This window comes from Zea mays, chromosome 6 (genome assembly GCF_902167145.1).
Source record: "Zea mays cultivar B73 chromosome 6, Zm-B73-REFERENCE-NAM-5.0, whole genome shotgun sequence".
Taxonomy (NCBI): domain Eukaryota; kingdom Viridiplantae; phylum Streptophyta; class Magnoliopsida; order Poales; family Poaceae; genus Zea; species Zea mays.
In genome coordinates this window covers 47,193,025-47,265,113 of record NC_050101.1, presented here as the reverse complement: position 1 = coordinate 47,265,113, position 72,089 = coordinate 47,193,025, and the positions used below count along the sequence as shown (strand labels likewise).

The following is a 72,089-nucleotide window of genomic DNA, read 5'->3' as shown; positions in this document are numbered from 1 at the left end:
AGACTGCGACCTGAACGAAGGCATTTAGCCGAAGGTCCGAAAAAACACCTTCCCTTCGCTAAAATAGTGAATCATTCTGAACCGTGGGACCTACCGAGCAGTGGGGCTCTGAGTATATATATAGAAGGTTGTGTCACGAATATTTTTCATGCAATCTAGTTGTTTGTGCTATGTTTGCCGTTCTAGCCTTCCTTTTGTGAGCTCGATTGACATTTGAGTTTCGGCATCTGTCGCAACCATCACCCAAATGGTTGAGGAGAAGAAGATCACAAACCCCACACTGTCTGGGTTTTACGAAGCTATGGAGAAGACCAAAATAGAAAATATCACCAATGAGATGTTGGCTGGGTTGTCTGAGGACTCCAATGATAGCGACAGGTTTGACATGGATCGTGGGAATGAAGATGTCGAAGATCGGCCATGGCGGTCGAGCCATGTTGTTTTTGGGAAGTCAACTGTCAAACAAGGGCAAATTGAAGAGATGAAAGGCAAATACTTTCATGATGTTTCCATAGTGAGAGATGGGGGAGAAAGCACTGTTCCCCTTCCCGAAGCTGATGAGGTAGTTGGTCTTCACGAGCTTCATGAAAGCTGGGCTTCACTTTCTGCTCCACAAGATGTTGGTTGTGGTTTTGAAGACATTCGAGATATTCCTTCATCAACTTACCCCCGAAGCTCTTATCAAAGTGGGGGTTTTTATATGGGCCATGAGGAGTCAGGGACTGGAGCCGGATGCTAGGTGCTTCTGCAACATTCATGAGTTACCTTACGAGACGAAGGCGACTGGAAAAGAACAATACCATAACAACTTCGGCTGTTACAGCTTCGTGCCTCGCTCTGAGGCAAAATACTGTGTGCCTATATTTCGGAAGAAGTGGTTGGGCTTTTGGATGAAGCAATGGTTTTATGTGAAAAATTATATGAATCAGAGGGAGGATGTGAGGGGCATCATTCAACGTCCTATATGGTCACGCTTTGGCATTAGAAGGCCATTAATCACACTTGGGAATGAAGTGCAAGCGTGTCTAATCGCCTTCAACACCATATGTACCTACATTGGTACCAGTATTTAGTTCAAGAGCACATCGCTTTCAAAGTATGGCCTCTTGAAAATGAATGGGAAGTGACGAAGGAAGCTGCCGCTGGCTCCAGCCAAAGTGGCTTGGTTTATCTCAAGTACACCTTCCGGTACAGAAGCCAATTTGATGAGCCAAATGATGAATGGCTAGATGCTATAGAGGCAACGAGTGATGAGCTACTTGGAGCCTACTCGAGGACAGAAGACGAAGCCATGACAGTTGCCTTCGGCACTCGAGGGAAAGGAGGCTGAACAGGGTTTTCGATTTTATTGGGTTTGTTTACCCTGATTACTGCTTTCTTGCCTGAAAGCAAGGGGGGAAAGGAAAGTTGCTCCTTCAACATCTTCTAGTGCATCGAAGGCGAAGAGAGTCAAGGTCTTGACACGTAGACCGAAGCCCATTGGGACGGCCGATGTGCCGAAACTTATTGAAAGGGTAGAAGCTATCCCCTTAGCCACAGAAATAGCTCCTGTGATGCCGATCGAAGCTAGTGTAGACCCGGTCAAAGAGCCAGAATCAGAGAAGGCAGCAAAACAACCAAAGGTGCTGAGCCCAGCAGCTGTAACAGGGCTGCCGAAGCCATCAAGTACTACAACAGCGACTCCAAGGAAAAGAAGAATGGCTAGCATCTTAGATGCTGTTTTAGAATTCGTAAAGGCACTAGTTTATGTTTCTGCCGAAGCATCTGGTGAAACATCTGGAGACGCGAAAGAAGCAACTACTGCAAGCACGACTAATGTTCTTGTCGAAGCTGGTCCTTCGGAAGCTGCACCAATAGGGCTGGTCGAAGAAAGTGCTCCTGAAAAATCTAAATCTCCTGCTCCCGAAGCACCTCCTCAAGGTGACTTGGAATTCATTGTTCGACACGCTTCAAGAAAGCAGCTATCATTAGAACAAATTGCCGAAGTAGAGCACTATGCCAAGGACTTAAAATACCCTCGAGGGTCCTTGGTATATGGAGGGGATGACGAAGACAACTTCCTCTACCGTCTTCTCGATAATAAGGAAGTTAATGTTTGTCGCAAAATGATGAACAACATGGGATTTCCGAAGCTCGAGCTCGGTTTGTCTGCTATGCCCAAGGATCAGCTTGCGGACAACCTTGCTTACAATAGCTTGAAGGTTTGCACATTTTGGCTTCGCATTTAGTACTTTTCAAGCTATTTTTTGGTAGTTCTTTACGTTTGTTGTGTTTTCACTCTTTTGTTTTGCAGGGTCTAATCCTGAGTAAAGCTCTGAAGGCTCAAAAGGATGCCGAAGACGAGAGCTGTCAAATAGCACTTGGAAAACCTCCGATTGGAGGTTATAACCTTGAGAAACGAAGCTCTCGCAAAAGACAAGATTTTGCTATCCTTGGTCGAGAAACTGAAATCCAGCGAAGCTAAGCTATCTGCTCAAGGGGAAGGGCACAAAGCCGAAGTGCAAGAGCTAGAGAAGAAAGTTGCTGAAGCAACTGAAAATTTTAATGTGGAACTAACAAAACATGAAATATGTGATATCGAAAGAACAAGGGCATAGAGAAATGTTGACGAACTTCATGCCGCTGAGGAAAAATGCTACGGTATGGCTATGGAATGCGCTAAAAATCTAAAGAACAACTTTTTCAAAGTTGGTGCATTTTCTTCAAAGCAGAAATTCATCCATGGTGACCCTGATGGAGTTATCCAATGGATTAACGGCGAGGCCGAATCCTTCAAGGAGATTCTTAGTGACAGAGGGGACTTCTATGCTTTTGCCGGTGCCTGCGGGGTCGTGTCCATTTTGGAAAAGGATGGCTATGATCATGCCAAGGCAGTAGTTCAGTCAGATTTTATCTTTTTAGCCAATGATGTTAGAAACCCTTCGGCAGAAGCTACTACACTAAGTGGGAAGTTTTATTCCAAAGTATGGCTGAAGGGTGGCGGAGAAATAGTTGATGAAGCCATTAGAAAAAATGAGAAAGAATCTAATGACGCCTTAGAAGAGGCTAAAAGAGTTGAAGAAGCTACTGAACGAGCCAGACTTATAGGTATACCCTTTATAACTTACCTTCGTAAATTTTTGTAGCTTCTGTACTAACACATTTGTGTCTCAACGCAGCTGAGCTTTCTCCCCCTCTAGAGCCATATGATCCTAAAACTGATCCATCTATGAAGGAGGCACTCGATATGATTAAAAATGCTAATGAAGCTATTAACGAAGCTGTCGACAAGCTGTTGAACGAAGCTGCCAACAAAGTCCTAAAAGAAGACTGAAGTTGTGTATATTTGATAGTTTAGTGTCCTTGTACATAGCTTTTTGTTTTTGTAAGAAACAATTATCAACAACTTGCATGAATGTTGATGTAATATATTTCTTTGTGATGCGTGGAACCTTTGTACATACCGTTTTTGAGCCGGTGGCGAAAAAACACCTTCCCTTCTTTTCACGCTTCAGAAAGAAATCCCACTTCTTTGTCGAAGTGACTATGTAGTTCTTGTCGTAGACGTTGCATAAGAATACCATTGTCAAAGGCATAAACTTCGTATGACAGTATCTCTATCACAAGCATGGATCATGCCTTAGTAATACGCTTCTCTCATGAGTATTTGCCGAAGCTGGAGGGGCAATTTTCCTTGTGTTTCCACTATATGTATCAGTGCAAAGTGATGCATGATGCGATGTCATGCAATATGATGTGATGGTATGATGCAAATGATGTTGATGCACATAATATAAAAAATAAGACTATGCATCCCCTTAGGAACGAATTTAGAGTCTCTTCACCTTTTACTTAGGTGGTATTTTAGCTCTACATTCCCTTAGGAACGACTTTGGAGCTAAGTTCTGTATCCCCTTAGGAACGACTTTGGAGCTTCTTCACCTTTTACTTAGGTGGTATTCTAGCTCCGCATCCCCTTAGGAACGACTTTGGAGCTTCTTCACCTTTTACTTAGGTGGTATTCTAGCTCTGCATCCCCTTAGGAACGACTTTGGAGCTTCTTCACCTTTTACTTAGGTGGTATTTTAGCTCTGCATTCCCTTAGGAACGACTTTGGAGCTTCTTCACCTTTCTTGTTACACTCGATGGCGTATCCACAGATTTATTACAACAGGTCGAAGGTTAAACCTCATTATATTTTCTTTTGTAAGGGAAATATAAAGGCAGAAAAGTAAAAATACATTGAACTAGGAAACTTTCTAATCAAGCCCCTGTGTTGCTTTCGTAAATGTGTCTCGATTCTGGCATAGTGTTGTTGACTTTGCGAGCTTCGGACTCCTCTCAAGTGTCACGCTGTTGTTGCGCTTGGCGATGCCCTTCTGGCTGCTGGTTATGAGCCAAGGTAGGTGCCAATGATGTTGTTGGCTTGAGAATGACTTGCTGAAGCAACTGATGTCGTGGGTTTCTGGTTGCCCACATATTCAGGGATATACGACGAATAGCATGAGGCATTATGCAAGGTCTGCTTCGGCTGATTCTGTCGTGCTTCGGCTTCAGCGATCTCCTTCTGCTTTTGGATCGTGACATGGCATGTCCTTGTTGTGTGTCCCTTATCCTCCCCACAGAATAAGCAGAACAATCTTCTAGGTTGAGTGCTAAACCTTCCTCCGAAGCTTCTTCCCCCTCTGCCTCTTGGAGCTGGTGGCCTGTAAGAGGTTTGCTGCAATCCCGAAGATTATGAGCTTTACTGGCTGCCTTGGGTGTGGTTTGTCCTGGCATCATTTGTGTAAGGCCCAAAATTTGTATAAGGGAAAAATAATAAAATAAAGAAAGAAAGAAATAAAATAGTAAATTCAGATATCTCAAATTATACTTGAGCTTTGAATTTTGATGACTGAATCTCGAAACGAAGGATTAATTTAGAAAAGAAGTAATAGAAAGGATTTCTATTCAACTTAATGATTATTCATTTCATTAAATGATATACTATAAGCATTTATTTAAATGAGTATTGGCAGATAAAGGTAGTATTAACTTTAGATTACTCAAATCTAGATGGGACCTTTAAACTTTATTTTTAAAACTCAGAAAAATAAATAAATTGGAGGATTTCCTCATAAAAGTGAATATATATTAGAAAGTATGTCTTCATGAAACAAAATAAGTAATAAATATTGAAGCTTTGGAAATGAATTTCTAATAGACTACACATTCAAAATACTTTCGTAGAATTAATATTATGTTGCATGTTGAAAACATAGGCTAAATAAATAAGTAAGGAAGTAAGTAAATGAATAAACTTAATTCATGTACCTTGCATTTATGTTGGAATATTTTTGAGTGAAAATTAGAACTTCGTTTGAATTTAAATCTAATTGGAATTTGGAAATAAGAAACAGGAAATTATAAAAGAAAGGAAAAATGATAAAACTCGTATTGGGCCAATTCTGCTCTTCACTCGGCCCAGCTTGACGTAAGCATGCGCGGCCCAGCCAACCGCTGTGCCCACCGACACATGGGGCCACTCAGTCAGCTGCTCACTCGCGCTGGCGCGAAAACTTCCTCTGGCCCTAGTGGATGGACCCCACTCGCAAGTCTCCCAGCCGCACAGCCGCACCTGTTTGTGCGCGATAATCGCCATGCGGGCCCACGTCGCCAGCCTCAATTCCCCACCGCACGCGCCATGGCGTTGTAACGATGACTGGTGGACCCGCCCTGTCATCCCTTCACCAAGTCGAGCGAACAACTCGTGAGTTTGTTGGGGATGGCCGGATGCCGCCGATATCGCCGCGAGCCCCTCTCCCCTGACCCTGTGACTTTATAACCGGCCCTCGGCTCTACCTGGCCCAGAAACCGGGAACCTGAGAAGCCAAACAACATCGGCACTGTGCTCGTGGTTGATGCTTGTGCTAGGGGAAAGGGCACTTCCTCGCCAGTTCTTGGTGCCACCGAGGGACACGCGTCGCCGTGGCCGGTCTCATCACGACACCCGGTGAGTTACCATGTGATTGAGTCTATTCACTCCATTATGCGTGTAGCACCCCACAAAAAGTTGCTTAACGCGTCACTGCTCCGGTAATTGCTTGTCGGAGCATCTTTCTCCGTCGCGGGTGTTCTGTGCCGTGGGCCGGCCTGGTTCCCTGGCTTAAGACAATTAGGAATAACTCATCGATTTTGCCATGGCGGTCGCTCGGTCACCACATGAACGTTTTGGATTTAGGGTCGGGGCATGGATGCTTGCGGGCGCCGCTACCGGTGCGCTTGCGTCGCTAGGATCGCGTCCAAAGGAGGAAGAAAACCTGCTGCTCATCCGATCATAAAGCGACGACCAGGATTAAATGATAGATGACCATTCGGCGGGATTGTTTCTGGACCATCGATCGCGCAGTGTAGTGCCCAGATTAGACCAGACGCAGGCTGGTTGTGGGCCGTTCGATGGACATCCAACGAATCTGATATAAACGTATCCTTTCGACCAGGGAATCTTCTTAAATTGATTCTTAAAGAGCCCCTGTAGTTTTATGGAATTAACCCACTATCCGAGCGGCTGTAACCTGAGACTTGAGATGTTTGCGAGTTAGCCCCTGCGTTTCTCAGTATTTGTTGCGTTGTCCAGAGCTCAGGGAATTGAGTTAATTAAATGTAGAAATTGATTTTTAATACAAAAATAAATCCAGAAACTTGTATAATTCATATTTAATTCATTTTAGCTCTAAATTAATTTATTCCAGTTGCATTATACTCGCATTAATATTGTTTATCATCTAGTAACTTTACTTTGTTACGAAACTTAGATTAAAAATTATGCACTTAGTTTCTTTTAATCCAACACTTAAAACTTCGGAAATCCATAACTTCTTCGTTCTAAATCCGATTTGATCCGTTCAAGTTGCGCTAGCTCCATATGAATATTTATTATGCAGTAATAGTATTAATTATACCATATTGCATAATTTTATAGTTAGATATTTATTTATCCTATGTCTACTAGATTAGCTCTTCTGAATCAAAACTAACCTGACCATAATTATAATTTGATTAAAATATGATCTCTAGTCAAGTTATAATAAAAATTAAAGTTGAGTTAACTATTTATAGAATATGCTCTCATACTAAGCAATTTATTGTATGATTTAATATTCAAATCACATAGATCTCCCATAAATCATAACTCCTTAACCATGACTCCGATCTTAGTAGTTCTCGATCCCACGATCTCGTAGCGACGCGTAGATTATTATGCAGTTTGTTCTTATGTTTGGTGTGATGTTAATTTTGTTTATACCTTGTTTGTTTGTATTGCTACGACTAGCAGGGAGGTCACGAGAATCTGAAGATCATCCTGGTACTTGGAATCTCAAGTCCCAGGCAAGTTGAGCCCTTGATCACTTTTATTACCCAATAATGTTCTTTATAATCATTTATTCATGCATAGGTTTAATTTTTATGGGACCCAATAGGTTGCCCTAGCCTGCTTATCTTGTTACCTTGTTTACCCCTGAATCATTTGGGTAGTTTTGCTATTGCTCTACATGGTTTTGGGATTAATATTACATTATGTTCATGTTCCAATTATTTTGTTATTTTATTTATTCTTCATGTCAAGATCATTATTATTTTAATTGGAACATGGAGCTTAACTTGAGAAACACGTGCCGCCACAAGGGTGGAATGGGACTCCCTTGGCTGACTAATTAGGAAAGCTAGTGGAAGACTACCTTACCCGAAAGGGGCAAGGGCAGTAGGGGAGTAGGCGTGTAGGGAGGTTCTCGGGTTGATTTTGCTGCGATGGCGGTCTGACGAGTGATTCCTACATTGCTCTTCCTAGAAACTGTAGCTGGTTTTCGAAAGCTAGTGGAACTTTGTAAAGGCCTCGTAGTTGATCCCTAGCCATTCACCTCGGAAGTGTCTAAGGGACTTGCAAACCCTGGCAACATGGGATACACGACTTGTGGGTAAAGGGTACAACCTCTGCAGAGTGTAAAACTGGTATACTAGCCGTGCTCGCGGTCATGAGCAGCTCAAGACTCTCGCATGATTAAATTATGGAACTAAATTCAATTAGTCATTTGCATTGCATGGGATTTATTATTATTTGTGTTCTATTATTATTATGGTTTGGTATTTACTTACATTTACTAACTGCTAATAAAATTTGACTAACTTATTAAAAGCAATGCTCAGCTTTAACCCCTATTATTGATCAGCCTTACACATCACATGAACTCCCACCTTTGGTGAGTTCATGCACATTATTCCCCACAACTTGTTGAGCGATGAGCATATGTGAGCTCATCCTTGCTGTCTCACACCCCCCACAGGTCAAGAACAGGTACCACAGGATGAGGCGCATGGAGGATGCTGCGATGTGTTCGTGAGAGGTCTAGGCCGTCGTCTTCCAGACAACTTTGGGTTGCTGGATCGTTGTCTCCTTTCGATGTAATTATTTATTTATTTTGTACAAAACTCCTATTTATAGTAAAGATGTGACATTCGTTCCTGCACCATGATTCATCATATGTGTGAGACTTGGTCCCAGCACACCTGGTGAATATGTTCGCGCCCGGGTCTTGGTGCCCCGAAACCCGGGTGTGACAGAAGTGGTATCAGAGGAATGTTGACTGTAGGACGAAACCTAGATAGAACTGGACAACAATACTTACTTACCTTTGCTATTCTGATTCTTTCTAATCTTTTCTCATCTATTTCCGCTTTACTCTGATTATTCTTACCTTTTTCCTTCTAAAGACAAATGTGGATTTCACACATTGAAATCCCGTACCTAAAGTGATTTTTAGGACTAGGAGACCTAATCTTAGGAACAAAAACAAAACTATTTTTATAGGTATCTATGTGCTTGAATGCTTGTTCTTATGATACTTGTTTGATTTGGATCTTTGATTGAGTGGGATGAGTTGTGGAGTAATGTCCACAATTACATCTACATATACATATAGGCATAAATATAGATAAATAAAATTCATAAGATAACTAAACAACCTAGATTATCCTCCATTTAAGTGTATCTATTTTAGGTAGAATCCTTTAAGTTGAGAAAAAAATTCGATCTTATCCTAACAGGTTCATCTTATGTTAAAAAATTATTATCTTATCCTCATAAATTGTTTAGAAGATAAACTAGACCAACTAAGAATACCCCACTAGAATATATTAAGCTTAATAGATCCATATTGTCTTAAAAGATACTCCCTTACCATAATAGATTCATCTTATCTTGAAGAGATTTTATCTTATCCTAATAGATCTAACTAATCTCAAAAGATTCTATTTTATTCTTAGAGATTCATCTTGTCCTAATAAGCATACCTATCCCAACCACTTCGCTTATCTCATTATAGTGTAACAAACAGGATCTAATCCAAAATGATGAGATCTTATCTAGTTTAATCTAGTCACACAAATATAACTTAGATCTGATCTAATGTGATAGATTAATCTAACCTAACAAAGGCTATACTCAAGTTGAGCTAATCTAATGTAAGTTGCTTAACAAGAAGGATAATATTGATGAAATAAATGAGACTCTACTCCTATAAAATATGCTTTTAACTTAATTCACTCAGCACTAAATTAAGGAAAACAGACCAACTCATCCGTGGAACCACGACCTAGCCTATGTTATAGGTTGCCCAACCCATTTATCCCAAAAGCAAAGTAAAACTTTGTTTAACCTACCTACCCCATGTACCCGAAATTGTTATCCCAACTCAGATAATGGCATTTAAAACCACAACCGATGGTCCCTAAATCAGACCCAAGAAGAAGGTTAAGTTCGACAATAAACGATATGAGTAGAAACAGATCTTTAGATGAATCAAGATCCACCACCCGGAATAAAAGTCTCCCTTACCCCCAAATCTTTTCTACACTCACCTAATAGTTAAAACCTGTGGTACCCTTGTTTTATATACCACACCTCTAATGGCATGAAAATTTTAGGTGTATAAAAAATAATAATACTAATAGGAAGTTCCACTTAGAAAAAAATACTGGAATTTCATAAAGATAAAGTCAGCTTGATATGCTTAACTAAATGATATTCTAATGTGATCTAATCTAATATGATCTAACCTAATGTGGTCTACTTAAACAGATCAGTGATACTGGTAGAAGAGATAAGACCCTACCAGCCATGTGTTAACTTAACTTAGCACATTAGACCAACTCAACCATGAGCAGAAGAGCTAACCGAACCAATAGAGTCATGATGAGTTGTATAATCTGTCTATCCCCACCTAACATCAAACAAACTTTTGACCTACATCATGTAGTTTATCTCATCCATATTTATCTTAACCATATTCCCCAACCTCGATGATATATACTAACCTTGAATCAATGAGACCAAGATCGGAGAAGAAAAGATCAACATCGACAAGGAAGGATATAACAGTAAAAGCGAATCTCGAGATGAATCAAGACTCAAACATTTCGGATGAAGACTTTTCCTTGCCATAATCTTTCTTACCTCAACCTGTCCACCTTATATCCTACATAATAAGTAGCTGGATACCTATGCTCTCCTAATCACCCACTATTGACTATAAAAAAAGAGTAAGACTCTAGATTTTTGAACCAATTATAGACTAAAAGCTGAATTACAAACCAATCCTTTTGTATCTCTTTTTCTTACTAATCTCGTGGATGAGATTTCTGTTAAGGGGGTAGGATTTATAAGGCCCAAAATCTGTATAAGGGAAAAATAATAAAATAAATAAAGAAAGAAATAAAATAGTAAATTCTGATATCTCAAATTATACTTGAGCTTTGAATTTTGAGGACTGAATCTCGAAACCAAGGATTAATTTAGAAAAGAAGTAATAGAAAGGTTTTCTATTCAACTTAATGATTATTCATTTCATTAAATGATATATTATAAGCATTTATTTAAATGAGTATTGGTAGATAAAGGTAGTGTTAAATTTAGATTACTCAAATCTAGATGGGAACTTTAAACTTTATTTTTAAAACTCAGAAAAATAAATAAATTGGAGGATTTTCTCATAAAAGTGAATATATATTAGAAAGTATGTCTTCATGAAACAAAATAAGTAATAAATATTGAAGCTTTGGAAATGAATTTCTAATGGACTACACATTCAAAATACTTTCGTAGAATGAATATTATGTTGCATGTTGAAAACATAGGCTAAATAAATAAGTAAGAAAGTAAGTAAGTAAATGAATAAACTTAATTCATGTACCTTGCATTTATGTTGGAACATTTTTGAGTGAAAATTAGAACTTCGTTTGAATTTAAATCTAATTGGAATTTGGAAATAAGAAACAGGAAATTATAAAAGAAAGGAAAAAGGATAAAACTCATATTGGGCCAATTCTGCTCTTCGCTCGGCCCACCTTGACGTAAGCCTGCGCGGCCCAGCCAACCGCTGCGCCCACCGACACATGGGGCCGCTCCGTCAGCTGCTCACACGAGCTAGCGCGAAAGCTTCCTCTAGCCCTGGTGGATGGACCCCGCTCGCAAGTCTCCCAGCCGCACAGCCACGCCTGTTTGTGCGCGATAATCGCCATGCGGGCCCACGTCGCCAGCCTCACTTCCCCACCACACGCGCCATGGCATTGTAACGATGACTGGTGGACCTGCCCTATCATCCCTTAACCACGACGAGCAAACGACTTGCAAGTTTGTTGGGGATGGCCGGATGCCGCCGATATCGCCGCGAGCCCCTCTCCCCTGACCCTGTGACTTTATAACCGGTCGTTGGCTCTACCTCGCCCAGAAACCGGGAACCCGAGAAGCCAAACACCATCAGCGCCGTGCTCGTGGATGAGGCTTGTGCTAGGGGGAAAGGGCACTTCCTCGCCAGTTCTCAACGCCACTGCAGAACGCGCGTCGCCGTGGCCTGTCTCATCACGACACCCGGTGAGTTACCATGTGATTGAGTCTATTCACTCCATTATGTGTGAAGCACCCCACAAATAGTTGCTTAACATGTCACTGCACCTATAATTGCTCGTCAGAGCATCTTTATCCGCCGCGGGTGTTCCGTGCCGTGGGCCGGCCTCGTTCCCTGGCTTAAGCCAATTAGGAATAACTCATCGATTTCGCCATGGCGGTCGCTCGGTCACTGCACGATCGTTTCAGATTTAGGGTCGGGGCGTGGATGCTTGTGGGCGCCGCTGCCGGTGCGCTTGCGCCGCAGGATCACGGTCAAAGGAGGAAGAAAACCTGCTGCTCATTCGATCATAAAGCGACGGCCAGGATTAAATGATAGATGACCATTCGGCGGGATTGTTTCTGGACCGTCGATCGCGCAGTGTAGTGCCCAGATTAGACCGGGCGTAGGCTGGTTGTGGGCCGTTCAATGGACATCCAACGAATCTGATATAAACGTATCCCTTCGACTAGGGAATCTTCTGTAAGAGCCCCTGTAGTTTTACGGAATTAACCCGCCATCCATGCGGCTGTAACCTGAGACTTGAGATGTTTGCGAGTTAGCCCCTGCGTTTCTCAGTTTTTGTTGCGCTGTCCAGAGCTCAGGGAGTTGAGTTAATTAAATGTAGAAATTGATTTTTAATACAAAAAAAATCCAGAAACTTGTATAATTCATATTTAATTCATTTTAGCTCCAAATTAATTTATTCCAGTTGCATTAGACTCACATTAATATTGTTTATCATCCAGTAACTTTACTTTGTTACGAAACTTAGATTAAAAATTATGCACTTAGTTTCTTTTAATCCAACACTTAAAACTTTGGAAATCAATAACTTCTTCGTTCTAATTCCGATTTGATCCGTTCAAGTTGCGCTAGCTCCATATGAATATTTATTATGTAGTAATAGTATTAATTATGCCATATTGCATAATTTTATAGTTAGATATTTATTTATCCTATGTCTACTAGATTATCTCTTCTAAATCAAAACTAACCTGACCATAATTATAATTTGATTAAAATATGATCTCTAGTCAAGTTACAATAAATATTAAAGTTGAGTTAACTATTTATAGAATATGCTCTCATACTAAGCAATTTATTGTATGATTTAATATTCAAATCACATAGATCTCCCATAAATCATAACTCCTTTACCATGACTCCGATCTTAATTAGTAGTTCTCGATCCCACAATCTCGTAGCAACGCGTAGATTATTATTATGCAGTTTGTTCTTATGTTTTGTGTGATGTTAATTTTGTCTATACCATGTTTGTTTGTATTGCTACGACTAGCAGTGAGGTCACGAGAATCTGAAGATCATCCTGGTACCTGGAATCTCAAGTCTCAAGCAAGTTGTGCCCTTGATCACATCTCAAGTCCCACGCAAGTTGTGCCCTTAATCACTTTTATTATCCAATAATGTTCTTTATAATAATTTATTCATGCATATGTTTAACTTTGATGGGACCCAATAGGTTTCCCTTGTCTGCTTTTCTTGTTACCTTGTTTACCCCTGAATCATTTGGGTATTTTTTCTATTGCTCTACATCGGTTTGGGATTAATATTACATTATGTCGATGTTCCAATTATTCTGTTATTTTATTTATTATTCATGTCAAGATCATTATTATTTTAATTGGAACATGGAGCTTAACTTGAGAAACACGTGCCACCACAAGGATGGAATGGGACACCCTTGGCTGACTAATTAGGAAAGCTAGTGGAAGACTACCTTACCCGAAAGGGGCAAGGGCAGTAGGGGAGTAGGCGTGTAGGGAGATTTTTGGGTTGATTTTGCTATGATGGCGGTCAGACGAGGGATTTCTACATTGCTCTTTCTAGAAACTATAGCGGGTTTTCAGAAGCTAGTAGAACTTTGTAAAGGCCTCGTAGTGGATCCCTAGACATTCACCTCGGAAGTGTCTAAGGGACTTGCAAACCTTGGCGACATGGGATACATGACTTGTGTGTAAAGGGTACAACCTCTGCAGAGTGTAAAACTAGTATAGTAGCTGTGCTCGCGGTCATGAGCAGCTCATGACTCTCGCATGATTAAATTATGGAACTAAATTCAATTTGTCATTTGCATTGCATGGGATTTATTATTAATTTTGTTCTATTATTATTATGGTTTGGTATTTACTTACATTTAGTAACTGCTAATAAAATTTGACCAACTTATTAAAAGCAATGATCAGCTTTAACCCCTATTATTGATCAGCCTTACACATCACATGAACTCCCACCTTTGGTGAGTTCATGCACATTATTCCCCACAACTTGTTGAGCGATGAGCATATGTGAGCTCACCCTTGCTGTCTCACACCCCCACAGGTCAAGAACAGGTACCACAGGATGAGGCGCATGGAGGATGCTGCGATGTGTTCGTGAGAGGTCTACGCCGTCGTCTCCTAGTCAACTTTGGGTTGCTGGATCGTTGTCTCCTTTCGATGTAATTATTTATTTATTTTGTATAGAACTCCTATTTATAGTAAAGATGTGACATTCGTTCCTGCACTATGATTCATCATATGTGTGAGACTTGGTCCCAGCACACCTGGTGAATCTGTTCGCGCTCGGGTCTTGGTGCCCCGAAACCCGGGTGTGACAATTTGTGCTGGGATTGTGGATTGTTCTTACATGCCTAGGGTGGAATCTTCCTCCGAAGATCCTAGTCATCTCAGAATAACTGTAAGCCTCCTCCCTTCTCTGGCAAAAATCATTGTCAACTCGGATATATTCATCCATCTTCGGGAGGAGCTTCTCTAGAGTTTGTGGTGGCTTCCTAGCAAAATATTGCGCTGTTGGCCCCAGCCGAAGCCCCTTGATCATAGCTTCGATGACGATCTCATTAGGCACTATTGGCGCCTAGGCTCTGAGTCGCAAGAATCTTCACGACGTATGCCTGCAAGTACTCTTCTTGGTCTTCCATACTTTGAAACAATGCTTGGGCAGTCACTGGCTTCATTTGGAAACCCTGGAAGCAAGTTACCAGCATGTCCTTCAGCTTTTGTCATGACGTGATCGTTCTCGGGCGAAGGGAAGAATACCACGTCTGAGCTACACTCCTGACCGCCATGACAAAGGATTTCGCCATGACAGTCGTGTTGCCCCCATATGAGGATATGGTTGCTTCGTAGGTCATGAGAAACTGCTTCAGGTCCGAGTGCCCATCATACATGGGAAGCTGTGATGGCTTGTAAGACGGTGGCCATGGGGTAGCCTGCAACTCTGCTGCTAGAGGAGAAGCATCATCAAAAGTAAAGTTACCATGGTAAAAGTCATCATACCATCCATCATCGTTGGTTGGGCTTTCTTGGCGAAGCTCTCTATGTTGAGGCCTTCGTCCTTGGTCATCTTGGTTGATGTGGCGATTTCTTCAGTAGCTTCGTCGATCCTTCTCTGAAGTTCGGCTAGCTAAAGCATCTTCTCTCTCTTCCTCTGTAATTGTTGATGTATAGCTTCCAGGTCTCTGATTTCCTGGTCCAACACCTATTTCTATGGTGTTGGGCTGGTAGCCTTCCTTTTTTTGGCTCTGAGCTTCTCTCAGTGAGAGTGTCTCTTAGTTGGTGTCCAGTGGCTGCAGGGCAGCCCCTGGCGCTATTGCCTTCTTCGGTGGCATGACGAAGGTGAATGCTTGCCGAAGGTTGTGGAAGTGAGTTCACCGGAGGTGGGCGCCAATGTTGGCCACTTGTTCTCAAATGTTGTGAATCAAGAACAAGGCAACACAATTGTTAAGTATTAAGAACCTTCGTCCTTCGAAGCATTGCCTCCTCTCGGATTTAATGATCATCGTACGAAGGTCGTGAAGGACATGCCTTCATCATTTTATGGTCAAATAAGAATACATAAAGATGAGGAGTATAATTCATTAATTCATTTACATTTATATTTTATAATATGCACATGAATATTAACAAAGTTTGTAATACATTGATACCTTTGGCTTGCTCGACAGTGCTGATGCGAGAGTGATTACAAAACAGCGTGAATAGTACAGTGATACTGTTCATCTATATATAGGCACGAGGCGCAGCTCGGGTAAAAGTACACTTGTGTCCCTAACATTTACTTATGACCATAACCCAAACCATTAAGGACTAATTAGCCTTTTCCCTTCCGGCCAACATCATGTTCAGTCTTCGTCACCATTATAAGTCGAAGCTATTTTCCTTCGCTTATAGCTTCGGTGTTCATTCTTATCATCTTCAGAATGTATCTTTACCTCATATGCCTTTGTCATGGGGGAAAACCTTCATCTTAAAGCCGAAGCTCCCTGTAATAATTCATTTCATGCTGAAAACAAATGGTTAGTCATGTTTTTGAGGACCTTTGAAAGAGGAAGGCCCCCAACAACAATATTGCCCCTCTAACATTTGTAAACCTTGTATGTAATCTTTGAGGGTATTAATGTAATATCGTACAAAGTTGTACGATTGCTTATAAATAGATGAAGACATGTTCTTCATGACCTTCGTCCAAGATTCGTTATACCCAAAGAAGAATAATACTTCAATGGGCGAAGGTCATTAACGTTTAACAAATGTGTTGCCTTGTTCTTGGTTCACAACAATCGAAAACAAGTGACCAACATATACCACCAATGATAGCCTCACTTTATATAAGAACAAAGTGCTTCTGCTAGTTCTGAGTTTCCTCATATTTTTTCTCATTTTATATAAGAACCGAGTTGCATTATGCATTGATGGCGACAGGCGAACGATCTAGCTTTTCCGCTGTAGCATACAAAGATGACAATTTGATGAACATGCGTTGGTGATATATACTATGTATCATCCATATCTTGATAACTGTCCATGAACATGACATGTTTATTACTGAGTAGTCCCTAAATTATTTATTCTCGAGCTATATTATTTTTCCTTGTCTTTATTGATTTATTTTTAGGTAATCAGTTATAAGAAAATATGAGACTATGTTACAATAATAGTAACAACGCTCAAGTTAATTTGAATATATAGCAGAGTGACATGCATTATTCCTTTTATTTTGTGTTTTTCATGCTACTCCAAATCTATGGATCGTTGTCGACATCGTTGTAGCAATCGAGTCAAGTGAGTAACATGACTTATTTATCACGGTCACTGCTAACATTTGAGGAAGATTATACTTCTTAACGATGATAAGACATCTTCAAGAATCTCAGAATAAAAAGTTGTTGTAAAGCCCAACCACTAGGACAATCGTCCCGAGGTTCCATAACATGAGACTTCTACTGGCCCTAGCCAGGGCAGCAGTTGTACTCTCTAAGTAACTTGATTTGGGGCACATCAAAGGAATGATTATAAGTCTCGTAAAGAGTCACTACTAGATCCTAGGGCACTCCCGCACTGACAATGCCAGTCTATGAAGATGGATTAAGGCCTAGGCCCCTAGTGTCGTTGGGCATCCTTCACCATTTGGAGTCATCTGATTCACCATTCGGAGTGAGTCCGTGCTAGCCCCCCATCGAACACAAGTTATATTGTGTTCCCGGTTTCCGAAACCACAACATGGTCCTTTTAACATAAAAAGTCCAAAAGGAAGGGCAAATGATACGACAAGAGTAAACTCTAGGGTGAAAACAAAAATGATGCCACATATATGTGTACATATTGACACTATACATGAAAAGAAGATTGACACACATGAGGATGAGATGACACCATATTACATACACTAGAGAAAACATACTAACACATATAAGGATGACATATAACTCTGCATTACATTAACTGGACACTGTAATTCATTAGTTTGTTGCCAAAAACTAAATGTGGATCCTATATGGCTCTACCAACAAGCAGCGAATGGTATCCTTAAGGTTGTGGCAGTTGGTGAAATTGTCCTCTTGGTTGTACATGAACTCCATCGTCCTTGCCAAGTTGAATATCCTCTCCAATAGTTGCTTTGGATACACATCATTGCATGGATTTAGCCACTCGCTATTTAAATCTTTCCATGACTCTTCTTTTAGTTTGTGTATGTTTTCCTGCGCCACTTCAATTGAGACATTGTGCTTTTTCATGTAGGTGTCGATTGTGGAAGCTACATGAGGGATTAGCTGCTCCCGCTGCATCAAGTCAAAACAATATCGGTAAGGAAATTCCTTTCATGTGCTAGACTTGGCACAGATGCTTGCATTTTGTAGATGCATTTAAAGAAAAATGATGTCATTATTATTATTTCAGTGGTAGGTAGCATGTCCATATCAATGATAGAGAGTTTAGAAACAATATGTAGAAAGAGAATACCTCATACGAGTGGAGATCGTCTGCTAGTCTCAGAATTATAGAAAGTGCGCGCACCATTTTGGGTACGCTAGAAATCCAATCAAAGAAATCCTTTGTTGCTATATCATCCATCCCGACAAAGCAAGCACATGATAAGATGGGACACCCACCAGTTCTGAGTGAAACCTTAAGATGCTCTTCAACAGAATCTGGGATGTAACCTTTTTGAAGCATTTTTACCTCCATGTTGAAGCTTCTCACTAGATCTTCTGTCTGTATATTAATTAAAAGATAGCAAAAGTATATATATGACGATCTTCCAACAATACTAAAAACCAGAGATATATATCTGTTAGTTGAACATGTTTCTTTGACAGAAAACAAAATATGTAAGGTATCTTACAAAGTGTCTTAGATACGTCATTCGATACTTGTCCTCTCGGTGGAGCATATTTGTAATGGTCTGGTAGCTATCCAATATCTTCTCTAGAGCAAATTTCATGCAACCTGGGAGGTCTTGAGCCCCTTTGGGATCCCAGCTGGACATGACAATTGCGAAACAACGTACATATATGAGAATTCTATATACTACCACTATGCTATGCATGGTAGAAATTAAAAATGCTGAAATCTTTTTAGGTAGTTTAAAATAGCACACACCTTCCTTTTTCTTTTGTTTGTTCTTTACAATTAAATTTTATAGTCAAGAGCATAGCATGCATTACCCGAGAGAAGATCTTTGTCTAGTGCTAAATTTTTTGCCGAGTGTAAATCCACGTGCACTGGACAAAGAGTTTCTTGCCAAGTGCTATACTAGGCAAAGAAAAACACTCAGCAAATATATGATTTGCCTAGTGCCGGACACTAGGCAATGAAAAGCACTCGGCAAAAATGTGGCACCGGTTTGCCTAACGCTGAACACTAGACAAATAAAAACACCCGGTAAAGAGGTGGTTTGCCTAGTGTCGGACACTAGGCAAAGAAAAACACTTGACAAATTGTAGTCAGCAAAGAACGTCATCCACTCGCCGTTAATTTTGCTGAGTATCCTACCACGACACTTGGCAAAGGTTTTAGGGTTTAGAGCAACTTTTGTTTGCCGAGTGTCGCGTAGTACTAGGCAAAGTGTTTGTTGAGTGCCCGACAAATACCACTCGACAAAGGTCGTTTGCTGATCCCTTCTTTGCTGAGGAGTAAAAAAAAGCTTTGCCGAGTGTCTGACACTAGGCAAAGAAGTCGATTCCAGACGAGAACCTAGGATAAAAAAAGAATATCTTTTAAGCAAGCTAGCTGCTAGGAAATTAAGTTCATGCAAACCTTTCGATGCAATTAGTGAGTATTTCACATTCTTGTGGGGTCGCGAAAGAATCGAAAATATCGTCCAAGAGTGTCACGATGGCGATAACCATTGTCAATATTATCCGGGCTCTTGAATGACACGGTTCATAGTATACTCCTAAGATCCATAGAAAACACTCCACGATTCTATCTCGTGCGAAAGGAAGTTTTGATCCGATCTGCATATCCTCCCACCATCTGCATGCACATATATGCAGGCACATAGCTGTTGTCAAAGAGCTAAAAAAACACTTTGCTTATAAAATGAACCGTGGAAATCTAAGTTTAGAAGCCGCTAGCTAGATTCTTCACCGTGTACCTTGTAAGGATCTTCAGCTCTTGCTGATGATGGAGCTGCAGAACGTTGGAGTTCAGCTTGGCAAGTTGCAGTACCTTCTCATGCAGCGTTCCACTTGTCTCATACGCATGGATGTAATACTTTGACTCGTAGATCCTGACCCTTCTAGGCAGCGGGATCTCCAGCGAGGATCTGACTTCATGCGCCAACAATGGCCCTTTCACGTAGGGCAGCATCATCTCCAGACGGCTTCTCGCGAACGCGATGGCTTCATCGAGTATTGTCTCCCCATGGGTCCTGAAATGCGCAGCGTTGTAGAGCCTCAGTAGGTCCCCAGGATCGTTCGCCTGGAAACCTCCCTCCGCGTCTCTGAACCTCACGAACACATCTGCATGCATGCATGCAGCAATGGCGTCTTTAATTTGAACCTCACGAACCTCAAGTGCGTGTTTTTTTGGCTGAGATTATTTACCTGGCGACGCCCTGCGGCGGTGTTTCCGGAGCAAGTAAAACCAGAGAGAGACGGTCCCAATGTCGCAGTCGTCACTGACACCGGCGGTCTCGATCTGCGTCAGCGCAGCACCGATCTCTTCTTTCAGCAGGTGGTCCAAGCACAGGCTCTCCAGCGCGTCTATGAAATGCAGCCTCTCATGCAATGGTGAGTTTGCTTCTACTACCATCAGACGACCCACTTCTTCCTTCAGTTCATCGCATCGTTCCATCCAAGCCTAATATAGTGGGACGACAGGAAATAAGTGGTCGATCAGTCCATATATAGAATAGAGAGATAGATGAAATGAACCTTTTGTTGGGACGAAGCAGCAGCTTCTTCAGGGCTGCTAGAGCAACCAAGGAAGAAATCCCCCCATATCGATGGGTGGAAAATGCCGGTGTTTTGGCTCAGACGGCTGTCATCACCCCCATTGGAACCCTGACAGCATCGCAATCGCAACCTTGTGTGCTTCTTCCAGCTCCATGAAACACTGCTTCGGGACCGCAGGAGCGACCTCCATTCGGAGGCAGTAGCACTACAGATAGTATGGTAGATCCTGCTGCTGCTGCCATTGTGCTGTGGTTTCAAGGAGAAGCTGGCCATAATGCAGCTCTGCGTCTCCAAACTGATGACCTGCACTCTACTTTTATATACGAGTAGTTTATAAAAAAGAAAAGTTTGGTTTCTAATAAGATAGGAGTAGTTTAAAGTTTGTGTAATCTAGCTCGAGATATCTTGTGCAAAAGAGGAAACCTACCTGCAGCTCTAGCCTTATTACTTGTTTTAGCCTTTTAGGTGACATGCATGTATATGATAGTTGTAGCTAGAAAGTGTTTGAATGCACTAAAACTGATAGTTAGCTGCTAAAATTAGCTAAGACCATCTTAACAGTCTAGCTAATAATTCAGCTATTAGCTAATTTTAACAAATTAGTTAATAGTTAGACAACTATTTGTTAGCTATAACTAATTACGATATCAGTTTTTAGCTAGCTAACTATTAGTTTTAGTGCATTCAAACACTCCCTTAATATAAAAAGAAAAGTTTGGTTTCTAATAAGATAAGAGTAGTTTAAAGTTTGTGTAATCTAGCTCGAGGTATCTTGTGCAAAAGAGGAAACCTATTACCTGCAGCTCTAGCCTTATTACTTGTTTTAGGTGACATGCATGTATAGTAGACGTAGTTAATATATCACGTGACACACGAGGTGGGAAAGAAACAAACTCCTACCTAATGAGGCACGAGGACCACTTATTTCATAGTTATCCATTTAGGCGGCATACTACGCACATGCCTTGTTTTGTTAAAAACGCCACCTATATATATAGACAGTGGCAAAAAAAGTTATTGGAATATAAAAGGTAAATATATATCATTCGTTTGCTTTACTTTGTAGTTCTCGCTCGCCTCATTAAAGAAGCATATAAGATACACATGACCATATATATACTACTCTATTAAGAATTTAATATAGATATATGGTACTACCACAGTTTTATCCTCCATGCTGACACTTTAGACCCGCACCATGCACCTCGCATCGGGGCCATGCCCTGTGGGCCCCATGCCCAGTACTCGCTCTCTCAGCTACTACCTTGTGGATCCCCAGTGCCCGCGCGTAGTATCACATCATGCAAAAAATAGTGCAGAACGATCAATTAAACCCATGCCCCTGCTTTAAAATTTTAGGGCTAAACACCAGACCACGCGTACCTTAACGTTTAATAATAAACAATAGTTATATTTAAATAAATATGTCAATACATATTTATATGATATATAACAACCATAGCAAATCACAGACAACTCGCTTGCATATTATTGCTTATTTATGATATATTTCATTAAGACCACATTTTTCACTAGCCATGCATACATGAGGTCCTCCTTTTTTCATGATGTACACTACCAGAATCGCGTTCTTTGCCGAGTGTCTAAGACACTCGGCAAAGCCTTTGCCGAGTATAACACTCGGCAAAGAACATTCGGCAAATATTTTATCGGCAAAGGGTTCTTTGCCGAGTACTTTTTTTGACACTCGGCAAAGACTTTGCCGAGTGTCAAAAAGCACTCGGCAAAGAAAAACACTCGGCAAATTAAGAATCGAAAAAATTAAAAAACACAGCAAAAGATTTTTTTAAATTCTAGGAACAATTCTCCAACCCTACCTATTACCTTACCCTTTGCCCTATCATTTTGAATCAAATTTATATGTTTTGTAAATGATGAGATTCAAACTCGCAACCTCTCTCTTTCGCATACCCTCCTATACCACTACACTACTACACCAATTATGTCTATATTACGTTTTCATTCCCCATGTACTATAACAACCCGAGAGTAATTTGATTATTTAACGCACTAAATGAGTTCATTTAAAAATGTGACCAACTATAAAGTTGCATAACTTTTTGAAATCTACAAGTTTTATTTTAATAGTTTCTACATCCGAGACAGTTTACAAAATTTGAATTTTAAATTTGAAAACTTCACACGAATTTTTCAATGATAAGATGATTTCAAATCAAAAAATTGTCAACTACAAAGTTTCAATACATTTCAAGACCTACAACTTTTATTTTAGTGGTTTTTCCATCCGAGATAGTTTGAAAAATTCAAATTTCAAAATTCAAACATAGTTTTGCATAACAAGATGATTTCAAACCAAAACATTGTCAACTAAAAAGTTCCATAACTCTTCAATACCTACAACTTTCATGTTGGTGGTTTTTTCTTTCGAAGTCGTTTTCAAAATTCAAATTTTAAATTTTTAAATCAGACATAGTTTTCGTTGACAATATGACTTCAAATGAAAAAGTTGTCAACTGTAAACTTCTATAACTTCTCAAGATCTACAAAGTTTATTTTGGTTGTTTGGTCATTTGTTTATCTCACATGATGGTTCTAACAATATGCACAAATTTTATACGTCTCTCTCGTAGTTTCATAAACTACGAGAAAGATATAGGTTTTATGAAGAAATTTATTTTTATTTGGTCATATGAAGAAATGTTCAATATATAAATTGTACATCATGATGAGTTATACAAATTTGTAGTTGAAAACTTTTTCATTTGAATTAATTTACTACTTTAAAATGTGATTTTTAAATTGTCTTTGCCTAGTGTTGGAGAAAAAACACTAGGCAAAGAGCTCTTTGCCAAGTGTTGTATTTGTGACACTCGGCAAAGAACCCTTTGCCGAGTGTCAAAAAAGACACTCAGCAAAGAAACTCTTTGTCGAGTGTCAAAAATAAAACACTCGGCAAATAGCTTCTTCACCGAGTGTTTTCTTTTACCGAGGGCTTTTTGCGTGGCACTCGGCAAAGAACTTCTTTACCGAGTGCCCGAAAAAAAACACTCGACAAAGAATATGAACTCGACAAAAAGCCAAATTCCGGTAGTGGTAGTAGCTTAAAAGCTAGTAACACCAACCAAGCAGGGACCAAGCTGAAAAACTAGTAACACCAACCAAACAGGGACCAAGCTGAAGCAGGGACCAAGCTGAAAAGCTAGTAACACCAACCAAGCAAGGACTAAGCTGAAGCAGGGACCAAGCTGGTGGTAGGGCGGGTGGGGCTCCAGCCCCTATACCGCTCCCGAGTCCATGGAGCCTCACTAAAGCTTCTGTTAAAATTTATAACATATATAATATTTTAGTAGGGTCTCATATGTTATATCAGTTTAATTCAGTTCTTCCTTAAAAAAATATAGGCTCTGTCCCTGCAACCAAGGAAGGACAACTAAGAAACTAAGACATGGTTTATTATTAACTAGAAACATAAAATAAAAAATAGGCTTTGTTACATTTATAGATAGATATATATATTACATCTAGATAAATGAACCTTTTGTTGGGACGAGAAGCAGCTTCAAGGTTAGATAGCGCCAAGGAAGAAATCCCTCCATATCGATGGGTGAAAAATGCTGGTGTTTTGGCTCGGACGGCTGTCATCACCCTCATCGTCAAGATCTTGCTAGGTTCCTGGGATGGAATCCTGCTGCCGCTGACAGCATGGCAACCTTGCGTGCTCAGCTACATAAAATGCTACTGCTGCGGTGCTGTGGTTTGGAGAAAGTTGCCATTGGGTTAGCAATCCATACAATTTCTCAAATACAATCAAGATATGGTTCAGGTTATTCTATATCTGTCTCTTCAAGTTCATCACCAGCCAAAAGATGAATTAAAATAGACACTACCGGAGACAGCTTTTTTTAGTGCTCCGAGCTTTCATAAGAGCACTATACACCATTTTCGACGGTCAGGGTTTAGCCGTCGAAAATAAACTTATTTTCAACGACCACTGACACAACCGCCGAAAATAACATCTTATTTTCGGTGGCCAAGACCTGGTTGTCGAAAATAAAGCGTTTAAAACGGCCGCCTGAATCCTTCTTCTCTGACCTCCGCCCGCCGCCGCTCCCAGCGCCGCCCCGGGCAGCCACCGTCGTCCGCCGCCGTCTTCAGCTCCCGCCGACTGGCCACGGCCAAGCCCTCCTCCTGCCACCACTCCGCCGTCGTCGCTAAGCTCTTCCCTATCCAAAGGTCATTTTTGCGTATTTTATTTCATATTTTTGGCGGCCGTTATTTAATTGCCGCTGAAATTAGTATATATTTGTAATTGTGTTTGTTTGATTAATGTGTGTGATTAGTATTATTGTTTAGTTTGATTTCATCAATATATTAGTGGTATATGTGGTTTAGGGGTTAAAGGCATATTGTATTTGTGGCATTAATTTCATATTAATACGTGGTACTATTATATTATTAGTTTTACAAGTACATTATATTGGTACGTAGAATATTTGCATTATTAGGGTATGTGATACTTAGTTTGATTTGATTAATAGTATATCATTCTTTGTTTTATATATAAGTAATATATTGTTTAGTGACAGCGAGATTATGCTGCCGAAATTTTTTTGGGTCCTGCTAGCTTGATGTGGGTTTAGAACCTATCCTTGCCTATACATGTAGGACCGATACCCTTGACGAAGTTGAATAATGTTTTCGCGATATGGTTCGGTTTAACAGTCTCAAGCATGGATGCAGATTGTGCATGGATGTACAATGGCTGCAGTAGGAATGGACTGTTCACGCTCGATTGTAATTACTCTCGCGTCAACACCTTCGAACAAGCCGAATGTATCAATGTAATATATGTTAATGTTCATGTGTATATTATGAAATATGTGTATGAATGAATATATGGGTTACACATATTGTCTCTATGTATTTTTATTCTCATAGATGGTGAAGGTATGTCCTTCATCACCTTCGTCCGAAGATCATTATATCCGAAAGGAGATAATGTTTCGGAGGACGAAGGTCCTTAATCATTAACAATTGTGTTGCCTTGTTCTTAATTCACAATATTTGAGAACAAGTGACCAACACTAGTCACCCCTTAGGAAGAGGTGTTGCATTTAATGTGACCGGTGAAACCTAATGGGCGGCTAGTTAAATGCTTCTTTTGCAGCTTTGAATTAGAGGATATGATTTTACCTTTTTATGAATATTGGACAATGAATTGAACTTAAGAGCTCTAGTGGGTTGTACACTTTTTTCTTTGTGGTCAAAGGGTTGTTTAACAAGCCACACATTTCATAGCTTTAGTAGCTTAGAAATATAATACTAAGACTCCTTTTGCTCAAATTTGTTTATCTTATCTTTTATTGTTTTTATAGGTCTCATATGAATTTCGATTTTTTTTATAATTTCATAGTCTGGTTTTAATTTTGCATTTTTTATAATTTCAGATTAAAAAGACTCGACATGTATCACCAATAACGTGTCATGCCATGAGATGACACAGCACGACCATTATAATTATATAGTGGTGCCTAAAACTTGTTCAGTCATGTCATCTAGGTCCTCGAACTCTCAAAACGAATTTTTAGGTCTCTAAACTTGTTTAGTCGTGTCATCCAGGTCCTAAAACTCTCGAACGGATGTTTAGGTCCCTAAACTTGTTCCGGGAACACACTACTTGTCCAAACAGATCCAATTCCCACAACATGAGCCTGTATGACACTGCTGGCCTGGATAACCGATGATGTAACTCATCTTATAGGGACTAGACTTTTTATTCATGCTAAGTTTTTTTTGGCAATTTGACTTCTGAATTGTTTTACAATTTTTTAAGGTATATATATAAAAACTAATTTGACAAATTTTAAACCTGATTTTTAAAACAAATTTGAATTTGATATGCGTAATGTTCTCCTCTCAGATAACATATTTTATACGACATTATCATAGCATAAATTTATAACATAATTGCATGTGAACGATTATATCATAATCGTAAAACAAATATGAAGAAGCGTCGTAGTTATAAATATGACTACAAGCGATCTCGGAGCCGCCGCTCAGCACGCTTCAATGGCATTTCTTGTTTGATAATGTGAATTCCTTCTACACATGTGAGATGCATATGAATTTGTCCATAAATTCGAGTATGACAGGACCTCAAAATTCGTTTTGAGAGTTAGAGGACCTAATTGGCATAGACAGACAAATTTAAGGACCTAAACATTCGTTTTGAGAGTTTGGGACCTGAATGACACAGCCGAACAAGTTTAGTGATCTATGGTATACTTCACTCATAATTATAAATTATGTCGGATCAAAATTTAAACGTTGGGTCCTTTTTTATGCATGGGTCGTGTCTGGCCGGACGGCCTGTATATATAGCTATAAAGGTGAGTAGAGAAACCGAACTGTGTTTGGATACATTGATTCTTTATACGGATTCGAGATAATTGAGAGAGAAATAAACTAATTTATCTCTTAATCCTCTCTTATCTCCATGAGAAATCATAGGTCCAAATTAGCTCTAAGTTGTGTAATCTCGCTTGAGAGATATCTTGTTTTCTTGTAGGTGAGATATAGTCATAGTTAATAATATCTGGCACACGGTGGGGACAAGAGAGTAGACTACCTGCCCCTATCAGGCACGATGTGGCCCAAGAACCAGCATCCGATGTTAATGATTTTTTAGGAAACGAAAGCAAGGCACGAGGTGGCCCTGAGATGTTCCTCGTCGCTGGTTCGTATTACTGTTGGGGACTTGTTCTTAAATAATATAAATTAACAATAAGACAACACAAAAATAGGTTAAAGGTTAATGCCCTTCGTCCTTCGAAACATTATTTCTCTAAGGATATAATGATCTTCGGATGAAGGTTATGAAGGACGTACCTTCATCATCACAACATATATCAATGAAAGACGAAGCATATGAAACATGAGAAATAACATGGATAATCATATGACATCATAATATATCTTTCATTATATAATCATGAATGAATGAGAATAACACAGGATTACATTTGTACCTTCGGCTTAACAGAAGGTAAGAGTACAAGCGTGACACACGAACGAGTACAAATCAGCGTGAACATTACGGGGGTACTGTTCATCTATTTATAGGCACAGGGTGCAGCCTGTGTGAAATTACATTTATACCCTTAACAACAGATTATAATCATAACACAAATTATCATGGGCCGATCTGTCTTTTTATCTTTAAGTCGGTGCAACCCTTCGTCTCAAGGCATGTCGTTATGCCGAAGTTCCGTAGAAGGTAGCTTCGGCGTTATTTCTGTGCTGATCTTCCGAAGGTGTTTCTTCTTACAGGACCTTCGGCGACGAAGCAGACCCCCAGCAGTAGCCCCTTCGCGGTGCTAGATCGTTTTTTGTAACGAGCTTGATCCGTGAAAAATTGTCCTAGGCTTCGGAATGTCGAAGGTCCGAAAAACATCTTCCCTGAGCTCGTTGTCGAGAAATGATTAAAATATTCCGAGCGTGAAGTGGCCCCACCATGCGGCGGGTACGCGCGATCTGGCGATTCATCTCCCACGCGTCGTGGTCATCTCCCACGCATCGTGGTCCACCGTTCAGTGGGTGCGGGTGACTGTTGAGCGGGTGCGGGCGACTTGACGATTCACCTTCACACCTGTAGCACTATATAAACAGACGGGTAGGTGTGAAGTTACCACAGCATTCATTGCCATTGCACTGTTGTGCTGCTGAAAAAGTTAACCATAGCCGAAGCTTTCTCATCGCATTCTCAAGCAAAGCATCATTTTGATCTAGCTTCGGCATAAGAGGGAGCTTCGTCAAAACTGTAAAAATCATCAACATTCATAATAACCGCAAGGAATTCAACACCTGATGGCCAGAGTACATTCAACTGCTAGGGTGACCCATGACGAAGAGGAGACCGAAGCCACAGAGACTGTCCTAGTCTCTGAAGTGATGAGACAATCAGGACTGGTTGTGATAGAGGGAGCTACTGACGAAGGTGCACCTGCTGCCGAAGCTGAACAGGCTAACATCGAAGAAGATGATGTTGATGAAGAAGAGGAAGATTATAACACTCTCATGCCAGCCAAACCCAACCACTTGGACTTTGGAAAATCTACTGTTTCTGAGGCTGATATGCCCATGATGATAAAGCTAGGCTACTTCGGAGAAGCTGAGAAGAAGCTGATTCGTTTTGCCGGGGAAGAAACCACTCCGACACCGGAAAATGATGAGGTGGTAGTTTTCAGGAGTTTCTTCAGAGCGGGATTGAGGTTTCCTTTGAACGATATAATTGGGGAAATTTTGGAAAATTACCGAAAGTGAATTAGGCTTACACCTATTTCCTAATTGATTTTGGTGGTTGAATTGCCCAACACAAATAATTGGACTAACTAGTTTGCTCTAGTCTATAAGTTATAGAGGTGCCAAAGGTTCACAAAAAGCCAATAAAAAGACCAAGAAAAGGGTTCAACAAAGAGAGCAAGGGATAACCGAAGTGTGCCCTGGTCTGGCGCACCGGACTGTCCGGTGTGCCACCGTACAGTGTCCGTTGCACCACCGGACATTGTCCGGTGCACCAGGGGACTCCAAGCCAAACTTCGCACCTTCGGGAATTCTTAGAGGCGCTTCGCTATAATTCACCGGACTGTCCGGTGTACCACCGGACAGTGTCTGGTGCCCCAAGGGAGAGCGACTCTGAACTCGCCAGCTTCGGATTTCCGCTCCGCTATAATTCACCGGACATGTCTGGTGCACACCGGACTGTCCGGTGAGCCAGCGGAGCAACGGCTACTTCGCGCCAACGGTCGACTGCAACGCATTAAATGCGCGCCAGCGCGCGCAGAGGAGCAGAGCACGCGCGGGCGACACACCGGACAGTCTACAGGACTTGTCCGGTGCACCACCGGATAGACAGGCGGGCCCACAAGTCAGAGCTCCAACGGTCGGAACCCAACGGCCTGGTGACGTGGGTGGCGCACCGGACACTGTCCAGTGGCGCACCGGACTGTCCGGTGCGCCATGCGACAGCAGCCTCCACCAAAAGGCTAGTTTGGTGGTTGGGGCTATAAATACCCCCAACCATCCCACATTCAATTCATCCAAGTTTTCCACCTTCCAACTACTTACAAGAGCTCTAGCATTCAATTCTAGACACACTCAAGTGATCAAATCCTCTCCCAATTCCACACAAAGCTTTAGTGACTAGTGAGAGAGATTTGTTGTGTTCTTTTGAGCTCTTGCGCTTGGATTGCTTCTTTTCTTTCTCAATCTTTCTTGGGATCAAACTCACTTGTAGATGAGGCAAGTGACACCAATTGTGTGGTGGTCCTTGCGGGAACTTTGTGTTCCAATTGTTTGAGAAGAAGAAGCTCACTCGGTCTGGGGGACCATTTGAGAGAGGGAAAGGGTTGAAAGAGACCTGGTCTTTGTGACCACCTCAACGGGGAGTATGTTTGCAAGAACCAAACCACGATAAAACAAATTCGCGTGTCACACTCTTTATTCGCTTGCAATTTGTTTTCCACCCTCTCTCTCGGACTCAATTATATTTCTAACGATAACACGGCTTGTAGTTGTGATTAAGTTTGTAAATTTCAGATTCGCCCTATTCACCCCCCTTCTAGGCGACTTTCAATTGGTATCGGAGCCCGGTGCTTCATTAGAGCCTAACCGCTCGAAGTGAGTTCGGGAGATCACGCCAAGAAGGAGATGGAGACCGACGACAAGCCCACTACAAGCCACGGGAAAGCTACATCGGAAGAGTCTCGCAACAAAGGGAAGGGGAAGGAGAAGAAATCCTCTTCCCACAAGTCGCATCGGAGTGGCGACAAGAAAAAGAAGATGAGGAAGGTGGTCTACTACGAGACCGATACTTCATCACCTTCCACCTCCGGCTCCGACGCGCCATCCATTACTTCTAAGCGCCATGAGCGCAAGAAGTTTAGTAAGATCCCCCTACGCTATCCTCGCATTCCTAAACATACGCCTTTACTTTCCGTCCCATTAGGCAAACCACCAACGTTTGATGGTGAAGATTATGCTAGGTGGAGTGATTTGATGCGATTTCATCTAACCTCGCTCCACAAAAGTATATGGGATGTTGTTGAGTTTGGTGTACAGGTACCATCCGTAGGGGATGAAGATTATGATGAGGATGAAGTGGTCCAAATCGAGCACTTCAACTCCCAAGCCACAACTATACTCCTCGCCTCTCTAAGTCGAGAGGAGTATAACAAGGTGCAAGGATTAAAGAGCGCCAAGGAAGTTTGGGACGTGCTCAAGACCGTGCACGAAGGAGATGAGCTAACCAAGATCACCAAGCGGGAGACGATCGAGGGGGAGCTCGGTCGCTTCCGTCTTCGCCAAGGGGAGGAGCCACAAGACATGTACAACCGGCTCAAAACCTTGGTGAATCAAGTGCGCAACCTCGGGAGCAAAAAATGGGATGACCACGAAATGGTTAAGGTCATTCTAAGATCACTTATTTTCCTTAACCCTACTCAAGTTCAATTAATTCGTGGCAATCCTAGATATACACTAATGACTCCCGAGGAAGTGATCAGGAATTTTGTGAGCTTTGAGTTCATGATCAAAGGCTCAAGGAAGATCAACGAGCTTGATGGTCCCTCCACGTCCGAAGCACAACCGGTCGCATTTAAGGCGACGGAGGAGAAGAAGGAGGAGTCTACATCGAGTAGAACACCCATCGACGCCTCCAAGCTCGACAACGAGGAAATGGCGCTCGTCATCAAGAGCTTCCGCCAAATCCTCAAGCAAAGGAGGGGGAAAGATTACAAGCCCCGCTCCAAGAAAGTTTGCTACAAATGTGGTAAGCCCGGTCATTTTATTGCAAAATGTCCACTATCTAGTGACAGTGACAGGGGCGACGACAAGAAGGGAAGAAGAAAGGAGAAGAAGAGGTACTACAAGAAGAAGGGCGGTGATGCCCATGTTTGTCGCGAGTGGGACTCTGACGAAAGCTCTAGCGACTCCTCCGACGACGAGGACGCCGCCAACATCGTCGTCACCAAGGGACTTCTCTTCCCCAACGTCGGCCACAAGTGCCTCATGGCAAAGGACGGCAAAAAAGAAGAAGGTTAAATCCAAATCCTCCACTAAATATGAGTCCTCTAGTGATGATAATGCTAGTGATGAGGAGGATAATTTGCGTACCCTTTTTGCCAACCTAAACATGCAACAAAAGGAAAAATTAAATGAATTGATTAGTGCTATCCATGAAAAGGATGATCTCTTGGACTCCCAAGAGGACTTCCTTATTAAAGAAAACAAGAAGCATGTTAAGGTTAAAAATGCTTACGCTCTAGAAGTAGAAAAATGTGAAAAACTATCTAGAGAGCTAAGCACTTGCAATGAAACTATAGACAACCTTAGAAATGAGAATGCTAATTTGTTAGCTAAGGTTGATTCAAATGTTTGTAATGTTTCAATTCCCAATCTTAGAAATGATAATGATAATTTGTTTGCTAAGATTGAAGAATTAAACATTTCTCTTGCTAGCCTTAGGAATAAAAATGAAGAACTGCTCGTTAAGGCTAAAGAATTAGATGTTTGCAATGCTTCAATTTCCGACCTTAGAAGTAAAAATGATATATTGCATGCTAAGGTTGTAGAATTAAAATCTAGCAAACCCTCTACATCTACCGTTGAACATACTTTTATTTGCACTAGATGTAGAGATGTTGATATTGATGCTATTCATGATCATATGGTATTAATTAAGCAACAAAATGATCATATAGCAAAATTAGATGCTAAAATTGCCGAGCATGAACTTGAAAATGAAAAATTTAAATTTGCTCGTAGTATGCTTTATAGTGGGAGACGCCCTGGCATTAAGGATGGCATTGGCTTCCAACAGGGAGGCAATGTCAAACTTAATGCCCCTCCTAAAAGATTGTCTAATTTTGTTAAGGGAAAGGCTCTCATGCCTCAAGATAACGAGGGTTACCCTGCTGGTTATCCTGAGAGCAAAATTAGGAGAACTCACTCTAGGAAGTCTCACTCTGGCCCTAACCATGCTTTTATGTATAAGGGTGAGACATCTAGTTCTAGGAAACCAACCCGAGCTAAGTTGCCTAAGAAGAAAACTCCTAGTGCATCAAATGATCATGACATTTCATTTAAAACTTTTGATGCATCTTATGTTTTAACTACCAAATCCGGCAAGGTAGTTGCCAAATATGTTGGAGGCAAACACAAGGGATCAAAGACTTGTGTTTGGATACCCAAAGTTCTTGTGTCTAATGCCAAAGGACCCAAAACCATTTGGGTACCTAAAGTCAAGAACTAAAATTGTTTTGTAGGTTTATGTATCCGGGGGCTCAAGTTGGATCATCGATAGTGGGTGCACAAACCACATGACAGGGGAGAAGAAAATGTTCTCCTCCTATGAGAAAAACCAAGATTCCCAATGAGCTATCACATTCGGGGATGGAAACCAAGGTTTGGTCAAAGGTTTGGGTAAAATTGCTATATCTCCTAACCATTCAATTTCCAATGTTTTTCTTGTAGATTCTTTAGATTACAATTTGCTTTCTGTTTCGCAATTATGTCAAATGGGCTACAATTGTCTATTTACTGATGTAGGTGTCACTGTCTTTAGAAGAAGTGATGATTCAGTAGCATTTAAGGGAGTGTTAGAGGGTCAGCTATACTTGGTAGATTTTGATAGAGCTGAACTCGACACTTGCTTAATTGCTAAGACTAACATGGGCTGGCTCTGGCATCGCCGACTAGCACATGTTGGGATGAAGAATCTTCATAAGCTTCTAAAGGGAGAGCACATTTTAGGATTAACAAATGTTCATTTTGAGAAAGACAGGATTTGTAGCGCATGCCAAGCAGGGAAGCAAGTTGGTACTCATCATCCACACAAGAACATCATGACGACTGATAGGCCACTGGAGCTTCTACACATGGATCTATTCGGCCCGATAGCTTACATAAGCATCGGCGGGAGTAAGTACTGTCTAGTTATTGTGGATGATTATTCTCGCTTCACTTGGGTATTCTTTTTGCAGGAAAAATCTCATACCCAAGATACTTTAAAGGGATTCTTGAGACGAGCTCAAAACAAGTTCGGCTTAAGGATCAAGAAAATTGGAAGCAATAACGGGACGGAGATCAAGAACTCTCAAATTGAAGGCTTCCTTGAGGAGGAGGGCATCAAGCATGAGTTCTCTTCTCCCTACACGTCACAACAAAATGGTGTAGTGGAGAGGAAGAATAGAACTCTATTGGACATGGCAAGAACCATGCTTGATGAGTATAAGACTTCAGATCGGTTTTGGACCGAGGCGGTCAACACCGCCTGCTACGCCATCAACCGGTTGTATCTACATCGAATCCTCAAGAAGACATCATACGAACTCCTAACCGGTAAAAAGCCCAATATTTCATATTTTAGAGTCTTTGGTAGCAAATGCTTTATACTTGTTAAAAGAGGTAGAAAATCTAAATTTGCTCCTAAGACTGTAGAAGGCTTTTTACTAGGATATGATTCAAACACAAGGGCATATAGAGTCTTTAACAAGTCCTCTGGACAAGTTGAAGTTTCTTGTGATGTTGTGTTTGATGAGACTAACGGCTCTCAAGTAGAGCAAGTTGATCTTGATGAGATAGGTATTGAAGAGGCTCCGTGCATCGCGCTAAAGAACATGTCCATTGGGGATGTGTGTCCTAAGGAATCCGAAGAGCCTCCAAATGCACAAGTTCAACCATCCTCCTCCACGCAAGCATCTCCACCAACTCAAAATGAGGATGAGGCTCAAGTTGATGAAGAACAAGATCAACAAAATGAGCCACCTCAAGATGACGGCAATGATCAAGGAGGAGATGCAAATGATCAAGACAAGGAGGATGAAGAACCAAGGCCGCCGCACCCAAGAGTTCACCAAGCAATTCAACGAGATCACCCTGTCGACACCATCCTCGGCGACATTCATAAAGGGGTAACCACTAGATCTCGTGTTGCACATTTTTGTGAGCATTACTCTTTTGTTTCCTCTATTGAGCCACACAGGGTAGAGGAAGCACTACAAGATTCGGATTGGGTGGTGGCGATGCAAGAGGAACTCAACAACTTCACGAGAAATGAGGTATGGCATTTGGTTCCACGTATTAACCAAAATGTTGTAGGAACTAAATGGGTGTTCCGCAACAAGCAAGATGAGCATGGTGTGGTGACAAGGAACAAAGCTCGACTTGTGGCCAAGGGATACTCCCAAGTCGAAGGTTTGGATTTCGGTGAAACCTATGCACCCATAGCTAGGCTTGAGTCAATTCGTATATAATTAGCCTATGCTACTTACCATGGCTTCAAGCTTTACCAAATGGACGTGAAGAGTGCCTTCCTCAGTGGACCGATCAAGGAAGAGGTCTATGTTGAGCAACCTCCCGGCTTTGAAGATAGTGAGTATCCTAACCATGTGTATAAACTCTCTAAGGCGCTTTATGGGCTCAAGCAAGCCCTAAGAGCATGGTATGAATGCCTTAGAGATTTCCTTATCACTAATGGATTCAAAGTCGGAAAGGCCGATCCTACACTCTTCACCAAAACAGTTGAAAATGATTTGTTTGTATGCCAAATTTATGTTGATGATATTATATTTGGGTCTACTAACGAATCTACATGTGAAGAGTTTAGTAGGATCATGACACAGAAATTCGAGATGTCGATGATGGGGGAGTTGAAGTATTTCTTAGGATTTCAAGTAAAGCAACTCCAAGAGGGCACCTTCATTAGCCAAACGAAGTATACTCAAGACATTCTAAGCAAGTTTGGGATGAAGGATGCCAAACCCATCAAGACACCCATGGGAACAAATGGACATCTCGACCTCGACACAGAAGGTAAGTCCATGGATCAAAAGGTATACCGGTCGATGATAGGCTCTTTGCTTTATTTATGTGCATCTCGATCGGATATTATGCTTTCTGTATGCATGTGTGCAAGATTCCAAGCCGACCTAAGGAAGCTCACCTTACGGCCATAAAACGAATCTTGAGATATTTAGTTCATACTCCTAAGTTTGGGCTTTGGTATCCTAGGGGATCCACATTTGATTTAATTGGTTATTCGAATGCCGATTGGGTGGGGTGTAAAATTAATAGAAAGAGCACATCAGGGACTTGCCAGTTCTTGGGAAGATCCTTGGTGTCTTGGGCTTTAAAGAAGCAAAATTCCGTAGCTCTTTCTACCGCCGAAGCCGAGTATATTGCCGCAGGCCATTGTTGCGTGCAACTACTCTGGATGAGGCAAACCCTTAGGGACTATGGTTACAAATTAACCAAAGTTCCTCTTCTATGTGATAATGAGAGTGCAATCTGCATGGCGGATAATCCCGTTGAGCATAGCCGCACTAAACACATAGCCATTCGGTATCATTTTCTAAGGGATCACCAACAAAAGGGAGATATCGAGATTGCATATATTAACACTAAAGATCAATTAGCCGATACCTTTACCAAGCCACTTGATGAACAAACCTTTAACAAACTTAGGCATGAGCTAAATATTCTTGATTCTAGGAATTTCTTTTGATATCCTGCATACATAGCTCATAAATATACTTTTGATCATGTCTCTTTCATATACTATGACTAATGTGTTTTCAAGTACATTTCAAAAACAAGTCATAGGTGTATTGAAAGGGAATTGGAGTCTTCGGCGAAGACAAAGGCTTCCACTCCGTAACTCATCCTTCGCCGTCGCTCCATGCAACTCTCCGTCTTTGGTATAATCTTCACTCATATGTTTTATTTGTCAAAGGGGAGAAAGTAGTTATCGAGGGCTTATATTTCACTCAAAGTATCCGTTTTTGGCGATTCATGCCAAAGGGGGAGAAAGTATTAGCCTAAAGCAAAAGGACCGCACCACCACCCTAATTTTAAAACAAATGATTTTCAAATTGGTAAATTTCAAATTGGTATCTTATTGTGTTCAAAAGGGGGAGAAAGTAGTATTTTCAAAATTGATATCTTAAAACCCTCTTGAACACTAAGAGGAGGATTTCATTAAGGGGGAGTTTTGTTTAGTCAAAGGAAAAGCATTTGAAACAGGGGGAGAAAAATTCAAATCTTGAAAATGCTTCACAAAATCTCATTCAATTACCTTTGACTATTTGCAAAAGAACTTTGAAAAGGATTTACAAAAAAAATTGCAAAAACAAAACATGTGGTGCAAGCGTGGTCCAAAATGTCAAAAATTAAAGAAACAATCCATGTGTATCTTATAAGTATTTATATTGGCTCAATTCCAAGTAACCTTTGCACTTACATTATGAAAACTAGTTTAATTATGCACTTCTATACTTGCTTTGGTTTGTATTGGGATTAATCACCAAAAAGGGGGAGATTGAAAGGGAATTAGGCTTACACCTATTTCCTAATTGATTTTGGTGGTTGAATTGCCCAACACAAATAATTGGACTAACTAGTTTGCTCTAGTCTATAAGTTATAGAGGTGCCAAAGGTTCACAAAAAGCCAATAAAAAGACCAAGAAAAGGGTTCAACAAAGAGAGCAAGGGATAACCGAAGTGTGCCCTGGTCTGGCGCACCGGACTGTCCGGTGTGCCACCGGACAGTGTCCGGTGCACCAGGGGACTCCAAGCCAAACGTCGCACCTTCGGGAATTCTCAGAGGCGCTTCGCTATAATTCACCGAACTGTCCGGTGTACCACCGGACAGTGTCCGGTGCCCCAGGGGAGAGCGGCTCTGAACTCGCCAGCTTCCGATTTCCGCTCCGCTATAATTCACCGGACATGTCCGGTGCACACCGGACTGTCTGGTGAGCCAGCGGAGCAATGGCTACTTCGCGCCAACGGTCGACTGCAACGCATTAAATGCGCGCCAGCGCGCGCAGAGGAGCAGAGCACGCGCGGGCGGCACACCGGACAGTCTACAGGACTTGTCCGGTGCACCACCGGACAGCCAAGCAGGCCCACAAGTCAGAGCTCCAACGGTCGGAATCCAACGGCCTGATGACGTGGCTGTCGCACCGGACACTGTCCGGTGCGCCATGCGACAGCAGCCTCCACCAAACGGCTAGTTTGGTGGTTGGGGCTATAAATACCCCCAACCATCCCACATTCAAGTAATCCAAGTTTTCCACCTTCCAACTACTTACAAGAGCTCTAGCATTCAATTCTAGACACACTCAAGTGATCAAATCCTCTCCCAATTCCACACAAAGTATTAGTGACTAGTGAGAGAGATTTGTTGTGTTCTTTTGAGCTCTTGCGCTTCGATTGCTTCTTTTCTTTCTCAATCTTTCTTGAGATCAAACTCACTTGTAATTGAGGCAAGTGACACCAATTGTGTGGTGGTCCTTGCGGGAACTTTGTGTTCCAATTGTTTGAGAAGAAGAAGCTCACTCGGTCCGAGGGACCGTTTGAGAGAGGGAAAGGGTTGAAAGAGACCCGGTCTTTGTGACCACCTCAACGGGGAGTAGGTTTGCAAGAACCGAACCTCGGTAAAACAAATTCACGTGTCACACTCTTTATTCGCTTGCGATTTGTTTTCCACCCTCTCTCTCGGACTCAATTATATTTCTAACGCTAACCCGACTTGTAGTTGTGATTAAGTTTGTAAATTTCAGATTCGCCCTATTCACCCCCCTCTAGGCGACTTTCAATTACGAAATCTATCTTCATCAGCTGACTCCTAACGCTATTGTTAGGCTCAGCGTCTTCATCTGGGCACTCCGAAGCCAAGGAATAGACCCGAATGCCGAAGCTTTTTGTCGAGTGCATGATATTCATTATCAGACGAAGGCCAGAGAAGATGGGCTTCATGAGAATTTTGGTTGTTACAACTTCGCTTACCGCAAAGATATGAAGGCTCCAATGGTTAGCTATCGCACCAAGTGGCCAACCAGTTGGAAAAATTAGTGGTTCTATGTTAAGGCCGATGAAAAGAAGAGTGAGAAGCTAAAGACGCTAGTACTGAGCCCACTGAGCTTAAGCTTCGGGTTGACTAGGCCCCTGTGCCGCATGACGTCGGGGTCACCATGCCAACAAGCTGTGGCAGAATTCAGGGTGGTAGCCGAGCAGATCAGCACTAGAGATCTAGTCCAAGAATATCTGGCCTATAAGGTGTTCCCGACGCTGAGTGAATGGAATATGCTGAAGCTAAAGGGGACAAAGGAAAAGAATGAACTTGTGCGACTGCCTTATCGGTTCAAATTTGAGAAACAATTCAAAGGGTCATGCCAAGAATGGTTAGAAATTATAGAAACTATGTGCAACAAAATTTTGGGTAATTACACTAAAAAAGAAGATCAGCTGATGACTGCAGCCTTTGGCACCCGACCAAAACGAAGGTTGAATCGAGTGATGGATGCCTTGAACTTTGAATATCCTGACTATGAGCGATTGAACAAGGGTGCCGAAGGGCAAAAGAGAAAAAAGATTGTTAGTGTTCTGAGCAGACAAGCTGCTAGGATGGTGAAAGAAGATGAAGAAACTCTGAAAAAGAAAAAATACAGCCCTGAGTCGAAGGTGGCTGCTCCGAAGAAGAGGAAGGCTGCGGCTCCGAAGCCAAAAACAACTGAGATAGAGGAGGAGACTCCTTCAACACCTTCTGCTGCTGACGTAGAAGAAATTCTAAAGGTAATGACCGAATCCTTACCTATCAAGCTAAGTCCATTGGGGCCGCATCTGACGAAGCTTTTACAGAAGAAGGAGGAGCCTTCGGCAGCAAAGAAGTCTGCTGGGCCAAAAAGGCGGAGGATTATTACTGTAATTGAAGCTATTGAAAAAACGCCACCGTCGGCCTCATCGTCAAAAATAACACCAGCTGCCGAAGCTGCTACAGCTACTGAAGCTGCTCCCACCGAAGCTACAACTGCCGAAGCTGCAACGGTCGAAGCCACGAATCTGGAGAGCACATTTTCTGATATTGATAAAATGCTCTTGGATATGGCCATGGAAGAAGCTGCTGCAGCTGCCGAAGAAACCCTGGCTACAGTGCCTGGAAAAGGGAAAGAGATCGCCGAAGACATTTCGGAGGAAAAAGACTTCAACTTTCAAAACATAATTGGTCAAGAGTTATCTAAGACTGAGAAAGAAGAGCTGCAAGAATATGCCATATCCTGTGGCTACAAGCTAGTAGCATTGCTCTTCGGCGGCATTAACGAAGAAAGCTTAGGATGCATCCGAGACCGAACTGGAGCGAAGGTTATCAGCACTCTGTCGAAGAGTGTTGGTTTCCCGAAGCTTGAGGCTGACATCAACCGCTACCGACGACAGCATATCGTCGGTAGTTTATTCTATTCTAATTTCAAGGTAAATTTTTTTCTTCGGCTTTTCATTGTTTTTACGATGAAGGTGTTTTCTGATGAAGGTTGCTTTGCACAGAGTATGCTACTAAGTAAAGCCTTGAGGATGCAACAGGACCTCGAAGATAAGAAAAATGAGGTTATAATTGAAGGCTTAGAGAGCAAAATCAAAGATCATGAAGCTGCTCTTGAAAAGAAAGATTTTTTCTCCAAATAATGGAGGGTTCACTGGCAGAAGCCCAAGCCGAAATTGCCAGATTAAACAGTGAACTCCTCACGAAGTCAGAAAGCTTCGAACAAGAAAAGAAGAATTTTGGTGCGAAGTTTGAAGATGAAGTCGAAAAGAGTTTGAATTTGCAGAAATCATTGAAGGAGCTTCAGGATAAATGTCTAGACTTCGGCAACCGGTGCGTGCAATGGCTGAAGCAGGTCTTCAACTCAGTTGGAGCCAGTTCTGAAAAATTTGAACCTTCAGTTGAAGACCTGCCAGGCACATTCGATCATATTGAGGGCGAAGTTGATGCTCTAGACGAAGTTATAGCTGGGCACGGTGACTTCTGTGCCCTGCTAGCTTCTCAGGGCACAGCTGTTGCTTTCATGAAAACTGGTTGCACACATGGGAAGATCGTGAACAGGCCAAACTTCAGTCTGTCACCAGCAGATTTAACTGACATCCCTAGTCTAGCCCGAAGTATTGGAAATAGATTCATAACTCAAATCTGGACGAAGGGTGGGCGAAACTTAGCTGGTGGCGAAGCTCGAAGTCATCTCAAGCCGGTAATACACTTGTACCTATTTCTTACCTTGTCCTTGAGATTTGTGTTTACCTTATACCGCTTCGTTATGTACAGGATGCCGAAGCCGAAGAGCAATGATCCGAAGCTTGACGGATAGTGATGAAGTGATGAAGCTGAAGACACTGCTGTGAAAAAGCTCTAGAGAAATTTTTGAATTAACCTTGTAAAAGATACTGTAATTTAGGAATCAAACACTACTCTGTAAATTTGTCCATACCTTGTAATATATTTTTACCTTTCCATCCATGTATGAACTGCTTTTATATGGACGAAACTTGTATTTTTTGAGCCGAAGGCGAAAAACACCTTCCCTTCTTTTCGTACACAACGAAGCATAAAATTTGCTTCTTTTGTACTCATTGAAGCCTTGTCATTTGAGCTGAAGCAACTGTCTGTACACTATGATATGATGATGATGATCCTACGAATGTCTAAATGAATGTGTATGAATGCAATGAATGATGTGATGTAATGTGCAAATGAATGTCAAACACACGCTTACGAAGCCACACCCAGACTCTGCATCCCCTTAGGAACGACTTTGGAGTCTTTTTCACCGTTTATTTTTTGGTGTTCACCGTTGACTTTTCAGTATAAGTTCTGCATCCCCTTAGGAACGTCTTTTGAACTTCTTCGCCTTCTATTTCGGTGGTATAAGTTCTGCATCCCCTTAGCAACATCTTTTGAACTTCTTCACCTTATATTTCGGTGGTATTTGGCTCTACATTCCCTTAGGAACGACTTTTGAGCAGAAAAATTACGCTGCGCTCCCTTGGGAACGACTTTTTGTAGCTTCGTCATGCTCTGCATCCCCTTAGGGACGATTTTTGAGCTTCTCCCTGGTTTTTTTTCTTTTTCTGCACTCGATGGTGCATGCTCAGATGTTACATTTTACATTCTTTTGGGGGATTTTGCTCTCGTAGAACTGAATAAGAAAAGAAAAATTACAAGCTATGGCCCCATTAAAAACCTTTCTCCCCCTTTGGAAAGGAAAAGGGTGCCATAGGAAAAATGAAAAAAGATTACATCAAATTACACATAATATCGTCGAAGATCATCCGCATTCCAAGATCTAGGAATGTCGTTGCCGTCCATATCCTTCAATCTGTAAGAACCGGGCCTTGACGAAGATACCACCAGAAAAGGTCCTTCCCACTTCAGATGTAGCTTGCCTACTGTGTCCGGATTAGCCACTCTCCGAAGCACCAAATGCCCTGGTTTAATATTTTTCAACCGAACTTTCTATCGCGCCATTTTATTGTTTCGGCTTGATATTTATTGATATTCTCCGCAGCCTGAAGTCTGGTCCCTTCTATGGTATCTTTTGCCACGTGATAATCAGCTTCGTCTTCTGCCGAAGCTGTTGTTCTTATTGACCCCGCTTTAGCTTCTTCTAGGGTTATAGCTTCGTCGCCAAATAATAATTTGAACGGTGTAAAACCTATTGATCTTGATATGGTTGTATTGTGGCTCCACACCACTTTAATCAACTCATCTGGCCACTTTCCTCTGGGCTGATTGAAGATTAGCTTCATTATTCCCGTCATTATAATGCCATTTGCTCTTTCGACAAGTCCGTTTGACTCCGGATGCCTGACTGATGCAAAATGAATCTTCGTGCCAATCTGATCACAAAATTCCTTGAAAGTTTCGGCATTGAACTGTGTTCCATTGTCCACAGTTATAGCCTTCGGCACGCCGAAGCGACAAACAATGTTTTGCCAGAAGAATTTTTGGACTGTGACCGAACTTATTATAGCCAAAGGCTTCGCTTCAATCCACTTAGAAAAATATTCTACAGCCACCACAACATATCTTAAATTGCCTTGCGTCGGTGGAAGTGGGCCTAGCAAATCCAGGTCCCACCTTTTTAACGGCCAGGTGGGCTATATTAGCTGAGTGAGAGATGAAGGTTGTTTCTGGTCTCTTGCACATTTTTGACAATTTTCACATTTTTGGACTAGTTCTGCTACATCCGAAGCTGCCTTCGGCCAGTAAAATCCTTGCCTAAACACTTTTCCCAGCAAGGGCCTAGACCCAATGTGAGATCCACACAGACCTACGTGTATCTCCTTCATTATTTCAACACCTTCAACTCTTGATAAACACTTGAGAAGTGGAGAACATACTCCATGTTTATATAATTCCCCTTCTATTTTCACATATGGTCTTGTCCTTGCCTCCATTCTCTTATTATAAGCTTCGTCATCTGAAAGGCAATTACCTTAGAGGAAAGATATAATTTCAGTCCTCTAATCTTCACTATGTACTGGAGAAATAGTAAGCACTGCTCTCTCCATGAGTTCAACCGAAGGTGCCTTTATTGTTTCAAAAAATACTTCCGAAGGTAGAGGGAGCCCCTGAGCCGCCGATTTGGCTAGCAAATCCGCATTCTCATTTTCACCTCTTGGAATATTCTTGACGGAAAAACCTTCGAAAGAAGCCTCCAACCTTCGAACTGTATCCAGATATTTTTCAAGCTTCAGATCTCTTGCCTTGCTACTTTTGTCTACATGGCCAGAAATGACTTGAGAATCAGTTTTCAGGATGGCCCTTTTTATTCCCATTGCCCTTAACTTTCGAAGCCCCAACAGAAGTGCTTCGTACTCAGCAATATTATTTGTGCAACTGAAGTCAAGCTTGGCTGCATAACATGTTTTGACCTTTGAAGGTGTCACTAGGACCGCAGCCGCTCCTGCACCGAAGGTTCCCCAAGAACTATCGCAGAACACTGTCCAAGCTTTAGCGTCTTTGTTTATTTCTTCTTCGTGAGCCCCTGGCGTCCAATCAACGATGAAGTCTGCTAACTAAGAGCACCTAGAGGGGGAGTGAATAGGTGATCCTGTAAAACTTAAAACTTAAGCCACAAAACTTGGTTAAGTGTTAGCATAGTAATCACCAAGTGGCTAGAGAGGAGTCTCAACAAAACACAATAACCACAAAGATATCAATCACAGAGATGGCACGGTGGTTATCCCGTGGTTCGGCCAAGACCAACGCTTGCCTACTCCACGTTGTGGCGTCCCAACGGACGAGGATTGCAATCAACCCCTCTCAAGCGGTCCAAAGACCCACTTGAATACCACGGTGTTTTGCTTTGCTTTTCTTAATCCCGTTTGCGAGGAATCTCCACAACTTGGAGCCTCTCGCCCTTACACTTGAAGTTCACAAAGAAGCACGGAGCAAGGGAGGGATTAGCAACTCACACAAGACACAAAGATCACTGCAAATACACACACACAAGACCCAGACTTGAGCTCAAGAGACTAGCACACTAGAACGGAGCTCAAATCACTAGAATGTCGAACAAGTGCGCAGGAATGGAGTGTGAGTGATCAAGAGTGCTCAAGGAATGCTTGGTGTTGTCCTCCATGCGCCTAGGGGTCCCTTTTATAGCCCCAAGGCAGCTTGGAGCCGTTGAGAGCACTCTGGGAAGGCAATTCTTGCCTTCTGTCGTCTGGCGCACCGGACAGTCCGGTGCACACCGGACAGTGTCCGGTGCCCGATTTCTTTCCTTATACGGCGAAGCCGACCGTTGGCAGCCAGACAACCATTGGCGCACCGGACATGTCCGGTGCACATCGGACAGTCCGGTGCCCCCTTCTAGCCGTTGGCTCAGCCACGTGTCCCGCGCAGATTGCGCGGCCGACCGTTGGCTCACCGGACAGTCCGGTGCACACCGGACAATCCGGTGAATTATAGTCGTACGTCGGCCGGTGAATTCCTGAGAGCGGCCAGTTTGCTCGAGCCAGCCTGGCGCACCGGACACTGTCCGGCGCACCACCGGACAGTCCGGTGCTCCCAAACTGAGCAGACTTTGGCTGAACAAAGCCATCTCATTTCCAATTCGATTTTTCCTGTTTCCAGTACTTAGACACAATACATTAGTCCATAAAATAATGTACTAAGTCTAGAAACATACCTTTTGACATGATTTGCACTTTGTCCACCCCTTTTCTTAGTTTAACACAAAAGCACTTGTGTTGGCACTCAAACACCAAAATACTTAGAAATGGCCCAAGGGCACATTTCCCTTTCAATCTCCCCCTTTTTGGTGATTTATGCCAACACAACATAAAGCAACTAGAACAAGTGCAATATCAATGCAAATGAAAACTCAAATTTGTTTTGAATCAAATTTGACATATATGGATCATTCTTTGCCACCACTTGGTTTGTTTTTGCAAATCAAACTCAAATTTCTATGTCTAAGTCAAACACTCTTGTTAAGACATGAAGAGAGTCGTTCCAAGGGAAATTGATTCAAGATTTCAAAAACTCCCCCTTTTTCCCATAATCAACACTTCTCCCCACAAGAGGCCAACTTTTGACAAAAAGAGTCAATAAGAGTATTTTGACAAAACAAAAGCTCTATTCTATTATTTTCAAAATTCTTCTCAAGTGGTAGCTGATCCATTTATTGCTTTGGCCTTATTTTCTCCCCTTTGGCATCAAGCACCAAAACGGGATCAATCTTGGCCCTCTAACCCCATTGCCTCACCAAAATCTTCAACTAAGAGTAAAAGGCAATAAGATCATAAAGCTGAACTTGGAATAAGTTACCCTCTCATCGGAGTGCAGTGGAAGTCTTGCATGGTCCAAGTTCACCTTTTCTCTTTCAATCCTCCTTAGAGACTAAATCAAGCAAACTCAAGCGCATGGTTAGTCTCAAAGGGTCAAGTTGTCACACAACTCCCCCTAAATATGAGCATTACTTGCAAAAAGGACTTGTGAGGTCCAGGGAGTGTTTGTACAACTTGAGCACCACAAGTAAGCAACAAAATGCAAACGGAACATGATCAAAGGCATAAACACATGTATGCTACAATTCAATCCACGTTCCACGAATCTAAGACATTTAGCTCACTACGCAGCCTGCAAAAGGTCTTCTCATCTAGAGGTTTGGTAAAGATATCGGCTAGCTAGTTCTCGGTGCTAACATGAAACACTTCGATATCTCCCTTTTGCTGGTGGTCTCTCAAAAAGTGATGCCGGATGTCTATGTGCTTTGTGCGGCTGTGCTCAACAGGATTTTTCGCCATGCGGATAGCACTCTCATTATCACATAGGAGTGGGACTTTGCTCAGATTGTAGCCAAAGTCCCTAAGGGTTTGCCTCATCCAAAGTAGTTGCGCGCAACAATGTCCTACGGCAATGTACTCGGCCTCAGCGGTGGATAGGGCAACGGAAGTTTGTTTCTTAGAGTTCCACGACACTAGGGGCCTTCCTAAGAATTGGCACGTCCCTGATGTACTCTTCCTATCGACCTTACATCCAGCATAGTCGGAATCTGAGTATCCAATTAAGTCAAAGTTAGACCCCTTAGGATACCAGATCCCGAAGCAAGGCGTAGTGACTAAATATCTAAGTATTCGCTTCACTGCCACTAAGTGACACTCCTTAGGATCGGATTGAAATCTAGCACACATGCATACGCTAAGCATAATATCCGGTCTACTAGCACATAAATAAAGTAAAGACCCTATCATCGACCGGTATGCTTTTTGATCAACGGACTTACCTCCTTTGTTGAGGTCGGTGTGTCCGTCGGTTCCCATCGGAGTCTTTGCGGGCTTGGCGTCCTTCATCCCAAACCGCTTTAGCAAGTCTTGCGTGTACTTCGTTTGGGAGATGAAGGTGCCGTCCTTGAGTTGCTTCACTTGGAACCCAAGGAAGTATTTCAACTCGCCCATCATCGACATCTCGAATTTCTGCGTCATCACCCTGCTAAACTCTTCACAAGACTTTTGGTTAGTAGAACCAAATATTATGTCATCGACATAAATTTGGCACACAAACAAATCACCATCACATGTCTTGGTAAAAAGAGTTGGATCGGCTTTCCCAACCTTGAAAGCATTAGCAATTAAAAAGTCTCTAAGGCATTCATACCATGCTCTTGGGGCTTGCTTAAGTCCATAGAGCGCCTTAGAGAGCTTACATACGTGGTCGGGGTATCGTTCATCCTCGAAGCCAGGGGGTTGCTCCACGTACACCTCCTCCTTGATTGGCCCGTTGAGGAAAGCGCTCTTCACATCCATTTGGAACAACCTGAAAGAATGGTGAGTGGCATATGCTAGCAAGATACGAATGGACTCTAGCCTAGCCACAGGAGCAAACGTCTCCTCAAAGTCCAAACCTGCGACTTGGGCATAACCTTTTGCCACAAGTCGAGCCTTGTTCCTCGTCACCACCCCGTGCTCGTCCTGTTTGTTGCGGAACACCCACTTGGTTCCCACAACGTTTTGCTTGGGACGAAGCACCAGTGTCCAAACTTCATTGCGCTTGAAGTTGTTGAGCTCCTCTTGCATGGCCAACACCCAGTCCGAATCTAGCAAGGCCTCTTCTACCCTGAAAGGCTCAATAGAAGAGACAAAGGAGTAATGCTCACAAAAATTAACCAATCGAGAGCGAGTAGTTACTCCCTTGCTAATATCACCCAGAATTTGGTCGACGGGATGATCCCTTTGAATCATCGCTCGAACTTGGGTTGGAGGTGTCGGTTGCGCTTCTTCCTCCATCACATGATCATCTTGTGCTCCCCCTTGATCACACGCCTCCTTTTGATGAACCTGTTCATCGTCTTGAGTTGGGGGATGCACCATAGTTGAGGAGGAAGGTTGATCTTGCTCATGTTGTTCCTGTGGCCGCACATCTCCAATTGCCATGGTGCGTATTGCGGCCGTTGGAACGTCTTCTTCATCTACATCATCAAGATCAACAACTTGCTCTCTTGGAGAGCCATTAGTTTCATCAAATACAACGTCGCTAGAGACTTCAACCAAACCCGATGATTTGTTGAAGACTTTATATGCCTTTGTATTTGAGTCATAACCTAACAAAAACCCTTCTACAGCTTTGGGAGCAAACTTAGAATTTCTACCCTTCTTCACTAGAATGTAGCATTTGCTCCCAAATACACGAAAGTAAGATACATTGGGTTTGTTACCGGTTAGAAGCTCATATGACGTCTTCTTGAGGAGACGATGAAGGTATACCCTGTTGATGGCGTGGCAAGCCGTGTTCACGGCTTCCGACCAAAAGCACACGGGGGTCTTGAACTCTCCAAGCATCGTCCTCGCCATATCGATGAGCGTCCTGTTCTTCCTCTCTACCACACCATTTTGTTGTGGTGTGTAGGGAGCGGAGAACTCGTGCTTGATCCCTTCCTCCTTAAGAAACTTCTCCACTTGAAGGTTCTTGAATTCGGACCCGTTGTCGCTTCTTATCTTCTTCACTTTGAGCTCAAACTCATTTTGAGCTCTCCTTAGGAAGCGCTTGAGAGTCCCTTGGGTTTCAGACTTATCCTGCAAAAAAAATACCCAAGTGAAGCGGGAAAAGTCATCAACAATAACTAGACCATACTTACTTCCTCCTATGCTTAGATAGGCGACGGGTCCGAAGAGGTCCATATGTAGCAGCTCCAGGGGTCTTGATGTGGTCATCACATTCTTGCTGTGATGCACTCCTCCCACTTGTTTACCTGCTTGACAAGCTGCCCAAGGTCTATCTTTTTCGAATTGCACGTTAGTCAAACCTATCACGTGTTCTCCCTTTACAAGCTTGTGAAGGTTCTTCATCCCTACATGTGCTAAGTGGCGATGCCACAGCCAGCCCATGCTAGTCTTAGCTATTAAGCATGCATCTAGACCGGCCTCCTCTTTTGCAAAATCAACTAAATAAAGTTTGCTGTCTAATACACCCTTAAAAGCTAATGAACCATCACTTCTTCTAAAGACAGACACATCTACATTTGTAAATAGACAATTATATCCCATATTACATAATTGACTAACAGATAGCAAATTATATCCAAGGGACTCAACTAAAAACACATTAGAGATAGAGTGCTCATTTGAAATTGCAATCTTGCCTAAGCCTTTCACCTTGCCTTGGTTCCCATCACCAAATATGATTGAATCTTGGGAATCCTTGTTTTTGACGTAGGAGGTGAACATCTTCTTCTCCCCCGTCATATGGTTTGTGCATCCGCTGTCGATAATCCAGCTTGAACCCCCGGATGCATAAACCTGTAAGGCAAATTTAGGCTTGGGACTTAGTGTCACACCCGGGTTTTAGGGGTCCAAAGCCCGGGCGCGAACATAATCACCAGGTGTGCTGGGACCAAGTCTCACACATATGATGAACCATGGCACAGGATCGAATGTCACATTTTACTATATAACAGGAGTTCTATACAAAATAAATAAATATTTACATTATAAGGAGACAACGGTCCAGCAACCCAAAGCTGACTGGGAGACGACGGCCTAGATCTCTCACGAACTCATCGCAGCATCCTCCAAGCGCTTCATCCTGCGGTACCTGTTCTTGACCTGTGGGGGGGGGTGTGAGACAGCAAGAGTGAGCTCACATACGTTCATCGCTCAACAAGTTGTGGGGAATAATGTGCATGAACTCGCCAAAGGTAGGAGCTCACGTGAAGTGTAAGGCTTACCAAAGAGAATGGTTAGAGCTGAGCATTGCTTTTAAAGTTGGTCAAAATTTTATTAGCAATTACTAAGTATAAGTAAATACCAACCCAATTAAGTAGTAGAACAAAAGTAACAACCTCACCTGCGATGCAATGCATATGACAAATTGAGTTTAAGTTCCATAATTTAATCATGTGAGGGTCTGAGCTGCTCATGACCGTGAGCACGGCTAGTATACCAGTTTTACACTCTGCAGAGGTTGCGCATCTTTACCCACAAGTCGTGTTACCCATCTGCCAAGGGATCGCGACTTCCCATACACCTCTACCGAGGAGGCGAGGCAGGGTAACACTACGAGGCCTTTACAAAGTTCCACTAGCTTCAGAAAACCCGCTACAGTTTATAGGAAGCTCCAATGCAGGAATCCCTTGCAGGACCGCCATCGCAGCAAAATCCTCCCGAGGGCCTCCCTACACTGACCACTCCCCTACTGCCCTTGCCCCTTTCGGGTAAGGTAGTCTTCCACTAGCTTTCCTAATTAATCAGCCAAGGGCGTCCCATTAAACCCTTGTGGTAGCACTGTTTTCCCGGGTGGTCGCTCCATGTTCCAATTAAAATAATGATCTTATCATGAACAGTAATAATAAACTGATAATAAAAGTGTGATCATGAATATTGTATCTTCATACCCAAAACCATATAAAGCACTAGCAAGTACTACCCAGAAATTCAATGGTGAACAAGGTATAAAGATAATCAAACTAGGGTAACCTATTGGGTCCCATCAAAATTAACCTATGCAGATCATTATGATTAATCAGAACATGGCTGGGTAAAAAGAAGTGATCAAGGGCACAACTTGCCTGAGACTTGAGATTCCAGGTACCAGGATGATCTTCAGGTGACTCGTGACCTCACGCTAGTCGTAGCAATACATACAAACAGTGTATAGGCAAAATTAACATCACACCAAATGTAAGAACTGAATAATAATGATCTACGTCTTGCTACGAGATCGTGGGATCGAGAACCGCTAAATTCGGAGGTACGATTATTAAGTTATGAATTTCTAAAATTATTTAGCACCTAGAATAGATTAATTCAATTGAGCAATTTTAATTCAAGTTTCATGGTTAAACAAAGGTACTAGGTGATAAACAATATTAATACAAAATTATTGCAACTAGAATGACTCAATTTGGAGTTAAAATGAATTAACTATGAATTTCCTAAGTTTGGGATATTATTTTGCATTTAAAAAGAATTTTTGAATTAAATCTAATAGTTTTCTAAGGTACTTGGACTGCGGCCACTATTTAACAGAAACCCAGGGGGTTTTGCGCAAAAGACACCAAGACTCAGAACTCCCACAGTGTGGACTGCGGGTTTTTTATGAAGAATATCGGGGTCTCTTACGTAAACTTTCCACGACGAAAGGGTACGGGATAATCAGATCCGTCCGATCCAGAACTGAGGGCCCATATTAAAGCCGGCTACGACGAACCGGTACGTAATACAGACCATTGGATCTAGATCCGATGGCTACAACTTAATGGATCGTGATCTGATGCGAGCCGTAGGATGCCGATCCAACGACACATATCCAAACGCCCCAAGCGATATGCCAGGACTAATCTAGGCCGCCTGTTAATGGATCCACGGCCACGCACCCTTCTTCCTCCCAACGACGCCAGGCGGCGGCGCGACGCTCTACACGACGGAGCCCCCACCGGCGATCACCGAATCGATGTTCTGGCGCTCAACCACTCCTTCTAACATGTGCTACATGAAGCAGATATCAACTAGAAAATCAACAATGGGATTTCACAGTGGTCGTACAGCCTAGCGTCCCTGCCCACGGCACAGGGCGAATTCGCGTCTATGTCACAAAGTCGGCGAGAGATCATCGGTACACGGACACTAGTTTCATGTGCCTACGCGTGAAAAAAAACGAAGCAGAGATCATAACCATACAGGAGGGAGGGTTTGTACCGATGGTGATGGTGGAATTTCCTGGCCTCATTGTTGTGCGGTTCTGTAGCTCTCACAAACTTTGGTGAAGAGTCCCCACAGCCCCGAGTCATCATCGTGCTCGGCGACTTCTTCGAACATCTTCACAAGGTCGGTCGTCTCCCTGCGAACCCCAGCAGAGGCACGACGGCGACTATGGCTTCAATTCTACTTCGACAGCATCCTCTCTCTCTCTCCTAGCTCTTGGCGTCCGCGAGGTCTACTTCGATTTTTTTTTCTGGGTTCTGTTCGTTCCTTTGCGATAGATGGGAGAGGATATCAGGTGCTCCATTATATACCCTGGAGCAAATACAAATCCCAACTAAAACCTGAAATCTCGCGCGAGGTTGTTTCCTTGTAGGCTACAGCCCAGTTCCCTTCGTAGCCAAAAAGCAAAAGCACGAACAGGCTGACGGTATGGGTCCAGCTGCCGGCCACGAAACGAGTAAAATATGTGCTGGAGTCACCCTGTCGTCATGATGATGTGAGCACGTGGCTGAACTAATAAAGAAATGAAAACAGGAACGTGGGCTGTACTGGTTTGGGAAACATGCTAGGACCGGCTAATCAATGCTCGCCCATGGGCCGAGTCTAACCGGGATAGGCAAGGAGCACAACTTCGGTTTCTTTTTGGTTTTTCATCTATTTTTTTTCTAAGTTTTTTTTTATATATTATATTTCCATTTCTGTTTTTTTTATTCAAATTTGAGTTTATATTTAAAACTTCAAATTGAGTGCACAAACACAACTCGACATGTATATATAATTCATTTCATTTGAACAAATACTCCTAAATTTAATATGAATAATTCACGTAAAGTATTTTAACATATATTTATTTAAGACAACAATTTAAATACATAGCCAATTTTTAATATTACTGTTTATTTGTTTTAGGAAAACAGCTTCAAAATTAAGGAAATCTTTATTAAGAATACATTTTTTAATTCGAATCGTTTGAAGAATTTTACTAGACCGAAAATTAGAATTTTTGAGTGTTACACTTAGGTACCCAACTCTTGTTGGGTCCTACAAGGTTAGTCACAATTGTCTTAGGGACCCAAATGCAAGTTTTATCACCCTTGCATTTTGCCCCTAATTTCCTAGCAACTATCTTCCTATCCTTTCTACAAATAGCAAAGGAAGCATTTAAAGCATGATATATTGTAGAAGGACCATCCATAACTTTCCTAGAAACATGAACAATATTCTTTCTAGGCACATGATGAACATATCTCCTAGACATATCTCTATCATGCATATAAGAAGAACTAGAAGCAAACATAGCATGTGAATCATAAGCATGTGAATCATAAGTTCTATAGTCATTTCTAGCATGTCTCCTATTATGATACATAAAAGCATGGTTCTTTTTAGTACTACTTGCCATAGGAGCCTTCCCTTTCTCCTTGGCGGGGATGGGAACCTTATGGCTTGTTAAGTTCTTAACTTCCCACTTGAAGCCAAGTCCATCCTTAATTGAGGGGTGTCTACCAATCGTGTAGGCATCCCTCACAAATTTTAGCTTATCAAATTCGCTCTTGCTAGTCTTAAGTTGAGCATTAAGACTAGCCAATTCATCATTAAGTTTGGAAATTGAAACTAGGTGTTCACTACAAGCATCAATGTCAAAATCTTTACACCTATTACAAGTTGCAACAATTTCTACACAAGATGTTGATTTACTAGCTATTTCTAACTTAGCATTCAAATCATCATTAATGCTCCTTAAGTTAGAAATTGTCTCATGGCAAGAAGATAATTCACAAGAAAGCATTTCATTTCTTTTAACTTCTAGAGCATGAGATTTTTGTGCTTCTACAAATTTGTCATGTTCTTCACACAACAAATCCTCTTGCTTTTCTAAAAGCCTATTCTTATCATTCAAGGCATCAATCAATTCATTAATTTTATCTACCTTGGTTCTATCTAGGCCCTTAAATAAACATGAATAATCTATTTCATCCTCATCACTAGATTCGTCCTCACTTGAAGAAGCATAAGTAGAGTTTCGAGTACATACCTTCTTCTCCCTTGCCATAAGGCATGTGTGACGCTCGTTGGGGAAGAGGGATGACTTGTTGAAGGCGGTGGCGGCGAGTCCTTCATTGTCGGAGTCGGAAGAGGAGCAATCTGAATCCCACTCCTTGCCTAGATGCGCCTCGCCCTTTGCCTTCTTATAGTTCTTCTTCTTCTCCCTCTTGTTCCCTTGATCCTGATCACTATCATTTTTGGGACAGTTAGCAATAAAATGACCAAGCTTACCACATTTGAAGCATGAGCGCTTCCCCTTTGTCTTGATCTTGCTTGGCTGCCCTTTGCGACCTTTTAGCGCCGTCTTGAATCTCTTAATGGTGAGAGCCATCTCTTCATCATTGAGTCCGACCGCCTCAATTTGTGCCACCTTGCTAGGTAGCGTCTCCTTGCTTCTTGTTGCCTTGAGAGCAAGATGTTGAGGCTCATTGAGTGGACCATTCAATGCGTCGTCCACGTATCTTGCTTCCTTGATCATCATTCGCCCGCTCACGAACTTTCCAAGTATCTCCTCGGGCGTCATCTTGGTGTACTTAGGATTCTCACGAATATTGTTTACAAGATGAGGATCAAGGACAGAAAAGACCTTAGCATTAGGCGGACGACGTCGTGGTCCGTCCATCGCGTGCTTCCATAGCTTCTTATCTTGTTGACAAGGGTCTTGAGCCGGTTGTACGTTTGGGTTGGCTCTTCTCCCCTTATCATAGCGAATGTCCCGAGTTCGCCCTCCACCAACTCCATCTTGGTGAGCATTGTGATGTCATTCCCCTCATGAGAGATCTTGAGGGTGTCCCAAATTTGCTTGGCGTTATCCAAGCCGCTCACTTTGTGGTATTCATCCCTGCACAATGAAGCTAGAATAACAGTAGTAGCTTGTGCATTTTTATGAATTTGCTCATTAATGAACATGGGACTATCCGTACTATCAAAGTGCATTCCACTCTCTACAATCTCCCATATACTAGGATGGAGAGAGAACAAGTGACTACGCATTTTGTGACTCCAAAATCCGTAGTCCTCTCCATCAAAATGAGGAGGTTTACCAAGTGGAATAGATAATAAATGAGCATTTGTACTTTGAGGAATACGAGAGTAATCAAAAGAAAAGTTTGAATTGACCGTTTTCTTTTTCTCGTAGTCATCATCGTTCTTTTGGGAAGAGGAAGATTCGTCGCTGTCGCAGTAGACGATCTCCTTGATGCGCCTTGTCTTCTTCTTCTTCCCGTCTTTGCGCTTGTGGCCCGAGCCCGAGTCGGTATGCTTGTCATCCTTCGGCTCGTTGAAGATAGACTCCTTCTCGTTGTTGTTGACCACCATCCCCTTTCCCTTAGGATCCATCTCTTCGGGCGATCCCTTCTTGAAGAGAACGGCTCTGATACCAATTGAGAGCACCTAGAGGGGGGGGTGAATAGGTGATCCTGTAAAACTTAAAACTTAAGCCACAAAACTTGGTTAAGTGTTAGCACAGTAATCACCAAGTGGCTAGAGAGGAGTCTCAACAAAAAACAATAACCACAAAGATATCAATCACAGAGATGGCACGGTGGTTATCCCGTGGTTCGACCAAGACCAACGCTTGCCTACTCCACGTTGTGGCGTCCCAACGGACGAGGATTGCAATCAACCCCTCTCAAGCGGTCCAAAGACCCACTTGAATACCACAGTGTTTTGCTTTGCTTTTCTTAATCCCAAGGAATCTCCACAACTTGGAGCCTCTCGCCCTTACACTTGAAGTTCACAAAGAAGCACGGAGCAAGGGAGGGATTAGCAACTCACACAAGACACAAAGATCACTGCAAATACACACACACAAGACCCAGACTTGAGCTCAAGAGACTAGCACACTAGAACGGAGCTCAAATCACTAGAATGTCGAACAAGTGCGCAGGAATGGAGTGTGAGTGATCAAGAGTGCTCAAGGAATGCTTGGTGTTGTCATCCATGCGCCTAGGGGTCCCTTTTATAGCCCCAAGGCAGCTAGGAGCAGTTGAGAGCAATCTGGGAAGGCAATTCTTGCCTTATGTCGTCTGGCGCACCGGACAGTGTCCGGTGCCCAATTTCTTTCCTTCTACGGCGAAGCCGACCGTTGGCAGCCAGACAGCCATTGGCGCACCGGACATGTCTGGTGCACACCAGACAGTCCGGTGCCCCCTTCTAGCCGTTGGCTCAGCCACGTGTCCCACGCAGATTGCGCGGCCGACCGTTGGCTCACCGGACAGTCCGGTGAATTATAGCCGTACGTCGTCCGGTGAATTCCTGAGAGCGGCCAGTTCGCTCGAGCCAGCCTGGCGCACCGGACACTGTCCGGCGCACCACCGGACAGTCCGGTGCTCCCAGACTGAGCAAACTTTGGCTGTTCAAAGCCATCTCATTTCCAATTCGGTTTTTCCTGTTTCCAGCACTTAGACACAATACATTAGTCCATAAAATAATGTACTAAGTCTAGAAACATACCTTTTGACATGATTTGCACTTTGTCCACCCCTTTTCTTAGTTTAACACAAAAGCACTTGTGTTGGCACTCAAACACCAAAATACTTAGAAATGGCCCAAGGGCACATTTCCCTTTCAATCTCCCCCTTTTTGGTGATTTATGCCAACACAACATAAAGCAACTAGAACAAGTGCAATATCAATGCAAATGAAAACTCAAATTTGTTTTGAATCAAATTTGGCATATATGGATCATTCTTTGCCACCACTTGGTTTGTTTTTGCAAATCAAACTCAAATTTCTATGTCTAAGTCAAACACTCTTGTTAAGACATGAAGAGTGTCGTTCCAAGAGAAATTGATTCAAGATTTCAAAAACTCCCCCTTTTTCCCATAATCAACACTTCTCCCCACAAGAGGCCAACTTTTGACAAAAAGAGTCAATAAGAGTATTTTGACAAAACAAAAGCTCTATTCTATTATTTTCAAAATTCTTCTCAAGTGGTAGCTGATCCATTTATTGCTTTGGCCTTATTTTCTCCCCCTTTGGCATCAAGCACCAAAACAGGATCAATCTTGGCCCTCTAACCCCATTGCCTCACCAAAATCTTCAACTAAGAGTAAAAGGCAATAAGATCATAAAGCTGAACTTGGAATAAGTTACCCTCTCATCGGAGTGCAGTGGAAGTCTTGCATGGTCCAAGTTCACCTTTTCTCTTTCAATCCTCCTTACTAAATCAAGCAAACTCAAGCACATGGTTAGTCTCAAAGGGTCAAGTTGTCACACAACTCCCCCTAAATATGAGCATTACTTACAAAAAGGACTTGTGAGGTCCAGGGAGTGTTTGTACAACTTGAGCACCACAAGTGTCACACCCGGTTTTAAGGAACAAAGCCGGGTGCATCTCATACATGCGCCAAGAAGACAACATATACAATAACAGAGTGTATAGAGATAAATGTCATAAAATATCAGAGTATTTATTACATAGCGGAAGACTTATTACAAAATTAAATAATAAATATAAAACGAACTAAGGATCGTCGGCGCAGATGTCAACTGAGAAACGCCACCTAGATCAGATCATACTCCTCGCCATGTGGCTCCTCCTGAACCACCTGTTCTTCTCCTGTGGGGGGTGTGAGACAGCAAGAGTGAGCTCACATACGTTCATCGCTCAACAAGTTGTGGGGAATAATGTGGCATGAACTCACCAAAGGTGGGAGTTCATGAAGTGTAAGGCTGATCAATGAAATAGAGGCTGAAGCTGAGCATTGCTTTTAGAAGTTGGTCAAAATTTTATTAGCAATTACTAAGTGTAAGTAAATACCAAACCATAGTAAATATAAATAAAAGTAATAATAAAATAATCCCAAATGCAATGAAATGACAGGTTAAGTTTAAGTTCCATAATTTAATCATGTGAGTGTCCGAGCCGCTCTTGACCGTGAGCACGGCTAGTATACCAGTTTTACACTCTGCAGAGGTTGCGCATCTTTACCCACAAGTCGTGTTACCCATTTGCCACGGAGTTGATCAGACTCCATACACCTCTACCTAGGAAGCGAGGCAGGGTACCACTACGAGGCCTTTACAAAGTTCCACTAGCTTCAGACTACCCGCTACAGTTTATAGGAAGCTCCAGTGCAGGGTTCTTGTCTGACCGCCATCGCAGCAAAATCAACCCAAGGACCTCCCTACACTGACCACTCCCCTACTGCCCTTGCCCCTTTCGGGTAAGGTAGCCCTCCACTAGCTTTCCTAGTTAATCAGCCAAGGGCGTCCCATTAAACCCTTGTGGTAGCACTGTTTTCCCGGGTGGTTCTCCATGTTCCCATTAACATAATGATCTTATCATGAACATAAAATAATGAACAGATAATAGAAAGTGTAATCATGAGTCATAAATATCTTTATACCCAAATCCACATAAAGCAATAGCATGTACTACCCAAAAATTTAGTAGTAAAACCAGTGGTGAAACAAGGTATAAAGATAGTCAAATCTAGGGTAACCTATTGGGTCCCATCAAAATTAACCTATGCAGATCATTATGATTAATAAGAACATGAATGGGTAAAGAAAGTGATCAAGGGCACAACTTGCCTTCCACGAGCTCCTGCTCAGCTACTTCTACTTGTTGAACCTCAGTTTCCACAGTGGCTTGCTCGTCTATTCGCATCAACACAATACATACATAGTATAGCAAAAATTAACATCACACCAAACATATAAATAAAATATACAGTAAAAATCTACACACTAAAATGAGATCATAGAAACTGGAATCATTAAATTTGGAGTTATAGATTTTAAGTTATGAATTTCCTAAGGTTTAATGTGATTAAAATAGGATTAGATGATAAATTAATTTTATTACTGTTTTTATGTCAAAACAGAAACACCAAATGATAAGAGAAAAAAAATTACAAAATTTTAGAAATTGGAATGGAGTGATTTGGAATAAAAATGAATTTTCTATGGAATAAACAAGTTTCTAGCAATTATTTATACATTAAAAATCTATTTCCATTTTATTTTCTCTGATTTACGAGTTGTCTGGACTGGGCCTCAGTTTCGGGAAAGCGCAGGGGTCTCAGGGTAAGTTTGCCTAAGACACAAAAACTAGCTTTGCGGAGCGGGGGTTAATTACTATACAACAGAGGGGTTCTTTTGCAAGCTTCGCTAGCCGAAGGGGTACGCTAGGATCTGAGCCGCCAGATCAATCATGGACGGTTCGGATTAGTTTATCGCGGTTAAAGGGCCAGTAAGCCATACGAGCCCCACGATCTGCGATCAACGAACGACAGCGCCCCATACCAAGGTCAAATCCGCGCCCTTGGATTTTCAATCTGCGGCACTGATCAAACGCGTGAATCGGTATCACCATACTCACTCGCGACCATTGATCTCAGATCACACGGTCCACACAGCTCCTTCCTCCTCCCTGGCGACAGCCACGGCGAACAAGCCATCGCACAGCAGCAAGGCCGCCGGAGCTGTGAATCCGGCCCCCCCTGCCCGCCATTTTCCAATTAATTCGTTCTTCGCCTAATTTAGGTTGTTATGAACACGTTTGCCCCACTAATTTCTGTCCTCCACGAACGCAGGGCATCGCCCACGGCGTGCCGCGGCGACGCATGGCCGGCTACAAATTCCGGTCCGCGGCATGAGTGACCGCGAGATCGTCCCAGCGAAACATGATCAAGAGATGCAGGGAAACGCTAAGGAATCAATTTTACCGACGGATGATGCGCAGAGAACTAGGCTCCGGGACGCGACGCGACCGCCGAGAGTTTCCCCGCGACGGTGGACAGGCCAAGGCACAACGGTGAATGGCTCGGAGATTTGGTGGCGAGAAGAGCGCAGAGAGAGCGGCGAGGTCGCGGGCCCGCTACTTGTAGGCGAGGTCGGGTACTGGCGGCTGAACGGGTCCGAAGCGAGCGGCTGGGTACGCGACATGCGCGGAGGTTCTGTTGAAGATGGCGCTGACTACAGGGGCCTACCGGTCAGTGGTGGAGAAACGGGGGCACGGTCCCGGGTCCACGCGCCAGCGAACGATTGCGGCAGCGAGCACGCGAGAGGCCGTTCGGCGGGACCCACACGTCAGCATGTCTGTTTGGTTAATGGGCCGCGCGGGGTCTGTTTTGGCTGGGCCGAGAAGAGATTAGGCCCAGGCTCCCTTTTCCAATTCCTATTTCATTTTCCTTTTTATTTTCTGCTCCTCTTCTCTTCAATTTTATTTCCAATTCAAATTTCAATTCCACTTTAAATTCAAAATGTGTAGCCAATTCATCTTCACATTAAATGTTCAGTTTGAACATGGTATGGTCATTATTTATTTGTTTCTAAATTTTATTTTGTTTTGTATAGTATTTCTCTTTCTATATTATTTCCATTTCTCCTAATTTGCACTTTTGGGTTAAATCCCAATTCTCAACCTATTATTATATTTTTATCCATTTTACTATGTTATTAAATGCACAAACAAAGATCCAATATGATGCAATGGTTTATTTCCAGGTTACAATGAGTATGGGGCAAAAACACATAGTGAGATCTACTCTCTTCAGATTGTTTACAAATTGGGTATTACAAATCCTACCCCCCTTAAAAAGAATCTCGTCCTCGAGATTTAGGAAGGACTAGGGAAGAGGTGGGGAAAATCTATGCGAAGCTCGTCTTCTCTTTCCCAAGTAGCTTCATCTTCTCCGTGGTGACTCCATTGCACTTTGCACATCTTTATAACTTTATTCCTCGTGACACGAGTCAGTGTATCTAGAATCTTGATGGGGTACTCAGCATAAGTCAGATCATCTTGAACACTAAGGTCCTCCATTGGTAGCTGCTCCTCAGGTACCCTGAGGCACTTCTTTAGCTGAGATACATGGAACACATCATGTACATCTGACAGATGATTGGGTAACTCCAGTTGATATGCAACTTCTCCCACTCGCTTTAAGATTAAGAAGGGTCCAATAAAGCGAGGGGACAACTTTCCTCTGACTTTGAATCTTCTCATACCCCGGAGTGGTGACACCTTCAAATAGACATGATCACCCTCCCTAAACTCCAGTAGTCTTCTCCTATTATCAGCATAGCTCTTCTTCCTTGATTGTGCGATTCTCAAATTTTCTCTTATCATTCAAACTTGTTCTTCTGCCTCTTGTATAAGTTCAGGCCCAAAGAACTGTCTTTCTCCAGTTTGATCCCAATATAGGGGAGTCCTGCATTTTCTGCCATACAAAGCCTCGAATGGTGACATCTTCAAACTGGCCTGATAGCTATTATTATAAGAAAACTCAGCATAGGGTAAGCTCTTCTCCCAACTGCCACCATGCTTGAGAGCACAAGCTCTTAACATATCTTCCAGCACTTGGTTAGTCCTCTCTGTCTGTCCATCAGTCTGGGGATGGTAGGCTGAACTAAAATTCAACTTTGTATCCAAGCTTTCATGCAACTTCTTCCAAAATCGAGAAGTAAACTGTGATCCTCGATCAGACACGATCTTCTTAGGTACTCCATGTAGACAAACTATTCGAGTCATATACAATTCCGCTAGCTTGGCTCCCGTGTAATTAGTCCTCACAGGTATAAAATGAGTCACTTTGGTCAATCTGTCCACAATTACCCAAATAGAGTCATACCCAGCTGGGGTGCGGGGTAGTCCAACAATAAAGTCCATACCAATTTCTTCCCATTTCCACTCGGGTATCTTCAATGGGTGCAATAGTCCAGCTGGTCTTTGATGTTCGGCCTTGACTCTTTGACACACATCACACTTAGCCACATGAGCAGCAACATCTCTTTTCAGTCCATACCACCAATACTTTTGCTTCAAATCTTGATACATCTTAGTGCTACCAGGGTGGATGGAGTAATCAGAATCATGAGCTTCTTTCAATATAGCCTCACAGAGGCTATCAATCTCTGGAACACATATCCGATCTTTGAACCATATAGTACCTTGCTCATCCTTCGTGAATTCCGGAACTCGACCATCCGTGATCAGATCCTTAATCTCTTGAATCTTAGCATCACCAACCTGACCTTTACGAATCTCTTGCTCCAAGGTAGGTTCCAACTCAATGGTAACTCCTTCAGTGTGAGTAACAATTCCCAAATTGAGTCTCTCAAAGTCTTTTGCTAATTCATCGGGTAGCTGGACGACAAAAGCGGAGTGAACATGCTCCTTCCGACTCAAGGCATCTGCAACCAAATTCGCCTTGCCCGGGTGATAGTGAATCTCCAAATCATAATCCTTAATAAGCTTCAACCAACGGCGTTGCCTAAGGTTGAGATCCTTCTGAGTGAATATGTACTTCAAACTCTTATGATCCGTGTATACTTGGCACTTAGTTCCCATAATGTAGTGTCTCCAAATCCTCAGTGCATGCACAACGGCAGCCAGCTCTAAGTCTTGAGTGGGGTAGTTTAACTCATGTTTCCACAACTGATGAGACACGCAGGCAATCACGAGTCCTTCTTGCATAAGTACACATCCAAAGCCTTGGCCACATGCATCACAATAAATGTCAAATCCCTTCTGTAGATCTGACATAACCAACATTGGGGGTGACATCAATCTCAACTTCAGTTGGTTAAAACTATCATGGTACTTCTCGTCCCACTTAAACTCTCTTCCCTTCTCCAGAAGTGAGGTCATAGGCTTAGCAATCTTATAAATCCCTCATTAAATCTTCGATAATATCTTGCTAGTCCCAAGAAACTTCGAACTTCAATAACTGTAGTGGGTATGCTCCACACCACTATCTCCTTGACTTTAGCAGAATCCAATGATATTCCTCCATTAGAAATGATATGTCCAAGAAATGGCACTTCGCCAATCCAAAACTCGCATTTGCTGAACTTGGCATATAGTTGGTTATCTCGTAGCTTCTGTAGCACCAATCTCAGATGTTCCTCATGATCGCTATCACTCTGAGAATAAATAAGAATATCGTCGATGAATACCACGACGAATCTGTCCAAATACTCCATAAACACCTTATTCATCAAGTTCATAAAATAAGCTGGTGCATTGGTTAATCCAAACGACATAACAGTGAACTCATATAATCCATATCGAGTCGAGAATGCTGTCTTGGGAATATCCGATGGTCTAATCCTCATCTGATGGTATCCCGATCGGAGATCAATCTTCGAAAATACTCTAGCACCTCTCATCTGATCAAATAAATCCTCAATACGGGGCAACAGATACTTGTTCTTCACAGTAACATCATTAAGGGATCTATAATCCACACACATCCGCTGAGATCCATCCTTCTTCTGTACAAACAGAACCGGCGCTCCCCAAAGTGAGGAACTCGGACGAATGTACCCAGCCTCTTGTAATTCTGTTAACTGCTTCTTAAGTTCCTTCAACTCCTCTACAGACATTCTATATGGCCGTTTAGAAATAGGGGCGGTTCCGGGTAAGAGATCAATAACAAACTCAACTTCTCTATCAGGTGGCATCCCTGGTAACTCCTCTGGAAAGACATCCGAAAAATCTCTAACCACCCGGATGTTGTCACCAACAAACTCCTCAGGCATAAAGAACATTGCACGCATGGATGAGGAGGTTACTGCAATATTAACTTGAAATCTTTCTCCTTTAGTGGTAGTGAGTTCTACGGTACCCTTAGCACAGTGTATATACTGCCTTTGTCTTTCTTAACCATGACATACCAAGGATCACGTCTATAGTGCTCTCTTCTAACACTATAGGGGTAGCCCATCTGGGTTAGAAACAAAGGGTAAGAAAGGATTGTAGACAAGGTAGTGATTACGAAGCATGTTACTTTGGGGGATTTATTAGCTAAGTGTGTCACCTACTAAAGCTAATTCATTATCTTATGTTGGTACATGCTAAGATGCCCGTCTAAACTATTTCAATCAATCAAAGAAGCAAATCAGGCATTGATCATCAGCACAATCAACCAACATTTTTAATAGATAAAATAATTTTAGTTTTGTCTCAGGTTTCCTATCTCTTAAAAAGGTCATAAATGTAGGATTCCAAGGTGTGAAATCCATCTTATCTCAGAGTAGAAAAGGTAAGAATGATCAGAGTAGAACAGTAGAAGGTGAGATAGGATCAAGATAAGTATATAAAGAATCAGAGTGAGATAAGTATAGAATGAATGAGAGTAAGATAAGTATGTAAGGGTTTGTCCATTTCTATCTAGGTTTCGTCCTACAGTCAACATTTCCTCTGATACCACTTCTGTCACACCCGGTTTTAAGGAACAAAGCCAGGTGCATCTCATACATGCGCCAAGAAGACAACATATACAATAACAGAGTGTATAGAGATAAATGTCATAAAATATCAGAGTATTTATTACATAGCGGAAGACTTATTACAAAATTAAATAATAAATATAAAACGAACTAAGGATCGTCGGCTCAGATGTCAACTGAGAAACGCCACCTAGATCAGATCATACTCCTCGCCATGTGGCTCCTCCTGAACCACCTGTTCTTCTCCTGTGGGGGGTGTGAGACAGCAAGAGTGAGCTCACATACGTTCATCGCTCAACAAGTTGTGGGGAATAATGTGGCATGAACTCACCAAAGGTGGGAGTTCATGAAGTGTAAGGCTGATCAATGAAATAGAGGCTGAAGCTGAGCATTGCTTTTAGAAGTTGGTCAAAATTTTATTAGCAATTACTAAGTGTAAGTAAATACCAAACCATAGTAAATATAAATAAAAGTAATAATAAAATAATCCCAAATGCAATGAAATGACAGGTTAAGTTTAAGTTCCATAATTTAATCATGTGAGTGTCCGAGCCGCTCTTGACCGTGAGCACGGCTAGTATACCAGTTTTACACTCTGCAGAGGTTGCGCATCTTTACCCACAAGTCGTGTTACCCATTTGCCACGGAGTTGATCAGACTCCATACACCTCTACCTAGGAAGCGAGGCAGGGTACCACTACGAGGCCTTTACAAAGTTCCACTAGCTTCAGACTACCCGCTACAGTTTATAGGAAGCTCCAGTGCAGGGTTCTTGTCTGACCGCCATCGCAGCAAAATCAACCCAAGGACCTCCCTACACTGACCACTCCCCTACTGCCCTTGCCCCTTTCGGGTAAGGTAGCCCTCCACTAGCTTTCCTAGTTAATCAGCCAAGGGCGTCCCATTAAACCCTTGTGGTAGCACTGTTTTCCCGGGTGGTTCTCCATGTTCCCATTAACATAATGATCTTATCATGAACATAAAATAATGAACAGATAATAGAAAGTGTAATCATGAGTCATAAATATCTTTATACCCAAATCCACATAAAGCAATAGCATGTACTACCCAAAAATTTAGTAGTAAAACCAGTGGTGAAACAAGGTATAAAGATAGTCAAATCTAGGGTAACCTATTGGGTCCCATCAAAATTAACCTATGCAGATCATTATGATTAATAAGAACATGAATGGGTAAAGAAAGTGATCAAGGGCACAACTTGCCTTCCACGAGCTCCTGCTCAGCTACTTCTACTTGTTGAACCTCAGTTTCCACAGTGGCTTGCTCGTCTATTCGCATCAACACAATACATACATAGTATAGCAAAAATCAACATCACACCAAACATATAAATAAAATATACAGTAAAAATCTACACACTAAAATGAGATCATAGAAACTGGAATCATTAAATTTGGAGTTATAGATTTTAAGTTATGAATTTCCTAAGGTTTAATGTGATTAAAATAGGATTAGATGATAAATTAATTTTATTACTGTTTTTATGTCAAAACAGAAACACCAAATGATAAGAGAAAAAAAATTACAAAATTTTAGAAATTGGAATGGAGTGATTTGGAATAAAAATGAATTTTCTATGGAATAAACAAGTTTCTAGCAATTATTTATACATTAAAAATCTATTTCCATTTTATTTTCTCTGATTTACGAGTTGTCTGGACTGGGCCTCAGTTTCGGGAAAGCGCAGGGGTCTCAGGGTAAGTTTGCCTAAGACACAAAAACTAGCTTTGCGGAGCGGGGGTTAATTACTATACAACAGAGGGGTTCTTTTGCAAGCTTCGCTAGCCGAAGGGGTACGCTAGGATCTGAGCCGCCAGATCAATCATGGACGGTTCGGATTAGTTTATCGCGGTTAAAGGGCCAGTAAGCCATACGAGCCCCACGATCTGCGATCAACGAACGACAGCGCCCCATACCAAGGTCAAATCCGCGCCCTTGGATTTTCAATCTGCGGCACTGATCAAACGCGTGAATCGGTATCACCATACTCACTCGCGACCATTGATCTCAGATCACACGGTCCACACAGCTCCTTCCTCCTCCCTGGCGACAGCCACGGCGAACAAGCCATCGCACAGCAGCAAGGCCGCCGGAGCTGTGAATCCGCCCCCCCCCCCTGCCCGCCATTTTCCAATTAATTCGTTCTTCGCCTAATTTAGGTTGTTATGAACACGTTTGCCCCACTAATTTCTGTCCTCCACGAACGCAGGGCATCGCCCACGGCGTGCCGCGGCGACGCATGGCCGGCTACAAATTCCGGTCCGCGGCATGAGTGACCGCGAGATCGTCCCAGCGAAACATGATCAAGAGATGCAGGGAAACGCTAAGGAATCAATTTTACCGACGGATGATGCGCAGAGAACCAGGCTCCGGGACGCGACGCGACCGCCGAGAGTTTCCCCGCGACGGTGGACAGGCCAAGGCACAACGGTGAATGGCTCGGAGATTTGGTGGCGAGAAGAGCGCAGAGAGAGCGGCGAGGTCGCGGGCCCGCTACTTGTAGGCGAGGTCGGGTACTGGCGGCTGAACGGGTCCGAAGCGAGCGGCTGGGTACGCGACATGCGCGGAGGTTCTGTTGAAGATGGCGCTGACTACAGGGGCCTACCGGTCAGTGGTGGAGAAACGGGGGCACGGTCCTGGGTCCACGCGCCAGCGAACGATTGCGGCAGCGAGCACGCGAGAGGCCGTTCGGCGGGACCCACACGTCAGCATGTCTGTTTGGTTAATGGGCCGCGCGGGGTCTGTTTTGGCTGGGCCGAGAAGAGATTAGGCCCAGGCTCCCTTTTCCAATTCCTATTTCATTTTCCTTTTTATTTTCTGCTCCTCTTCTCTTCAATTTTATTTCCAATTCAAATTTCAATTCCACTTTAAATTCAAAATGTGTAGCCAATTCATCTTCACATTAAATGTTCAGTTTGAACATGGTATGGTCATTATTTATTTGTTTCTAAATTTTATTTTGTTTTGTATAGTATTTCTCTTTCTATATTATTTCCATTTCTCCTAATTTGCACTTTTGGGTTAAATCCCAATTCTCAACCTATTATTATATTTTTATCCATTTTACTATGTTATTAAATGCACAAACAAAGATCCAATATGATGCAATGGTTTATTTCCAGGTTACAATGAGTATGGGGCAAAAACACATAGTGAGATCTACTCTCTTCAGATTGTTTACAAATTGGGTATTACAACAAGTAAGCAACAAAATGCAAACGGAACATGATCAAAGGCATAAACACATGTATGCTACAATTCAATCCACGTTCCGCGAATCTAAGACATTTAGCTCACTACGCAGCCTGCAAAAGGTCTTCTCATCTAGAGGCTTGGTAAAGATATCGGCTAGCTGGTTCTCGGTGCTAACATGAAACACTTCGGTATCTCCCTTTTGCTGGTGGTCTCTCAAAAAGTGATGCCGGATGTCTATGTGCTTTGTGCGGCTGTGCTCAACAGAATTTTCCGCCATGCGGATAGCACTCTCATTATCACATAGGAGTGGGACTTTGCTCAGATTGTAGCCAAAGTCCCTAAGGGTTTGCCTCATCCAAAGTAGTTGCGCGCAACAATGTCCTGCGGCAATGTACTCGGCCTCAGCGGTGGATAGGGCAACGAAAGTTTGTTTCTTATAGTTCCACGACACTAGGGACCTTCCTAAGAATTGGCACGTCCCTGATGTACTCTTCCTATCGACCTTACATCCAGCATAGTCGGAATCTGAGTATCCAATTAAGTCAAAGTTAGACCCCTTAGGATACCGGATCCCGAAGCAAGGCGTAGTGACTAAATATCTAAGTATTCGCTTCACTGCCACTAAGTGACACTCCTTAGGATCGGATTGAAATCTAGCACACATGCATACGCTAAGCATAATATCCGGTCTACTAGCACATAAATAAAGTAAAGACCCTATCATCGACCGGTATGCTTTTTGATCAACGGACTTACCTCCTTTGTTGAGGTCGGTGTGTCCGTCGGTTCCCATCGGAGTCTTTGCGGGCTTGGCGTCCTTCATCCCAAACCGCTTTAGCAAGTCTTGCGTGTACTTCGTTTGGGAGATGAAGGTGCTATCCTTGAGTTGCTTCACTTGGAACCCAAGGAAGTATTTCAACTCGCCCATCATCGACATCTCGAATTTCTGCGTCATCACCCTGCTAAACTCTTCACAAGACTTTTGGTTAGTAGAACCAAATATTATGTCATCGACATAAATTTGGCACACAAACAAATCACCATCACATGTCTTGGTAAAAAGAGTTGGATCGGCTTTCCCAAACTTGAAAGCATTAGCAATTAAAAAGTCTCTAAGGCATTCATACCATGCTCTTGGGGCTTGCTTAAGTCCATAGAGCGCCTTAGAGAGCTTACATACGTGGTCGGGGTATCGTTCATCCTCGAAGCCAGGGGGTTGCTCCACGTACACCTCCTCCTTGATTGGCCCGTTGAGGAAAGCGCTCTTCACATCCATTTGGAACAACCTGAAAGAATGGTGAGTGGCATATGCTAGCAAGATACGAATGGACTCTAGCCTAGCCACAGGAGAAAACGTCTCCTCAAAGTCCAAACCTGCGACTTGGGCATAACCTTTTGCCACAAGTCGAGCCTTGTTCCTCGTCACCACCCCGTGCTCGTCCTGTTTGTTGCGGAACACCCACTTGGTTCCCACAACGTTTTGCTTGGGACGAGGCACCAGTGTCCAAACTTCATTGCGCTTGAAGTTGTTGAGCTCCTCTTGCATGGCCAACACCCAGTCCGAATCTAGCAAGGCCTCTTCTACCCTGAAAGGCTCAATAGAAGAGACAAAGGAGTAATGCTCACAAAAATTAACCAATCGAGAGCGAGTAGTTACTCCCTTGCTAATATCATCCAGAATTTGGTCGACGGGATGATCCCTTTGAATCATCGCTCGAACTTGGGTTGGAGGTGCCGGTTGCGCTTCTTCCTCCATCACATGATCATCTTGTGCTCCCCCTTGATCACACGCCTCCTTTTGATGAACCTGTTCATCGTCTTGAGTTGGGGGATGCACCATAGTTGAGGAGGAAGGTTGATCTTGCTCATGTTGTTCCTGTGGCCGCACATCTCCAATTGCCATGGTGCGTATTGCGGCCGTTGGAACGTCTTCTTCATCTACATCATCAAGATCAACAACTTGCTCTCTTGGAGAGCCATTAGTTTCATCAAATACAACGTCGCTAGAGACTTCAACCAAACCCGATGATTTGTTGAAGACTTTATATGCCTTTGTATTTGAGTCATAACCTAACAAAAACCCTTCTACAGCTTTGGGAGCAAACTTAGAATTTCTACCCTTCTTCACTAGAATGTAGCATTTGCTCCCAAATACATGAAAGTAAGATACATTGGGTTTGTTACCGGTTAGAAGCTCATATGACGTCTTCTTGAGGAGACGATGAAGGTATACCCTGTTGATGGTGTGGCAAGCCGTGTTCACGGCTTCCGACCAAAAGCACTCGGGGGTCTTGAACTCTCCAAGCATCGTCCTCGCCATATCAATGAGCGTCCTGTTCTTCCTCTCTACCACACCATTTTGTTATGGTGTGTAGGAGCGGAGAACTCGTGCTTGATCCCTTCCTCCTCAAGAAACTTCTCCACTTGAAGGTTCTTGAATTCGGACTCGTTGTCGCTTCTTATCTTCTTCACTTTGAGCTCAAACTCATTTTGAGCTCTCCTTAGGAAGCGCTTGAGAGTCCCTTGGGTTTCAGACTTATCCTGCAAAAAGAATACCCAAGTGAAGCGGGAAAAGTCATCAACAATAACTAGACCATACTTACTTCCTCCTATGCTTATATAGGCGACGGGTCCGAAGAGGTCCATATGTAGCAGCTCCAGGGGTCTTGATGTGGTCATCACATTCTTGCTGTGATGCACTCCTCCCACTTGTTTACCTGCTTGACAAGCTGCACAAGGTCTATCTTTTTCGAATTGCATGTTAGTCAAACCTATCACGTGTTCTCCCTTTAGAAGCTTGTGAAGGTTCTTCATCCCTACATGTGCTAAGCGGCGATGCCACAGCCAGCCCATGCTAGTCTTAGCTATTAAGCATGCATCTAGACCGGCCTCCTCTTTTGCAAAATCAACTAAATAAAGTTTGCTGTCTAATACACCCTTAAAAGCTAATGAACCATCACTTCTTCTAAAGACAGACACATCTACATTTGTAAATAGACAATTATATCCCATATTACATAATTGACTAATAGATAGCAAATTATATCCAAGGGACTCAACTAAAAACACATTAGAGATAGAGTGCTCATTTGAAATTGCAATCTTGCCTAAGCCTTTCACCTTGCCTTGGTTCCCATCACCAAATATGATTGAATCTTGGGAATCCTTGTTTTTGACGTAGGAGGTGAACATCTTCTTCTCCCCCGTCATATGGTTTGTGCATCCGCTGTCGATAATCCAGCTTGAACCCCCGGATGCATAAACCTGTAAGGCAAATTTAGGCTTGGGACTTAGGTACCCAACTCTTGTTGGGTCCTACAAGGTTAGTCACAATTGTCTTAGGGACCCAAATGCAAGTTTTATCACCCTTGCATTTTGCCCCTAATTTCCTAGCAACTATCTTCCTATCCTTTCTACAAATAGCAAAGGAAGCATTTAAAGCATGATATATTGTAGAAGGACCATCCATAACTTTCCTAGAAACATGAACAATATTCTTTCTAGGCACATGATGAACATATCTCCTAGACATATCTCTATCATGCATATAAGAAGAACTAGAAGCAAACATATCATGTGAATCATAAGCATGTGAATCATAAGTTCTATAGTCATTTCTAGCATGTCTCCTATTATGATACATAAAAGCATGGTTCTTTTTAGTACTACTTGCCATAGGAGCCTTCCCTTTCTCCTTGGCGGGGATGGGAACCTTATGGCTTGTTAAGTTCTTGACTTCCCACTTGAAGCCAAGTCCATCCTTAATTGAGGGGTGTCTACCAATCGTGTAGGCATCCCTCGCAAATTTTAGCTTATCAAATTCGTTCTTGCTAGTCTTAAGTTGAGCATTAAGACTAGCCAATTCATCATTAAGTTTGGAAATTGAAACTAGGTGTTCACTACAAGCATCAATGTCAAAATCTTTACACCTATTACAAGTTGCAACAATTTCTACACAAGATGTTGATTTACTAGCTATTTCTAACTTAGCATTCAAATCATCATTAATGCTCCTTAAGTTAGAAATTGTCTCATGGCAAGAAGATAATTCACAAGAAAGCATTTCATTTCTTTTAACTTCTAGAGCATGAGATTTTTGTGCTTCTACAAATTTGTCATGTTCTTCATACAACAAATCCTCTTGCTTTTCTAAAAGCCTATTCTTATCATTCAAGGCATCAATCAATTCATTAATTTTATCTACCTTGGTTCTATCTAGGCCCTTAAATAAACATGAATAATCTATTTCATCCTCATCACTAGATTTGTCCTCACTTGAAGAAGCATAAGTAGAGTTTCGAGTACATACCTTCTTCTCCCTTGCCATAAGGCATGTGTGACGCTCGTTGGGGAAGAGGGATGACTTGTTGAAGGCGGTGGCGGCGAGTCCATTGTCGGAGTCGGAAGAGGAGCAATCCGAATCCCACTCCTTGCCCAGATGCGCCTCGCCCTTTGCCTTCTTATAGTTCTTCTTCTCCCTCTTGTTCCCTTGATCCTGATCACTATCATTTTTGGGACAGTTAGCAATAAAATGACCAAGCTTACCACATTTGAAGCATGAGCGCTTCCCCTTTGTCTTGATCTTGCTTGGCTGCCCTTTGCGACCTTTTAGCGCCGTCTTGAATCTCTTAATGATGAAAGCCATCTCTTCATCATTGAGTCCGGTCGCCTCAATTTGTGCCACCTTGCTAGGTAGTGTCTCCTTGCTTCTTGTTGCCTTGAGAGCAAGAGGTTGAGGCTCATTGATTGGACCATTCAATGCGTCGTCCACGTATCTTGCTTCCTTGATCATCATTCGCCCGCTCACGAACTTTCCAAGTATCTCCTCGGGCGTCATCTTGGTGTACCTAGGATTCTCACGAATATTGTTTACAAGATGAGGATCAAGGACAGTAAAAGACCTTAGCATTAGGCGGACGACGTCGTGGTCCGTCCATCGCGTGCTTCCATAGCTTCTTATCTTGTTGACAAGGGCCTTGAGCCGGTTGTACGTTTGGGTTGGCTCTTCTCCCCTTATCATAGCGAATCTCCCGAGTTCGCCCTCCACCAACTCCATCTTGGTGAGCATTGTGACGTCATTCCCCTCATGAGAGATCTTGAGGGTGTCCCAAATTTGCTTGGCGTTATCCAAGCCGCTCACTTTGTGGTATTCATCCCTGCACAATGAAGCTAGAATAACAGTAGTAGCTTGTGCATTTTTATGAATTTGCTCATTAATGAACATGGGACTATCCGTACTATCAAAGTGCATTCCACTCTCTACAATCTCTCATATACTAGGATGGAGAGAGAACAAGTGACTACGCATTTTGTGACTCCAAAATCCGTAGTCCTCTCCATCAAAATGAGGAGGTTTACCAAGTGGAATAGATAATAAATGAGCATTTGTACTTTGAGGAATACGAGAGTAATCAAAAGAAAAGTTTGAATTGACCGTTTTCTTTTTCTCGTAGTCATCATCGTCCTTTTGGGAAGAGGAAGATTCGTCGCTGTCGTAGTAGACGATCTCCTTGATGCGCCTTGTCTTCTTCTTC

At 42.5% G+C, this 72,089-nt stretch overlaps 1 protein-coding gene across 2 annotated transcripts; it reads right to left on the bottom strand.

The window, feature by feature from the left end:
* Positions 1-17,459: 17,459 nt before the first annotated feature.
* LOC103629258 (alpha-terpineol synthase, chloroplastic-like) lies at positions 17,460-24,191 on the bottom strand. 2 transcript variants are annotated; one of them, XM_008650428.3, is made up of 7 exons: positions 24,116-24,191; positions 20,248-20,503; positions 19,797-20,163; positions 19,457-19,675; positions 18,543-18,678; positions 18,161-18,412; positions 17,460-17,979 (listed from the first exon to the last, which is right to left on the bottom strand). In XM_008650428.3, the coding sequence occupies exons 2-7, from the start codon at positions 20,495-20,497 to the stop codon at positions 17,677-17,679; spliced, it is 1,527 nt and encodes a 508-aa protein (XP_008648650.1). In that variant the 5' UTR covers positions 20,498-20,503; positions 24,116-24,191; the 3' UTR covers positions 17,460-17,676. The 2 variants fall into 2 exon arrangements, with proteins under 2 accessions (XP_008648650.1, XP_008648649.1); XM_008650427.3 differs by lacking the exon at positions 24,116-24,191 and adding an exon at positions 20,578-21,030.
* Between the last annotated feature and the right edge of the window lie 47,898 nt (positions 24,192-72,089).

Excerpts from the sequence above, each read along its gene's own strand:
- LOC103629258 (XM_008650427.3), bottom strand. The coding sequence starts at position 20,871 with ATGGCCAGCTTCTCCTTGAAACCACAGCACAATGGCAGCAGCAGCAGG. Across the intron at positions 20,504-20,577 it reads CTGCTTCGTCCCAACAAAAG|GCTTGGATGGAACGATGCGA; the intron begins GTTCATTTCATC and ends CCACTATATTAG. Across the intron at positions 17,980-18,160 it reads ACGATCTCCACTCGTATGAG|CGGGAGCAGCTAATCCCTCA; the intron begins GTATTCTCTTTC and ends GACTTGATGCAG.